Genomic DNA, 63,100 nt, shown 5'->3' with positions numbered 1-63,100 from the left:
TGATTAATCTCTTCAGTCATCAAAATGGTCTTCAAAGGTAAAGGTTCTCAAATGTAGGGTAATGGGTGAGAGGAAGTAGATGGGGATTATGCAAACTTTGCGGTGATTAATTTTGGTCTGAGATGTATCTGCGCTGATGGTAGCCTGGAGACGAGCATATTGATTGATTGCTACAGAGGGCGCGAGGTTCTGCACATTTACTTTTTGATGAATCGGCTGTCAGGGCCTCGAACAACCAAATATGGCTCTGTAAATGAATGTTTAAGTGATTATGGTATAAGTGTAAATAGTACGCATCTATTAAGGAGGATTACATTTGGTGCCACTTTAAGAAGAGAGGAGGAATAAAGGGGCAAGCCAGCAGAATATCCCACTGCAAAGTAGACATAGGGGAAAATGTGGTTTTAATCTGCATATATAATGTTTTAGCATTCAAATAGGGAAGTCCTTGACATTAATCTCTCTGTGTGTGTGTGTGTTTGGATGTCTGTGGATGCATGAGGCTGTATGTTCATGTAGGCTGGTGTGTGTGCGTGGGCGCGTGTGCTTTTAAGGGGCCGAGGCTGAAGACGAGGGCTTTAAGTTGACAGAGCATGCCAGCGCATCCACCCGCTCAAATTACCGTGCAACAAAACGCGTCCAGGGTGCTGCACTGGAGGTGAGAGTGGGAATAAACGCCTGCTTCAAAGATGATTTGTGCTCAGCGCGGATTAATTCCCCCACCTAAGAAAAATCAATAGCGCCGTGTGGAAAAGGAATACATTTGTGTCACCTTTTGGTGACAAGGAAGTGAAAACACACTATGGAGGCAAGTTGAGACAATGCACATCAAAATGACTAAAACCCACTTAAACTGGTGAGAGGTTCAATCCAGGGAGCCGCAGGTAATTAAAGATTTTCTCCCTCTGTTAATTTCTCTGTACAGTATGTCCCAAAGCTGGGCCTGTTTTAAAATGTGTTCTATTATTTCAAAATACCAATTGTGTAATCGCTCATGATTGAACTGCAAGCCTTTCATCACTCACAATACAAATGTATTAATGACATTAATTTCTTATTGTTCATGTAAACACTTGCCGCCAAATTTTGGCATTCAGATCTCTGCATTTGACCCTCAGCAGCCTTTTTAGCCGTATTTTACCTTGATTTTGTAATTATTTGAAAACCAACACTTACTCATTTAAATTTACATATGGGCATAAACACAAGCAGCTAATGGATGCAAACTTCATAAGCACCTCAAAACATTCTGATTTCAGTGCAGGAAGAAATTCTTCAGGGTAAAAACACAAACGGCTTTTTGATTTTCAAGAACGTGTCGAAAGAATGGAATGAAAACAGATACTGTATATTTTTTTGTCCTGATTGTTCGGCTTCTTTTGTCCTGATTAATTTTATGTAAACACTTTTTTTCCTCCAAGCTTCAGATTTCTGAAAAGCACCTTGACTTTTGTCCTTTGCGTTCACGACACCCTTCAAAGACGTTTTTTGAAAATACCTGCATTGTGCAAACATGCTGTATTGCACAGTTAGCGACTCATTTCCATATTCCCAAACAGAGCGTCCTCATCCTCGCATTGACTAAATGATAAACACCAAGGCCTCTGTTTGCTACTGATCCTCTGAAGAGAAGACAGACAGGAGATCAATGAGCTCCTCATCCTCCATCCCATCTGCCATTCGCTTTTTTTGCTTTTTCAGTTCCCCAATTTTCCCATCATCCCTACGTTCTCCTCCAACCGCATCCTCCTACCGCTGTCATTCAGTGTTTCTAAGGCTTAATCCTCTGCTTTTCACTCACGCTACACAGCCTGTGCTGCCCCTGATGTCCCACCCTCCCCAGCTCCATCCCGCTTTATGGGAAATATAATCCCATTGATCCAAAACCCGATGGGAAGCGCTGATCTGTAAACAGACAAGTGCTCAATAAGAATCGCCCGGTTCTCCAGAGAGAAGACGGAGGGCTGGCTGGGTGTTAGGGTGGGTAGGTGGTGTTGCAGGGGCAGCAGGTACTGAGGAGGTTTACTGAGGAGACTGAAGGTGGCGGAGGTCTTTCTATTGTGTGTCTTAGCATCATCTATCAGATTTATTGCAGAGCTCCTTCATTGCCCCCTCACCTGGCTCCACCGATTCTAACTTTATTGCAGCCTTGAACTATATTCTACCCAAGCAATTAAAAGTTCTTAGCTCTGAGTGAACATTTGAAAGGTGTGACATTTTCGTTTTGACTGACGGCGAATTTAGAGCGACAGGAGAGACAGATGCAGCCAACCATGGATATGGATTTTTTTTTCTTGCTGCTTTTTTTGCTTTTTTTTTTTTTTACAATTTCCTCACAACCTGTTTATTTTTGCTCCCCATCTCTTTAGTCTGCAGACTACTTTGGCAACATTGCAAGACTAAGAGTTCAAGCATACATGCAAAACCAAACTCCTTGAAAGTCATTTGATGACAGTTTAACATTGACCAAATAAATGTACACCTCTCCTATTTTTTTTTCTTTTGAACATTTGACAATGCTTCTGGAACAAGGATTTTTCTAATACATTGCCAGTGTTTCATTAGAATAAGGATCTTTTAAAAACTTTATTGCATTTTTTATTATAATTAGCTTATAATTAATTTTAAAATGCTTCATTAATCCCAAATGAAAATTAAATGTTGTTGCAATGCATATTATCCAAGATTCTTCAAAAAAATTGCTTTAGATTCTGAAAGCTATGAGAAGGAAGGATCTCCTGTAGCTGTCAGTCTTACAGAGATGCTGAAGAAGCCTTTGACTGAAGGCACTATGTTGTTGTAAATCATTCTCGTGCAATAATTTTCCAAAATTTTCTCGATTTTATGAAAAATCCTTTTTTGCACTCTTCACAACAGACCTAGAGAATATACGCAGCACCTTGTTCTACTCAGAAAGTATAGTGTGCTCTGTCTCTTCTTAGATGTTTCACAGCTGTGTCTCCAGTTCAGTCAGTTTTTGAGGTGAACCCCGAGGTACTTTTACTCCTCAACCTCCTCCACCTCTTCTCTCATGACGGAAATAGTGTTTGACCAAACCCCTTTTCTTTTGACATCAACAATAATCTCCTTTGTTTTGTTCACATTTAATATAAAATTATTGCTTATGCACCATGACACAAAATGGTCGACCAGCTCTCTGTGCTCAGTTTCTTGTCCATCTCTGATACACCTGATGACTACGGAGTCATCTCAGTATTTCTGTAGATGAAAGAACTCTGACTTGTGCTGAAAGTCTGAAGTGTACAGAGTGAAAGGAAATGGAGAGCGTACAGTCCCCTGAGGTGTTGCTGTGTCCCGGAGGGGAACGTGGAGCACAGGAGAGCACAGCTTTTATTCTCAACTACATGAAAGATGCAACATCAGAAATGTTTCTGGCTCCCGTTAAGATAATTTGGAGTGTTATTTCAATCCCTCTGCATATAAGAACAGGATTTAACTCTTCTGTTAATGTGAATTTAGGGTCAGCCCAGGTCAACTCCAGTCACAGCTGGGAGATGCCACCAATGTTGGCACTAATGGGCGTTCTGGGTCAGTGTAATCATCTGTCTTTTGAGGGATCTTTGAACTAGGAAAGCAATTTAAGAGCAGAAGAATAAAAGAAATATGCCAGAATAAGCTGTTTAAGAATTAAATCCTTTCTTTGATGTTCAAATGTCTTACCAAATGAATATTCAGAATTTTTACAGTAAACAAAACTGTACTTTTTTCTCCCTTGCTGTTTCTCTTGCTCTTTGTCTTCTTCTCACTTTTTTTTCTCTCTTTATCTCCAAATCCACCCTCGCCAGCTAAATTATATGGTGTTTGCCCATCTGATCATTATTCTAAAACAAAAGAAATTTCAAATATTCCCGATTCACAGTGTTAGATATTAACGGATTGCAAGATGAGCTTCAAAATACAAAAAAAGGAGAAAACTAAAAGTGTCAAAAGGATTCTGTAGTGACAATTCTCATTACAGTTGTTAATTATCTGAAAAGTTTCTGTTGCAAGTGTTTTCTGTAGGTGGGTAGCAACTCCTTAATGAGTAACACCCTAACTGCTTCAGTCTTAAAGTCTTCATTTATTTTTCTAACAATCATTCTAAGAACATATTATGAACAGTATTGGCTACAGTTTGCTCAGCGGTTCCTGAAACAGAGTAGCGTTTATAAAAATGCAGAAAACGGCTGATCTTGCTCATCCTTCCTTCTACATTCATGAACACGGTTGGTGTTGTGAGCTGAATATTCCAGGGAACCAACAGACACTTTGGGGTCAAAAGCACTATTGACTTGTAAAATAAACTGTATGGATAAAATGTCTCATCAATACCAACAGTATGTGAGCCTCCATAAAAACTCCACTTCCATGCCATTAATTTAAAATCGATCCAACGGGCTTGAACATTGTGAAACAAATGCACAGGATGTGCAGAGCGCTGCTCAAAACTCAGCTGAAAGTGAAGTTCTTTTTCTCAGTATTTCCACAGAACCAACAAAGAGTTTTTTGGAGTTACCATATATTACCTGGAGCATGTTTATGAAGAGCTGTGCTGAGTCGGCCTGTACAGTGTGTGCTCTTGCTGTAAGCTTGCCTTCGCTGTGAGTTATAGATGCCTCTGTTCAATCCAACGCTTCGTACTTTTGGCTTGCTTCTCAAAGTGTCACAACATCTGCAAACATGGAGGATGCACAGTGAGTACAAAGTTTGCCCTGCTCTGAAATTGGGTTTTGTGGCGGTCTTAGGAACACTTCTTTTTATTTTGTCTGCCCTATGAGGAGTAACTTTTTGATTTGCAATCAAGCAGCAACGTAAAAAAAATCCCTGTTGGTTTTCTTAAACACAGATTGAGATGAGGAAAGCTTCTTTTTTTATTTTTTTGCTTATGAAGACAAATCAACACGACTGATGAAACTGTGCCGTAATCAGATGGCACTATGCTGTAACCAGAATGCACATCAGAGATACACATGTTTTCTGAGATAGTGGAAATGCATTTAGAAAAGGCACACTTTTAAAAAACGTATTGCTAGCAATACGTTTTTTTAAACGTTGCTGGTAAATAGCAATTTCCTATTTATGAACACTGTGCTTTTTCTACTTCTCAAGAACAAGAGAGAAGACGAGATTTGCAAAACCTACACTGTGTTTGAAAGAGATTATCACACAAAAAGCATAAGACTGGGAGATTAATCAACACATTTCCTCCTGATCTGAAATTATTAGATATTGTGTTATTGTGGGTGTTCAGCCAGCTGAAGCCTGGCTTTATTGTTGTTTTATTGGGCCGCCTTTCAGATTGTTTGTTATACCATCAGGAAAAAAACACATGGATGTCTCTTGCATCTTTTCTGACTAAATCTTTGAATTTAAGTTGTATCAGATTTGTTCTAAGTGTTTTTCTCCTTTCTTTCAGCTTATAGAGCTGATAGTTGTAAGAACCAGTCAGAGGCTGAGTCTGACAAAAATAAATATGTAATTATGCAGCTCATGCAAAAGAAAAACAATGCAATATGTCAGAAATTAGAATCTTATCCCCTGCTAATACAAAACTAGATTGCCATGAGCAATCTCCCCCACGTCCAAAAGTGCAAAACTTACTTTAGTTTGTTTTTATTTACAATCCAAATGTGTCTTCATCGACCTGAAAAACATTCTGCAATTTTCTTAGCAATGTTAAATTATGTATCTTTTTTTTCTTGTTTACTTTTGGGAGACCTATAAAACAAAAGTGTTCTCCTGTTGTAGATTAGCAGCTGATCCTTTGGGTTTTATCCTGCAGGGCTACTCCACCGGAAAAACTGGAATCAGGGTTTCGGCTTATCCTCGCAATGCTTGTCCTTGTCTCTAATGCACTTCATTACTTCTAAACTTCATTTGAAGTGAACTTCTCAAGTTCATTTAGAAATTAAGGAAATTTAATTGCTTTCTTGGTCAACAAGAAGTAGCTAGGCAACTAGACTTATCTCTGCTTTTCTTGCGTAAAATGTATGCTCCAAGCAAAATGAATGACTAATTGTATTGTAAACAATCTTTAGAAGCTGGTTTCTATAACATCAGAGCATATAATCAACACCTCACCTTAATGTAAGTGTTACTTTAACCCAACCGGACATTTAGAGCTAAAACCTGAAGTTTAGTTGATGTTTAGTCACAGACATTATGTTATAACTATTTTACTTACAAAGTCAGTTCGACTTTTTCTGTTTCAGTCAGTTAGGATTAAAACATTTCCCTTTGCTAAACGCAAGAAAAATAATATTACATTTCTTCATATTCAGAAGGCTTTAGGTTTTTGGTTGAAATGACTTCTACAAACAACAAAGACATCTTTCCATCTTTGTCATTCTTCTTCTAGACAGAATGTGTGTAAATTAGTCAGGTTTACACATATACGATATACACATCGTTTGGCTTGGTGCTTTATAACTACAAAAAGCTTTGACTTTGGTGTCCTTAAGCCTTGTAACTAACTTAGTGGTTCGCTTTGAGTCATTTAGAAGATCCATTTAATCAGATCATCACCTAGGCTTTCACAAATTGTATGCATTGTGCAAAATTACACGGCTTTTAAAATGTCTGAATTTGTAGAAAGTAACAAAACGATTCTCTGCCATTTATAAAAAGCAAAAATACATGGGTAATCTATGCAAACCTAAAACATGAAAAGCTTAGTTTAATGTTATACAAGGGTATGTAAATATCTGGCTTCAACAGAAACCAAAAGAATGATTTTTGTTTTAAATGTACTTTTATAACACAAACGTGTGAAATTCCACTGTGAACAGACTCATAAACATTTTTGATATTACCAGTTTGTGAGGTTCCCCCCTGAAGGACTGGCAACTTATGCATCCCTGCTTCTCAGTGACGTGCAGTCAGGGGACGCAGGTGAGGCAGTGATGAGCTGTGCCTCACCCTGGGGGGTCACTGTCAGAAACACTGATTTATGCAGGCAGGAGGTGCATTCCCATTGCTGTCTCTCTTCATATCACCATATATGTTTGACTCCATCTGATATATTTAACGAGAGTACTTGACATGTTTAGTCTTTCTGAGCAGCCATAAATTATGCAGTGAAAACGGATAGGAGAGGCCGAGAGTACAGTGCCCCACTGATAGGGGGCAGTGCTGAGCCCCCTTGACTCAAAGAGCAAAGGGTGCTCTTCGTCTATGCATTGTAAAGTCTATGCATCTATCTCTTAGCATAGTTTTTCATTTTTAAATGAAATAGAGCAATTATTTTTGGCCAACACCACTAATGAATTTATGAATTTCCTTCTCACAAAATAAACATATGAATAGAAAAAATATGAATACAATTGTAACTACTGTAAACTTATTAATCTGAAAAGCAGTTCATCTTGATAAAATTAAATTTCTGCATGCGTTTCGATTTTTTATTCAATTTCTTTGGTGGTGTAATCAACAGATTAGTCATTTACAAAGAGCAACTGCCAAGCAAATCCATGTTTCAACAAGTAGACAGATGGTCTGGACTGGAAAAAAGCATATAATAAATATTAATTGGTTGATGTGTGGTTTGAGGAGGAAATGTGGTGCTGAGATAATTTATGATTGTGGTCATTTCAACATAAACCAACAGATACAGTTACAGATTTGGACAGTCTTCTGCATCAACTGCAAGTCGGTTTCTGAGTCTATCATTTCACATCACAGCAGTGTTGGCTGTGCATATCTATGTAAAAAAAACAAAAACAAAAAAACAACAACATAACAAGCATGTGTTATAGTAGTATGAAGGAGCAGCATCACATTATTTCTCAATGGCTCAGATAGTAAAGGAGTGGTTAATGGTCCGTGAAACATCCTTTTTACACATGTATTATCTGCCACAGTACTTAAAGTTCAACCCAGTGAAGAATCTTTGGGATGTACCTAGGTACATCCCAAAGATTCAGTGTATCACTTTTAAGATTCAGTGTATCACTTTTAAAGCAAGATCTTGATTTTATGTCAATCAATTTGGACTTCTAGGTGTAAACTTTTATGCAACAATAGACCCTTCGTCCTTTTATTCCTACTCTTGGGTTCTGACTTTTTCACTGCTTCACCAGATTGTGTACATAAGTATTTTTCCTTGAACGTTTTAGCATCTGAATCCAGGATTGTAGGTTTCCTTCAGTGTCAAATTGAATAAAGTATTGCAGTAATTTGCCACATGTTGTTTTTAATTGTTGCTTCTCTTTATCTCATTGTGTAGTTTTTGTGAAATAGTTTGTAAGATAAGATTTGCTCTCACACCAAACCTAAATGACCTGCTGAAAGGGATCTAACATATTTTTTCAAAAACACAGAATATCTAACATGTCTTGAGAAATTATCTTTGGGGTGTCCAGGTGTGAAATGATAATCTGACAACTTTGTTACATTATTTTTTTTATTAAAAATGGGGATGTAAACAATGAACTGATGCTACATATTTTAGTCGATAGTTGATTTTTTTAAAATTCAAAACAAAAACAAGCCAATAATCTTTCCATTAAAAAAGATACATCGCATGTCGCATCAAATATGGAAACTGCATTAGACTTCAGCCCCTATCAGATAATAAAAGGGTTCAAAGAATATATAGATATCCATAATATATAATCAGACTCTTGAGATTAAAAGAACACCCAGTGCCTCCTTACTTCATAATTTTCTTTTATTTCTTTGACTTTCTTCAGCTTCCACTACATGTCCCTTTAGGCCTCTGTGTTTTAACTAAAAGACTTTGATGCTGAAGGCTTTACTTAATTGTTTTGTTCACTTCAGAAAAATCATTAAATATTTGCCCATGTGTATGTGTGAGAGTGACAGGGAGAGGGTGTGTGTGCGTGCATGAGTAAATGTGCCTGACAGACCATCCTTCTAAGAAAAGGGACCAGGGGAATAATCTCAGATTGATCCACAGGCAGCCAGTAGGACTCCCGCACCGTCTTGGCACATGTGCAGATGGCAGACCTTAAAATACCCGTTTCATCACAGAGGTGAGATCTTGACAATGTGAAGCAAAAGCCTCCATTATAAAACCAACATGCCGTGAGGGCCTGACTGCAATGCAAAGCAGAGGCACTTTAAGATGTAATTTGTTTAGGCCATAAAGCATAAGAGAATCTTTACCCACTAATACAATTGATTTTCTTATCTATCTGTTTGGGGACATCTAAATTTCTAGAGAATTTCCTGATGCAAGAGGTTAACACTGGCTAGCTTTCTCTAATGGTTGGTTTAATTTAATGATTATCTGTGGATTGTTTACATTTAGTTAGGAACATACAGATATTACATGAAAGTAATACTACCACTTTGCATCACATGCTACATCAAGATGACCAGTGTCTCAGCGTGCCAGGTTATCAAACCAATATTGACTCTTTCTGTCACTTTCCTGTTATTGTGGATGTCTTTATGGAGATTTAAAAAATGCCCCAGATCAACATAACAGTCAACATAACAATGATAAGACAAATGGTGATGTGAGACAGTGATGAGCTGTGCCTTACCCTCACAAATCCCGAAGCAGGCAGGTGGCGCATACCCATTGCTGTCTCTTTTTATATCCCCAACATGTTTGATTACACATGTACTACACACACTGACGTTTCACACATTTCCTCTGCTGACATGCTTCATGGAGTTGCTGATTTTATTTTCCAGCAGGACTTGTTACCTCGTTTAATGACCCTAATACTAAATCAGGCAATACTGTGCTTGATTAGCCAGTGAACTGACCTGACCTAAACCCTACAGAGAATCTATGAAGTGTTATCAAGAAAAAGATCAGTAGCATCAGAGCCAGCAATGCAGACAACACCAGAAACAGGACGACAAGGTAGTTGTTTCCAAGTCACACCACATTGTATTAAATCATTCAGCTAAGTACTGAATGCATACTATACAGTCCATTGGCTTTATTGGTTTTACGTAATAGGGAGAAACTGCATTTTGCTTATATCTGTGAATATCAATGTAATTTAGAGTCAAACCAAAAGCTTTGGTATCTCAAACTTGAAATGTACCGGTATTTGGTGTGAAACAAGTAGCCTTCTCAAAGATTGAAGGACTTTGAGAAGTCCTTCCATCTCGGTACTTCAGTACCTAAAGTTTTCTTTGAGGTCAAATTTTTATGCATCTCTTCTGCACTTTGTTTTTGGCTGTAGTACTAAATGGAAGTTTTTGTGCCTGCATGTATTCAGTGCTATCTGCTTTTCAAATGCAGCGCAGAAATAAAGCAGTACAAAAGATATTCAAGAAATATAGCAGATTTCTCTACAACTAGCATACTTCTTGTTTTTTCTTCTCCTATTTGGCTGGGACTTTTGTATCTATTGTATGTTTCAGCACCTTCTGAATGGGACTTTTATCACTACTCTTGGCATAATTCATGTGGTAACAAATGGGATGCGCAATAACTTCTGTGGACAGAAAAAGTGTGTGAATGGTGTAAAGTCAAAAAGTCATCTTTTAGGTTGTGCCAGTTGACAAAAATAGTAAAACGTTTGGAAGTGGTTTATCTGATGAACATCTTGATGCTTCCCAGAAAAATTAAATGTAGTATGCTGGATGGTCCTGACTTTATGTGGTCATAAAGGAAAAGGTTTCACTAACCTTTTATTACAATATTGTACACTTATTAAATCTTTAGATGTAATGCTACTTTAAAAAAAAATCATTCTTATTTTATTCAATTTTGTTGATCAGCGATGTGCGTCATTGTTTCTGTCACATGACATATTACAGCATATTACTGCATAATCTGTTGTAATATGCTGCAGAAAACAGGTATGCATGTGTGTACGTGTGTGCATATCACTGATTTTTGAAATTAGTTAAAAAAATATGCCCTATTTGTTTTAGTGTACATACATGAGTAAATGATTGTTGATATAATATCTGTTTTCTAAAGCTGCAGCAAAGAATCTGCTGCATGTGTTCTGTGATGTAAAGGGAGGTGACATGGGACAGATTGTCAGGCAGCTGGTGAGAAAGAATAGCAGGTGATAAAAACTGAAAGTTAGAGTGAAAGTGGAAAGCAGGTGGAACCACGAAGGGAAAAGATGGGCAGATGAAATTACACCTGCAGGTCTGTTAGCTTTAGTGGCCAGATTTTTGCAGTGTGATGTCCCGCAACATGCCCCAAGGGTCTGCAAGAAATAAAAAGTAAGTAAACCTCACATATCAAAGTTTCTTTTTCTCACAAACCTATGTTATTGCTCCTGTGCCTCTCCTTGACAGCCCTGTGATTCATTTCCTCCTCCCTGAAAGAAGGGAAATGAATAGAAAGCTTGGATATTGTCAGGCGCTAAATGGGAAAGCGGATGCTCAGGAGACACAATGCAGTTGCAGGTAAGAGTGGCGAGTTCAGTTTAAAATGCCATTCAGTCCCATGACATAGCACACAACAGCACCTGTCTCAAATGGCTTATGAAAAAAGCAGGGATGGTTGATTGGGTGTATAGCATTCAAGCATCAGCATGGTTTATGTTTGAGTGGATGCTCATCTCTTCCCCATCAGTGTGCAGCATCCTGACACTTCATTACACAACTGCACACTGGAACAAGGAGAACTTTTCCACATTTACATTTAATAAAGCCGAACACAGTTGACCTTAAGATTTCTTCCTTCTTTGATGAAAAATAAACTGGAATCTGGTCAAGCTGGAGCATAAAAAGAAATTCTGGTGTGAATGAGCGTGGAGCAGGTTCTCCTTTCCTTTGATGCTGCTTGTGTTTAGTGATAAAAAGCAATATATTGAGAGGTATAAAAACATGATATATGCATTTGCTGAAGAAATCCAAATATTTTAATTCATATTGATATGCTGTACATTTTTTTACAAATTTTCTACAGTGGGATATCTTTATATAAGTAGAAATGGTATTTCCTGATGTTTTTGGTCTATTTCTGCAGGATAATGTGTCATGTTACAAAGCAAATATAATTCAACAGTTGGTTGAAAGGCAGAACTATTTACAAGTGTTAGCTACGCTTTCAAATTTGGGAGATCTCAGTGCACCGTGTTGGGTGTGATGGACAAATAACTTCAGTTAATGAAAGGTTAATCTTGCAATTTAAAGTATCTTATGCTAACATCTTTCAGTCACCACAGCACCGTCAAATATAGTTTCTAACTAAGAAGACAAAAGTTTTAGGATGGATTTTACAAACAGAATTAACAAAATGTTCTAGTTTGGAAACTTATTTTAGGTGAATGAGTGACTCTAGTTGACTGCAATAATTGAATCTCTCTGTGACTGATTAGTGACCTGTTTGTCCTTGCGGACAGTGATTCAAATTAAGACTTGCAACAGATGATTACCAAGAAGAATCTAGTTGAAGAATCTTCATTTGGAGTAACAAAACCACAAATACTTCTGTCACGTTGTGAGCAAAAAGTTCTTGGAGGAAAACCTTTATACAACATTGTAGTTGGGCTACAAATGGACCGCCAGACAAGAAACACTGACTTCGAAATAAGATTTACTAGCATTGCTGAGAGCAATTTCATGTATCATCCCAGTTGTTTCATCCTTAGTGACCACTACATATAATCTGTTAAACAAATAATGTACTCAGTAGATCTAAAAACACAAGTCGCGGATTGATAGAGATATATACATGGTTACAGTATTGCTAAGTGACTGAAAATGTCCCTGTTTTATTTGGATAAACATGAGTTCACAAAGCCAAAACATGACAATGATAAGTCAAGACAGGCATGGTCCAACCAGGAGGTGCCCAGAATGTGAATCAGGGTCAGCTCTACAAGTGGTGGTTTCAGACAGGGAGAAGGATGCTGTTGGTTTGGGCTGGTTCAGCATGTTCTGTGACCTTCTCTCCACATGTGATCTCCCTGGGATCTCGCTTGCTGTTTGTGGTGGTACTGGTCCTGCTGGGGCAAGCTGCTCAGCAAGGCTCAGCCTGGGGCGCCTCCCTGCTAGGATTTGGACTCTTCCAGATGTGAGAGAGATTATGGTGTTTGTTGTTGTTGTTGTTGGCTAAAAACAGCCCACATCCTCTCTTGTTTTCTTTGTTCTCTCCATGTGTGATTAGTTTGAATTTGTAGAAATTGTTTCACGGGAATTGTAATAAGAGTGAATAAAGAAATAACATATTTTATTTTAGAAATTGTAGTGCAATTAGTGATCTGGTGAAAGATATGTAATGTAGGCAGTTATTGAAATATGAGATTTTCATTCCAAATAGTTCTTTCAATAATTAACTTCACATATTTTATGTAACACATTTTGATCTAGTTTTAATTTTAAGCAGCTGAAACATAAATCCTTCTGTTTTTCTGTTCATGCGCTCTGTTCTGTTAACCTTGTTTCAAGACGTTTATATTTTCTGTCCTTTTATTAAACCTTCTACATGACAATCTGAAGTAGCTGTCTACATTTTGACCCTTCTTCAATTGTGCACAATATGACAAATATCAGTATTATTATTGATAATAATTTTAAATAAAATTTGAGTCCCTTTTTTCATTTGATTTCTTTTAAATAATTAACTTAGTGTTTCTTGATTTCCTCTCGGAATTTCAGCTACTGCTGTAGCTCATGGCCATCTAGGCTGTTATATTATTCTACAATGATGTTATTGTATTCATGTGTGAAAATGCATGCTGAGATTGATATTAATTCAAAACGTAAAACAATTTGTAACTGTTTGCAAATGTTGCATTTTTTAAAACGTCTTTTTTTATTAGGTGAGAAAAATGTGCTCAAAGATGTGAAATGAATCATAATAATTGGTGAGTTTTGTTATCCCCAGGAGTAACAAACTGCAATTTTGTTTATGATCTTGGTCCTACTGGCGCATCTGCTTAGCATGCCTGGGGTGGTTCCCTGCCAGTGAGTCAGTGGCTTCTCTGAAAGCTGCACACCTACTACTAATTTTAAAAATTATGATATACAAAGATTCTTTAGCCTACTTTGTATATATCTAGAATGGATAGAATATGTTAGCAAATAATTAATACCTTATCTTTTGTGGCACACTAAGGTGTGCCTTCTTGTTGCTAGCACTAATATCTAAATCTATATATATTAGAAATAAAGTTGCAAAAACTATTGGAATGTTGTTTAAAATAAAAGATTTAATAAATGTTAAAGGCGTGCATATTATATATTCCTCTTTGGTTATGCCTTATTTGTCTGATTGCTCAGAAATCTGGGGAAATGCAAGTAAAACAACTACTGATATATTAGTTAAGTTGCAAAAAAAGCTATAAGGGTTATTAATAAGGTGGGATACCGTGAACCAACTGATAAACTCTTTATTCAAAGTAATATATTAAAATTTAAAGATATTGTTTATACAAAAAATACTGGAAATAATGTATAAAGCATTGAATAAAAGTCTTCCTTCTGGTATTCAGAAATTATTTAAACTAAGAGAGAATAAATATAATTTGCGAGGTTTGTTTATATTTGAATGTGCAAAAAAGAAAAGCCAGATAAAATCTAGATGTGTTTCAGTTATTGGTGTGAAACTGTGGAATGATTTAATGATGATTTTAAGTTATGTCCTTTCTTGGTGAACTTTAAAAGAGCTTTAAAATGTAAAATGATCAAATCTTATGCTGTTATGTAGATTTATATATGTACTGTGAAGATATCCTGGTAGGTTGTAATGCTGAACCAGCCCAGTTTTTTACCCAGTAAGGTAAAAAACTGGATAGGCAAGAATAAGCTTTGCTTCGCCCTATTCCTTTTTTGGTAAGCTGTGGGTTTGTTTATTGTTGTTTTTTTTTTTGGTTTATTATTATTTTAATTTTTTTTTTCTTTTCTTTTGTTGTTTCTTGTGTTTAATGTGGACAATTTACCAAAATAAAGTGATTGATTGATTGATTGAAATCCGTTAAATCTAAACTCATGAAATAAAAAGCTGGAGAAACAGTACAGCTAAGTTGCAGCTAAGTGTGATACCTGCAGCTAAGTGCGATACCTGCTTGTACTATCTTACTTTGGGGGAAAAAACAAATCCCTTTAAAGTCCTTTAAAGTTCTTTAAAGAACTTTAAAGAACTTTAAAGTTCTTTAAGTTCTTTAAAGAACTTAAAGAAATATCATCAGAATCCATTGAGACATTTTACATGCCTCAAAAAGCCGATTAATGACGTGTTTTCCTTTCATTAAAAAACAAACAATTTGAATTGAAAAAAGTGCATGAACTATGATTAGCAAACTGGCCATATAAAAATAAGCATTAAAATCTGACCATGCAAAAATATTACAGCAGCTTAAAAAAACTGCCAGGGTTCTCAGATACTGATTGTTAATAAAATGCTTTAATCCGGTTTCAATCTAATTAACCTGGAATCAGATGGGGGCATCCCAGTTTAAAGTACACGCCTATTCATATGTAAAAGAGAATTCACAACATTTTTCCAGCCTACATTACCCTATTAAAGCAACACTTAGGTATTGGACAGATTATCACACAATGTACAGCTTCTAAACTGTTGCATTAGTTTTGTTGCATAATTTGTGCTAATGCCTGATCAATTTGACAGTATTCTTAGGGGGTAAGAATGAACACAAAACATTTTGTTGTTACATAATCTGTGAAAAAACAAATCTAACTAGGTGAAAAATGTGCTGAGAGGAAATTATAATAATTATCAGTGCTATCGTCACAGACAACTATATTTTAACTTATACATATTTAACACATTCAGTGTAAATCAAAAAATGACTAAATGTTGGGAGTAATGTGTGAATTCGCAAAACTTGGATATAGTGCAAATACATGTTAACTCAAAAAAAAGAAAAAAACATAATCGAAAGAACATACTTTTATGGCAACCAAAAAATGTAAAGGAAGGAAATGAGCTGCTTTATTGAAATGGGACACAACTGAGTTAAAAGCAAGCAGCAGTAGGCAGTCAATAAAGTAGATACTGCACAACAATAGACAGAAGTAGGCTATAAGAAGAACATCCTTTTGGGTTTACAAAAAAACTAATATAAGCAATATGATCAGCTTCAATGTATTACATTTCAAAATGTGTTGTATTTTAAGCAAAGAACCCTCATTTAAAAGGGTTGAGTATCATCATTTATGACATTAGGGATTACAACTATGCCTGGTCTGTGCCAGAGCCTGCTGCTGTAGAGTCAGGCTGGCTGTGGATTTAAAAAGCCATCATGCCAAGACGATGAATTAAACATTGCACGCATGCCATTCTCAATCAGCAGTCATTCAAACAGTTTAAGAAAGACTAATTAGTCACATAGTGCAGTCATTTCTTTAAAAAATAGTAATATACTGAACACATATGAAGCAAAAACCAGGATTGGTAACTAAGAACAATGTGTTTCATGAAGAGAAGGAACCATTATGTTGGCTTGACTCTCAGAATGTCCTCAAAACACACGGTGCATCTTAGGTCACAACATTTGTCTGAGTGGTTTTACTACTACTTCGACATCCAATCACCTGTCAGTCTCTGTGTAACACACAGGAATGGAGGACATTAAAAACGACGTTATTCTGTTTCAAATGTCATGCATGAGAGCGAGGAACCTTTGAAGAAGAAAGATAAAGATCAGTGCTTCTGGTGTCACAGAGTCAGAAGTCGAGTGGCGCCCTGTAGACAAGCCATATGGCCCAGGAAGACTTTCATGGCTGTATATGTGTGCCGGCAAGCACCAAGCCGTACCTCTGCTGATTTCTCATTATCGAGGAATAAATAGAACAAGGCAACAAAACAGTGGCCCTGTTGTGTCATTTCCATTCTGACTTCGGTGTGAGACAGATGGTGCAAACTAAATGGCAAGATTTGAATAGTTGGGAAACTGGGCAGCAGCACTGAGCACAACAAACAATAAACTGTGATTAAGAGAGGATCTTACTCTGCATATTTTCACCACACTATGTGAAATTTGCCACCATTTTTCCATGTTTGTCACTTTTTTTGTGCTTTGTAGCCCATACTCAATTCAGTAGCAAATACAGTAATTTCACTCTATCTCTTGCATTAGTGCCTGTGAGAGCTGAGTGTGTTTTAGTGGCAATGGCGTGGGAGGTTGCAGGGGAGTCACAAGCAGCAGCAGATGCCAGGTCTCCTCCAAGGTGGCTGACGGGAGGGTAGGCAAGGCAGACAAGTGCGAAATGCAAAAAAACTGAGGCAGAGAGGCGACCTGTAAATATAGCACAGCAGCTCTAAAGCTTCGGTTTCTATTAAATAGCCATGTATTTCCCAGCCCCTGGCTTTATTGCTCCGTTGCTTCGGGAGTGGGAGCCCAGGAGGCTCTTCAACATTATTAGTAGCCCACAGTACATAATCCCACGGCAGATTCTTGTCTATCTTCTAGACCAGACTGAGACGTACAGAGAGAGATGAGGAAGAAGAGCACGAATGAGTGAAGGGGGGGTTGAAGTTGGGGTGGTAGCAATTGTCAGCCCTATTCTTTTCAAGTCATGGATCCAAACAGACAGAATGCCTTCATATTTCTCATTGTGACATCAAATTAATTCAATGACAGAGACCAGATGGTACACGGTCACAAGAGGTAACGTGGGCCTCACTAAGTCATGAGGCCAGACCAAGCGCCGCTGCCCTCCTCTGCCATTCCTTTAGAAGGTGAAGCCCTCTCAGTCAAGTTCCCTGAGGCCTTGGCCTGGTTGTAACACTGTGAAGCTGGACTCCCAGTTGCTGTTTGCCACCGGAGAAATTACAAGGCGTAAAAATTTGCAAAAGGCCCCAACCAAACATCTGCTTTTGGTCTCTGGATGACATGTAGATAAAAAAAAACTTTCACTGAAAAACATTGGAGGTATGAGTAGAACAATCAATCTGACCTTGAACAACATTTTTTATACTAATTTATTGGCAAATGTGTAAAATTCAAGCAGCTTAAATGTTTATATAAGCAGCTACATGTACATAAGCATATGAGCTGCAATTATGTTTGTTAGATTTGAGTTAACAAATTTCTACAAAATCATGGCAAAACATTTGTATTTGTATCAAAAACAAAATGTTATACTGATTATAATACTTTAACCATTCATCCATGTCAATGTTTGTTAAAAGTAGTCCACCATTTCATTAAAATAGCAATACCTGGTATTGTCTTTCAGCAAGATGACGGAACCAGCAACAAAACAAAAATAGTTCATGAAATGTTTGAGGATCAGAACAATGTTGATTTGGTTTTAAAATTCCCCAAATCTCACTCCATTCAAGCATCTGTGGGATGTGCAAACAAATCAAATCCAAGGAGGCCCGACCTTGCAACTTGATCTAAAGGATTTGTTGCTTGTAACATTCATTCAATTAAATTAATTTTATTAACATAGTGTCAATTTATATCATCTCAAAAGTAACTTGAATCAAATCATACATACATTCCAATTGGTCCTAGCCAAGTTCAGTTTATTATTCAAACTGATAAAAAAGTTTTCTATCTAAGTAAACCCTGCATATTGCATCAATACACTAACTTGCAGCATTCATGAGCATGTAGTGACAGAAGACAATCACTCGCATTGTGTCATTGACTTTGCAGCAGTTCCTCTTACTGAACATGCATATAGAGACAGTGGAGAGGAAAGCCTCTTGTTTAACAATAAGAACCCTCCAGCAGCGATTGTTCCTTTAGAAGCTTCATTTTAGGGAAACGTATTCTTAATAGATAAGCCCTGAGTTTGTTTTAAATGCTAAACTTGGTTCCAGATACCACAGCGCACCATCAGGGGTCTAGTGCAGTCCATGCTTCATCACATCAGCCATTTTGGCAACAAAATGGGAAAACAAAATGTTTAGGCAGATGATCATATTGTTATGTCTGACTATTGTATGACTTAAAGATTTTTATTTGGAACTTAACAACAGATAGCTTTGTGATTGAGGGTAAAACGTTTTGGCAACTTTTTGTAACCACACTTACATAGGAAATTTTAACTAAAGAAATAAACCTTAAATATCCATATTATTACTTGTGCAACCAATTCTTACTTGTGCATTGTGCACAATGCACAAGTAAGAATTGTGCTTACTTGATTTAAAATAAACTTAAATCAAGTAAGCACAATGCACAGACTATAATTCATAGCCACACTTGCGCAGATAAGTGACATGTTCCTCAATTTTTCAACTTGTAAAAAAAAGTGTAACATATACAGCTCAAAAAAACATATGGACAGGAAATCTTTCTTATCTTTCAGTGGCAACCAGTCTGCTTTTGGCATGAGGACAAGACTCTGTAATGCTAATGACTATGAAAGAGAAAGTCGATGCAAACCTTTAATAGGCATACATTTTACTCACAAACTATAGGGATTTATTTTTAGGTAAACATTGATTTGTGATACATTTTATATTTTATTAAACTGCTGATGATTAGGTTATGTTGGCTTAATGGTCATTCAGGAAGCAGCCCCTGTGTGGACTGGAAATTGGTAATTTTGTACTAGATGAAGCCACTAAATGAGCTGCTGCTACCATGAACTTAACAAAGTATTCTTCAACCAGGACTTGTTTGTTTTCTAGTGAGCTGCATCCTCCCCAGTGAGTCATGGCAGTAGGAGTGCAACATAGAGTCGAGTTCTGCTGGTGGGTTCTTCCTAAGGAAAGGGACTCAATGCTTTCCACTTCTGCCACATTCTTGCTTAGAATGAGAGGTTGTGGCTAAAATAACGACTTCATGTGTTCAACTGTATGCCATCAGTATTTGATGAATTTCATCTGAATAAGAAGTACAGGTAAATGTTGTTATTTTCAAATGATAAAGCTGATTGGAAAATAACTAACATGATAAATAAATGTGCTTTTCCTGAGAAATAACAGTGAAGGAAATAGCAAGCAAATCAGCATTTCAAAGTTTACCCATCCAACCGTGGTCTGAATCCAGATCTATTAAATGTGATATAACTGCCCTTTCTTGAGCCCCAGCACTGCTCTCCTGTATGTATTTATTTTGGTATCCATTAGCACTTAGAAAACAGTAAAAGTCATGTCTTTGGACAGGAAAGAGCAGATTGAGAATTTGTGCTGTTTAGCACGTTCTTGCTATTATACTCGTTTGGCTTTTCACACATTGCTCTGTTGACATCTTGAGTCTTAGGGTGAAAACACAATCATAATATCCCACAGTGAATAGCTCATTAACTTTGTTAATGCAGTTGATATTCATATTTCGGGACACAACACATTTATTAGAAAATTAAAAGATGAGAATCATAAGAGAATCATGAGAATAAGCTTTGAATCCCACATTTCACACTGACGGATAATGACAGATTTCTTGATATAGCCTATCCAAAAATAAATAAAAAAATAATGTGATTCTAAAAATATTTTTCTGTGCATACTAATTATAGACAACTGATGGTACAAATGTACTTTCAAATGGTCATACTGACCTACTTTTTCACTCTTTTTTTTTTTTTTTGGTAAATATATCATCTTGATTACGTTCTTTTTGTTCATCTGAGCTCTCTAAATTAAAATGAATTTAAATTTAGGATTGCAGCAGCAAGAGGTTTGATAAAGTATTCAATAAGCAAGGATATAGTGATGGTCTGTTTTCCATCTGTGAGGGAAAAATTATAATTTTTTTCCCTCAGATTATGCAAATAATCTGTTTTTGGTTTGTAATGTGAGCTAAATGAAAAGGAAACGGAAGGAAAGGAGGTGTAACAGATGCAATGCAATGGTTTTAAGCCATTTTTATTGCTGTATAATATTAGTACAAAATCAAATAAAAAACATGAATGATCCAATTCTACTCATTTACAATCAGTTTGTGTTGTAACCAGTATGTGGTGGAAATTATTTTAAAGAGCATTTTAAAAAAATGTTCTAGACAAACTTTTCTATAAATTGAAAATTATTTGTCTTCTACAATGCCATATTATAGCTTTCCAATATGGTTAGTGCTACTATAGAATAAATTGCTATTAATAAAAAAAGTTTTATCTTCACAAAATTCTTGTTCACCTTTCTTGTGATACAACATATGATAAAGGTAAATGGACCAGACTTCTGCATTTGTCCATTTGCATTGCTCTCTTTATTTTTCACATTTAGTTGTGCGTTTTAAATTTAATTAATCTTTAAGTGATGTTTAAATGCTTGCAGTCTAAGCTATCTGTGAGAAGATGTCAGATATTATGACAATTAGGAAATGACACTCTTGAATGGTTTTTGCTTCACAAACCTCTTATAGCCACGATTGACCTTGTTACTTATACAATTTTTTTTATTCCACTCAACTTTTCCATGATGCGTTTGGATCTTTCACTCTATTAACAACCAGCTTACTTAGGAATCACCTTTTGTGGCTTTTCCCTACCTGCCCAGAATGTCAATGATTCTCTGTAAGACAACTGTCAGTTCAACAGTGATTCTCATGATTGCTTAAGCAACAACATTTTTCTGTTGGTGAGAAATGTATTCAAATTTTCTTAGGAACCAATGTTTGGGTTATCATTAGCAGTAATCAATCAATATTGTACAGTTTTACATCTAAATACAACTTAATGAGATGTACTTGTAGTTTAGGTTTAATTTTTTTTGTGCATCTGTTTTAAACTCTTTTCCCAAGTGCTAAAGCTTATAACTTAAAGTGCTTTTTAGATAAATGACATGGCCATTCCCAGGAAACAAGCATTAAGTCTTCTGTATATTCATGTCACTACTTCATATGCATTTTACCCCCTGTCTCCCTTGTGGCAAAGCCCCAGCTGCTTTTCACAGACTGCTATGCGATTCTGTTTGGCGTGATCACTATCACCACTCGGCACTCGCCTCTCAGCATCTGCCCAGAGGCATCTCAGCAGCATTTTATGTCCTCCCCTCTCAGCCAGCGTTCCCTCAGCCTCCTCACCCTGTGCATGCTCTCCATAGTCACTTTGCCCGCCCATTCACTAACCTCTCTCCTGCTCTCTGAAGCCATTCTGCAGCCCTTTTGCCGGCTTGTGTGACATTTACCATTTAGAAGCTGGGAAAGGAATGGCCATCCAAATTCGGATCTCCATAAACATGGTTTGAGCCAAATCAGTGACAATAGATTTCAGAGGTAAAAGACAGAATTGGGTTGTGTTTTAAGTGTGCTTTAAATAGCTTTAATTTCAGTGATATTTACCGGGTAATATATCTAAGCACTATATCTAAATGCCTTATTTAATTCAAGTAACTGCTGCAGCTGAAGAAAAGGTTAATGAATGCTTATTGAATGCCACATGGATCAGGATGCTTTGGGCCATTTTGTATTCCGCTTATGATGATCCACTGTAAATTGTTAGAAATGTCCTCTGGAGACATTATAAATACCTCATTATATACAGCCCAAATGTGAGGGATAAGTGCTTAAAGTTTACACCCTCAGTGATGCTTCGCTGTAATGAAGAAACTTCCACTGCCAGACAGAATTGTTAAGCCACAGCTCCAAATCAACACTGTTAAACATATAAACATTCCTACTAATTTTGGTGTCGTAGGGCATCAAAGGTTCACATGTGTTTGCAGAATTAAGCGTCACCTGACATGTCAAAGCAACCCTCGTCCAACAATCACCTTGTCAAAGCTGTGATCTCCTTTTCCTTCCCCCAAGCAGCAGGAGCAGCAGCAGCAGCAGGGTGCTGGTGACACATATGGCCAATTATAAGTGGAAGTTGAGAGGATGATGTGAGCTGAAAGCTTGTTCACACGTGGTGGGTGTCCAGACGACCAGGGGATTCATGGAGGAGGTCTGTGTGAGAGAAGAGCTCATCAGCTGTGGAGCTCTTCTCCACCTCCAAGGGTCTGTGGTATATCAAAGCCTACTTTTTAGCCGATCAATACTGCCCCTAACATCCCTTTATTACTCCACAGCCAGAATAAGGGTTAGCAGGAGGATGCAATATTCAGTTCATAAATCATGCAGTAAAAAAATGTCAGGGGGGTTATTGTGGTTTTCTAACACACTTTGAACGAAGACGGATTTTATTAGCGGGTTAACATCACCGGGCGACCCTCATTCCTCCTCATTATGGGCTCATGGAGGCATCAACAAATCCTAAGTGTTACTTCTCAGCAGAGCCTGTTCTCCTTTTGCAAATACATCTGTTAAACAAGAAGCTGAATATGACTGGCACTAAACATGATTTACTCCTACAGGAGATTCATGTTTATTTGTCAGGCTTGACAAGGTTGTCACGGTCAAACTTATTGTTGGAGTCGTTTTATCCTTAATCATTAATTTGCTTTGTGAAATGCTTTCCTTTAGGGGGTAGTTTCCCAAACAAATAAAAAATAAAAAGAAACCATTCCATCTGTGAATACATGGCACAAATAAATGGAATGATTGCCTTATTAAAGTGCTTTATAGAACTGTTTTTTCCAAGTCTTTTGTTCCTCTCTGTCCAATGAATTTGAGTTGGCCAATAATTTCCCACCATACCCCAGAGTTACAGCGTTTTTGTCACATCTTTTAGTGATTAAATGGATCGATTTCTGTTCTCTATAGGTGATTAATCCCACAGGGTTAGAGAGATTACAGAAAGGGAGCTGCAGAAAAGCCTTCTAAATGGATTCACACAGAGAGCCTCCCATTCATGGGGGCTAATGATATTGGACTACAGGACTGTGGCTTCAGAGAAAAGAGGGAATTCTCACAAGAGGCAAAAAGCTATACAAAAAAAAAGAGAGTTTATGATGAGAACAATCTGGGGGCAATGAGTAAAGAATGACCTTGAATTGCATCTTCTCTTGCTGACCCTCACAAACCATCCCATGATGGTGGGAAAGACCCAAATGCAAACTAGAGACCAGAAACAGGTGGATGAAATAAAATAACAAGCATGTGTGTTGCTTTAATGCCCTGCTGTTCTGAATAGTGTGTGAATACTTGGGGTCTTTTTCTACATCTGACCGCTGACTGCATTTCCAGATGATGATTGGGGGAAAATTAATGTTTAATGAGACAGCCAAAATACGTTGAATCCACTGCAGGTGCCATGCCAGGCCACTATGGGGCATTGTGATTTTAGTCGTTCTTTGAAAGGCACATGTGGTTTTGACACTTAGCTTCCACCTAATTTACAAAACCCATCTTCAATGAACCAAGGACTTGTGTGTGTGGGTGTGGGATTAATGGCATTCTGCTAGATAAAGATGAGGTATGCTGCTTGAATATACTGTATGTTAACATCTTTTAGGTTTATGTTCTGAAAATTCTCAGAATGCCTCAAAATAATTAGCAGAGTACATAAAAAAGAAGGTCTAGTTCCTTAGTTTCTTTCAGTTTCAAGAATTCAGCAGGTTGGGGTGAGGGAATCTTCCTCACTGGAGAGACCACTTGCATAGCATGAGATTCTGAAATGTTATTTGATAATTCCTGAAATATTTGAGTCACAGTTGTGTAAAATTTGACATGTCTTGACCATAGACAAGCAGAAGATTTGGTGTAAATGTATGGTTAGTAAATTATAAGTCAATGAATGAATAGCTAAATATACCATAGCAACATAAAGTATATACAACTTTGAATTGCCAGAAGTCTCTTCCTTTATATTGAAGGAAATGCTGTTATGAAGAACTATAAAATTATACATTTTTGAAAAACCAGAAGAGTCTGCAAACCAGAGAATATAAAATATTTTCTGCTATAGTGTTGAAGGAAATGTCTGTACACTTCTCCATAACTTCATTTATAATGCATTGGTATTTTTCGCTGGGACATCTTCAGTTTTTCTTTTACATTTTTTTTTCTCAGCGTAGCAAACTGAGGTTGTCTGTGCGTATGGTGTTTTAGGCTTTACTTGCACCACGTTTCCCCCCCGCCCCCTGCACAGCTGGACACCAAAGCATCAGGGAAGTTGGGACTTTTCTGGTGCAGAGAACTGGAACTCTCCCCCACAGCTTGGTGATCTGTGTCAAACCTCACAGTTCTAAATCTCCGCTCAAAGCTCTTTCCAGCAGGAAACCTGCCTGTCTGCCTGTGTGAGTCGAAGTCCAGGTGAGAGGGTTAAAAAGAAAAACAAGGTAGATAGATTGAGGGAAAATGTGAGGGAAGTAAAGTATATTGGAGAGAATTGAAACGTACGTATATAAGAACTACAAGAGCGCTAAAAAGACCAAATTATAGCCAGAGGGAATATTTGTTGCAGGCAGCTAAGAAGAAACAGAGCTGACTGAAGTCAGTTATACAAGCTTACTGCAAAATATAGCCCCAATTCATCTGGAAAGTGTTACTTTAATTCCTACAAGGTGAGACAGATAATTTAATCAATTTCCATCTAAGCAGTAGATTTCTGAATGTAAACTGACTGTATACATAATGCATGCATGTGTAGTGATAAGTGATGAGCGGACAACAAAGAAGCAACAGGGCCTTGGGGTTCTGTCTGTCAGCGCAGAGCAAAGGTCAGCTGCTGTCAGGAATGAGCTAGATTACTGACTCAGGCAAGTGACTAGGGGCTCAAAGTCACACACTGTCCACAGTCTGTGGTGTAGCCCTGACCAGAGTACTCCCAACGCTGAAATTGTAGAGCGACATGCAGAGCCACCTGAATGTCTGCAGAGACATGCACACACACTTTTCCTGATACTCTTCTGAAAGTATAAAGTTCTGAATTGATGAAAGCAAGTCCAAAAATTGTGTTTTTCTGAATCTTAAATCTTCATTTTGTCCATGCTATTTAATCTGCCTTTTGTTACTGATGTAAAAATATTATGCAATTTAAAGTACTACTTGTCCCTTTTTACATGTTCATTCATTTAAAAAAGAAATCCTACTAAGATAACCAGAAGGATGTCAAAAGGCAGTTTTCAAGTGACAATTTGATTTCTTAATGGAAAAAGTAATCCAAAGTGACCTGACCTTGTTTGAAAAAGTGATTGTGACCTTGTGAAATCCTGAAATTACTAATAAACCTTAAAAATTAGATTAATTTCTTTCATCACATTGAAGCCTCATTAATGCCAGACACGTATAACCAAAAAATGGCTCAAATAGAACCTGACAACATGAAGTAGGCTAATGGAGCTAAAAATGCCAAAACTGTAAGGGAGGCGCAAAGGTAAAAAGACACTGTCATTAACATCTATCTGTTTGGAGCAGGTTACAAACCTTCTTCCAAGGCTGTGGGACTCCAAACCAAACCACAGTGAAAGTTATTATCAGCAAATAGAGGAAACATGGAGTAATGGCCAACCATCCCAGGAGTGACCAGTCATGGCAGCTAACACTGCAAAATAAGGAACAATAAGACAGTAACTTAACAGCGGGTCAAAGTTGCAAACTGTTAACATCCTGTTTTGTTATAGGCTCAATACTGGGAGCCAGTATTTTACAGTATTTTAGAAAATACTTAATTAGCATTAAATGTTCCATACAGCAAAAATGTCTAGCTACAATGCATGTACATAAACAGCGTGGCTCAGAAATGACAGGGAAACACTTTTTTTTATCAGTTGGTTAAAGCTAACCGTGAAAGGGGCTCACCTGTGATGCAGAAATGTGTTGTCTTTCTCTTTCTCCTCCGATCAAAAATAGCAGAAACTTGATTTCAAAGACTAGCCGCATCCTGATAAGGACCAGGCCTACATGGCTCTCAGCACCATGAGCTAGCACCTGCTAGTTAGCAGCCTTAGCTAGTGCACTGGGACTATATTGTGGTGAGTTCAGGACACCACAGTATCCTGAGCCACTGCTCAACTACAGGAACAGAGTTAAAAGAATCTTGCTGCTGCTGATGCTGGATCAAGCAGAAATACAAACTAGATAAGTCTTTGTTTACATGACAAATAACAGTAACTCCATTAACTGTAAACCCTGCTGTGTAACACAATAACAAAATGAAAAACTTTCCAGATTATTCTCAACTAGTAGCATAATATTTAAAACCAAGTGTGTGATTTGTGAAACTTCAATAAAAGTTGATTTCACCATTTTTATGCTTTTGAATAACACTAAATTTGCTCTTTATTGAAGTTTCACAAATCAGATGAAGGTTTCACAAATCCCACACTTGGTGTTAAATATTCTGCTATTAGTTGAGAATAATCTAATCCAGGTTTGAAGAGTATAGGTGTTATAGTTTTTTAGCTAGAGTAAATTAAAAATGCTGACGGTAGTGAAAAATTAGGTGGAATCGCCCTTTAGCCATTTCCCGAATTGGAAGCTGCATTTGGAAACCAACTTCACTTTCGTCCAAGCAGCAGGACCTAACATGTGGTTCTCTTAATGTATGACAAATCTATGGTCTATATAAACTTAAATAATCCCAAATACATAATTTAATCAAATCCTCTCATGAATTATGGTGGCGTTGACTGTAGGAGTTTGTCCTACAATCTGTGGATTGCCAGTTAAATCCCTGGTCTACCTTTGAGATTTTAGTTTGATATATGAAAGATATTATAAATTTAATTATTAAAAAACAAAAGAAAATATCACATCAGCATTCCAGTCTGGTTTACGGTTTTACATCATAGATATAAACATTAGCAAAAAATTTTAATTTTGGCCGATTAATACTGTTAATTTTAGGGTAATTAGCTGCTGGCAATATTACAATATTTTTCTATGAATTTTACAATTACTTAGATTTTTACAATATATTTCTGTGTTTTCTACATTTCATGACTGTCAAAATCACTTGAATTATATGTTTATTGAGTTATTGTAATTCCATGTATTTTCTACGGTAATTAGGTTCTTCTTTATATTACAGTCAGAAACTATTAGTATTTTACAATGTTTTACCATAAATTTACAGATTTTTTTTTTGCAGTGTTGACTTATGGTAATTTCATGTATTTTCTATGGTAATACAATGTGTTGGATATTACGGTCAGAAACACACTTAAAATAAAATACTGTTGGTATTTTACCATTTTTTACCATAAATGTACAGATTTTTTTTTTTTTTTCAGTGTTGACTTATGGTAATTCCATGTATTTTCTATGGTAATACAATGTTTAGGATATTACAGTCAGAAACTGTTGGTATTTTATCATTTTTTACCATGAAATTTATGGACTTTTTCTTTTACAGTATGGTAATGTTCACTGGAAAGCAAAGTAAAATAATACAGGAAGGAAAAATGCAATCAACTAAACTATTCATTCACATAATTGTGCATCATGCTTTATTTACTTCAGTCACATAAAAGTACTTGCTGTAGATAGCACAAAAATACAAATAAATAAAATTGCCTTCTTTATTTCAAGTAGTTATCCTGTTTGAGTTCTGCTCCAAATTAACAGTGTTTTTCAACTCAACAATCATAAGAACTTGAAAAGGTAAAAAGTATTTGTTGTGAAACAATTAAAAAAGCAAAAACTCAAGTGGTGTGAACTTGACTTAATGTCGTGTTTTGATTGTTGATTCTATGTTGCATTGTGTTTCTGTGTTTGATATGATGTAAAGCACTTTGAAATGCCTTGCTGTTGAAATGTGCTATACAAATAAAATTTGATTGATTGATTTGATAATAAAAAATGTGAGGAAGTAAACATAGAGAAGCGTTTATGCCTCATGACTCACTGAGAAATGTGAGTAAGCAGTGTGTATCTGCACCAACATAGGATATATTTTTCTTTTCATTTTTTTTTTTGGAATCCAGTCCAAGGTGAGTTTTAAGTCACAATCTCTGACGTCAGACAGTTGCAGGTATGGAGGCTAATTATGGACGAACACGGGGGGATTTCTGCCTCCAGTGAAAGCTGCTCGTGTGCAGAGAGGTTAGTTGTGGTGCTGACTCTTTCAGAACCTGTCTGTCTGAGTGAAGCACTCATATATTCTGTATATACATATATTTATACACACACACTCGCAATGTGCACCCACATACATACACCATGCACACAAACTCAACACAGCCTGGATTTTTGCTTTTTGCAGTGCACAAAGTCTCCAGGTGGAAAGGCGAGAGTTTTCCCCCAGTGCAGAAGCCATTAGTCAGAATGGAGGTGATTTATGGGTTGTCTCCTTGCAGAATTTAAATTAACTGCCATGCCGTACAGAGGGAGGGTACCTCTGCATTTTGGGTTGCTCCCCTTTACACTCCACCTCTCAGTCTCTCTCTGCCCTGCTCTCCCGTAGTCTCATGGGAGAAATTAGGGATGTTTTTTTTTTTTGTGCCCAGGTGTGATGTCAGGTGGTTGACTCACTCTAGGATCTGGTGAGATTTCACTGGAAGAAATGCTCATCCACATCAAAAAAAAAAAGAAAAACTCATGAAATGAAGCAGCGTTCAAGGTCAAGGTCAGCAACTGCTCCTGCAGGGGAGACGGAAAAGCTGGTGAACACACCTACATCTGTACAGACTGTAACCAAAGCTCTTCTAATAGCAAAATATGTACACAGGGTTTTGTTCAGCTATTTTTGAAAGGTTTATGAGAAAGTGTGAGTTTAGTTGCAGGGAAAATTTCAAGATGTACCAACCTGCTCTCAGATCTATAATAATGATTTTAATATTAATTATGTTTTGTATTGCTCTCTTCCCCCCTGATGCTTATGTGATGCTTACCTCAACTGAGGTAGAGGACATTGTAGCTTAAGGACGCAAACTTCTTCAGAGTTTATGAGAAAGACTCTCAATGTTGAACATAATTTAAACTGACAAATTCATATGGATCCATAGACTTTCACTGCATAACAGAGTGGACCTCTTGCGCCAAGAGACAAAAGTCTGTTGGGTGGGACAGATAGCAGGAGGGTGGGAGTTCGGGAGGTTTGTGTGTGAGGCAAGTAAATGATTCCTTGTGACATCCGGATGCATAAAACAAATATATATATATATATTTTTTAGATTTTATTCAAAGGAAGAGTTTAGAATATTAAGTTGCATAAAGTATATTTCTTAATATAATTAAGAATAGATAAGTATGTGAATACAGTTTAGATTTGCTGCATTAGTACTTTTTGTTAATGATGAATGCTTAAACAGCAGCTTTATTGCTGCTACCTGCAAAACATCTGCACATTGCACCAGTGTGTGCATGAACACACCCCTTCACAACACCCCCGCACACACACACGCGCACACACATAGCTCTGGATTTACTCCTGCAGACTCAATACGCTCGCAATGAAATATGGGGTGGTTTCATTATGCATCTGTTACCCGTATAGCCTTGACCTTTTAGCGTTCTTGTGCAGTGGTATTGGAGTGGAGCAAAAAAAAGAGATGCAATTACTGCCTTATAACTTAGTGATTTTATTATTAATATCTCAACAAGGCGATGCATTCATCATTTTTTGCATAGTGTAGAAAAAATAAAGTTTTAGTCATTCAAGAACAGTAGCGTTGTAAGGGTGCAAAAATAAAATTAAAACTAAGACAATGAAACGAAGTCATGAAGCAAAAAACATGTAATTTAACAAAACAAATGCAGCAGGTAATTTAGAGTCTAACTATATTTAGAGAAATGTCAAATCTATGAAATGTAATATTTCTGTTTATCCACTTTGTTGTCTGAAATGTTGGTCTTCTGGGCTATCAAGGAGTATAAATACAACACAAATCAATAAAAAATCAACATGTACAAACAGTGCAAACGTAGTCCCTGCAATACAAAACAGAGTCAGTAAATTAATAGAAGAATTTCAGGTTAAATTCTTTATTTTTTGGTGTCAAATAGCTGCTCATTTCATTCTGGAGTGCCACAATTGCAAACCTAAATCTGGTTAAGAGTACTGACAAAAGGTCTAGACTTAAAGAAGTGCCTACAAGTCTGTTCTCAAATAACAAATTATATATTGGTTCATAAAAAAGCAGAACACCATGAAATTAAATTTGTGAAGTCATGTGGAATGCCATACTGCTAGAGATATTGATGAAATTCATCAGATCCCCATCAATACCAAATACTCAATATATCAGTTGCGAATGAAGAACTGTTACTGAATATTGTTTATAGTGACAGAAATTCAGACAGTGAAATATCTGAAGGAAGAGTGAGTGAGGTGTGGATATTTCTCTTTCCTGTATTATTGTACAGTACAATGCACATATCTGAAATTGTCTCTTTTCCTGCAGTTATTGTGATTTTACTTGATATCTAGACCTTCTTTATTTATCTACAAAAATATTTGTGAATCTTACAGCAGTGAGAAAACTGGAAAATATTTCATTCTGAACGCCGTGTTCTTAAGTGTGTCTGCTCTGAAAATGTGAAGTTAGAAATCAACATTCAGCAAGACCCACAAAGCAAGAAAAAAAACAAACAACTTTAGATGCCATTATGGACGCAAAACTGAATTTTAACAACCAAATAAAGATTATTACTAAATCAGCCTACTATCACCATAAAGACATTAACAGAACAAAGAGTTTCTGATCAAAACCAAAACCACCGGCGCGTGATTTTATTTTCTGTTAGTTCCTTTTTAGGTGATGTATTTGTATTTTGTGTCTGTTTTGTGTATTTTCTGTGAATCTTATCTCTCTTTATTTGTGACAGGGGTTGTGTATAATCTGTTGTTTGTCCATTAGTAACACTTAACCTATTCTTTCTTTATAGCATCAAGTATTGTGTTACATTTTTCATATTGTTCTTTTTCACATAACACTCTTGCAAATTAAAACAGTCCTCTTCTTCCTTTAAGAGTGCAGTTGTTAAAGCTGAGTGAAAATGTCCAATTCATGATTCAGATGAGACTAAGTTCATTGCTTCATTCACGTCAGCATTTGATTCTGATAACCAGTAAGTCTGGGTGAGTTACGGACGTTTAAGTCGACTAAAGTGTCTGATTGTTGCAACAGGAGGAATGTTTTGTCAACTCTGTCATCACACCTGTAGGGACGTTATCAACTAAGTACATGCTTGATCCACCTTTCTTCATACTGAATACTCTTTTTTTTTTCATTTTCAATGGTCATCCCATGCTGGGAGCAAAAACGGGTCACAGAGACTCTTCTGTGGACTCAAACTGTGGTTTTGACAGCCTCTCAGCCTCATGGCCTGGATGAGAGAAATCACCTTGGGGCGTCCCTGTGGACCAGACGAGGACAGAAAACAATCAGTGGTAGAGAAGAGAGTAACCCTGTGAATATACAGTATGTACACAGTCGCATATTATTTACAGCATGTACTAATTAAATACATCTATAATATTGCAATTTAATCCCCACCTAATACACACAAATTAATCGAAATAAGTATTTCTTTCTATAGAACTTCTTTCTATAACAGCCAACAGCATGGCCAATAAATACTGTATATGTAACATATCCTAAGAATATAGAAGTCTGACCTTTCATGAGCAGCAGAATACAAATCAGATGCAGGAGCAAGAGGGGAAGAAGAGCAAAGAGTGATGTGAAGAGTTTAGCAAGGTGATGAGTTTTCATTTCATGCTGCGCGTGACATCCCAGCCCCGGCCGAGGTGGAAAGGTCATCCCATCATTTGGGTGCCTGAGGGGAGAAGAGTCAAGACTGAGTGAAGGCACGACCGTCTCGCTGCAGGCGAGGCAGACTGAGGCAGAGCACACATGAATCACGCGCACACATAATACATCACATTACCGCATTCATTAGGAATCTTGGATATAATATTCAGTCTTTTAGCAGTTGGGGTCAAAAGAGCAAGTCTGCAGTTTCTTGCATCACTTTTTTTTTACTGGCTGGAGGATGAAGAGTTAAATAAGAGTTTGCCCTAGAGCTAGGCTGCTCAGTCGAGCAAAAAACAAGCGAAACGAGACAACAAGTAAACAGAGACTGAAACTGAAGCCTTGTTCTCATGCTGCCTCAAAACAACTTCTTTTAATAGTCTCTATCCTGCCTCTAAGTGTTTTCTTTCTGTGTAATCACCTGGTAAATATTGCATAATCTTGCACAGAGAGCATGCCGCCATAATCAGCTGATTGCCGTAAAGAGTTCAAGCTGTATGGGGGATTTAACAAATGTGGCATCACAGGAAGAAAAAAAAAAGGTGACAACATTTTGTAACAACTTTGCTGTCATAACTTACTATATAAGCAGGCACACCAGTCTTTCCTTTGTGACAATGTGCTCTGCTCTGCCCAGTCACAATTATTTTGTAAATTTGCAATGCAGTGCCAGTAAACAGTAAACAGGCCAGATGTCAGGCTTGATGGAGCCACGGCTTCAGCAGTGGTTCCATCACAGCCTCGGGGTGTTTTATGTTTGTGTGTGGTAGCGTGTTGCACTTTTTCTCCGGAGTCGTGTCCTTCACTGTCTGCATTCACCTGCTGCCTTACAGTGTTCGTCAGCAAGAAACTGCTGAGGCGGAGATGGCTTTAAGCAAATACATATTAATTTCTGCAGCACATTTAAGGTAAAACAATCCATCGCTTGACCAAAGGAGTGCTTCATTCTTCCAGTTCTTTCTGTCGACACACAAACAGGATTCTCCTGACGAGCTGGGGGAATATTTACCGTCTGAACCCATTTTTCTTCAAACACACAAACATACACCTCCCTTCTATAACTACCCTCAATTTCGAGTTCCTTTGGCCTGCTTCAATGTCTTGAAGCCCCCATCATCCCACCCCCACCTCTGCCCAGCCATCGTCAAACCATCTCAGTGGGTGCCAAACAGTCACAGCAGTAGCTTGATCTTGGCACTTATGAAAGAAGCCCTTTGATAAGCCTCGGCCAGGAGCAACACAAGGGAAGTAAATCAGAGACACAAACTCAACTGGAGATGAGACATCTACTGTGTTTGCTTGTGTGTCTGTGATGTTGTTTCTTTTGTTTCTTTGACCTGTTAAACTTTCCTTTGGAGAAAAAAAACAAAATCAAATACCTGAAAGGATTTTTTTTTAACGCTTTTATGTTTTGCAGTTTTCCCTTGTGAGCCTCTGAAACTCTTTGGAAGCACAATTGTTGTGCTTCTCTAGCTCTTTGTAAAGGAGGAGAACAACAAAGTGATTAAAATCTTTTGAGGTGTGTTTTGGACGTGGCTGGTGTCTGGACACAACACGACTGAGGTTGTGGTTTCCTGTTCGCTCCCGTTCTTTGAAGAAATTGACTGTATGGCTGTCAGTGCTCAGTTCGAATAAGATTTTATCCTCAATTATTTTTTTGCCATCTACATTGTCTTTGGTCAGTTGAAGGTAAATTGTATCCTAATGTATTTTCATACAGGTGAATCTTAATTAAATAAAAATACCAGTGGAAAGATCATTTATTTATGTAATTAATTTGAAAAAGTATGGCTTCACAGATTTTCATCAATTTTAGTGTGTGTTCCAATAAGTTTGATCATTGTGGCTTGCAGAGAAAAAAATCAGTGTCTCTTAAAAACAGTAAAATTATGTGAGATTAATAAAATAGTTTTACTACAGAAATATTTGGATATGATGACATGTATAACCCAGACTGAGTTCTGATTTGAGAATTGTCCTGCAGACAGTCTCTGTACTCTCCATGAGGAGATTAAGACACACAAGGTCATTGTTTGTTTTCACATAGTGCTCTGGAAAAATTGAAGAAAGTTAAGTGGAGGAATAAAGTGGAGTAGAAAGTAAAAGGGTGCAGAAGTAAATTTTGTATTTCATTTAGGAATCAAGGTCCCATAGCCCAGAGGAAGAATGGCGAGTCATATAATCCAAGTTGCTTGAGGTCTAAGGTGAAATTTCGAAACTTTGTGACGACTTGTGGAGCTGCGTCTTCTGCTGGTGATGGGCCACCGTGTTCCAACACACACACAAACCCTTCTTTACTAATTATCACTGTGTTTGATTGGCCAGCAAATTCACCTGACCTAAACCTTCACCTTGTGGTTGCTTGGGATGAGTGAGAGCATCAAAGTTAATATTCAGTGCAATCTGCTGGTTGTATTAGAAAGCTTGTAACTAATTGTCATTACATAACTTGCAGGAATTTGAATATATGCTACAGAAATCTGAATCTGATAAGTGGATGGAACTCTTTTGGAATGAACCGAATTGAACAGAATTACATTTGAATTGATTTGATTGCATATACTGTTTGAGTATGGATGTGATTTGCATTTGTATGAATAAAACTAAAAAGAAAAAAATGTTGTGTGATTTTAAACATATCTTTATGTCCAGTTTTTCTCATTGTAATAGGACAATTGGCCAATGAAGCGTTTACACTGACAGACCCGCTCACAGGTGTCTCCGATTTTAAACACATCACTAAAAGCATGCTAAGTGCCATAAAAAAACTGCTCTTGTCCCCAGTTTTTCAAAACCTGACATTTTCTTACCCAGTGGTATCTTTCAGATGCACCTAAGGATTTACGCTGCTGCCTTGATCCTGCAAATGTGCCAGTATTTGTGCACTTCTTTGTAAAGATATACAAAAATATCCCTACCACTTTGACATGTTACAATGTTACAACCTTAATTAAATTATACTAGACTTTTATGTGACATACCAGCTCAAAGAAAGAAAGCATAAAAACTACTGTACTATAAAGTTGTGGGGGGATTTAAAGTAGAGTTAGGTTATAAAACAATATCCCCAACTTTGAACATCTCACAAAACACTTTTCAGTCCTTCATGTGAAAATTGATGCCTCAACCAAAAACCTTTACTTAGATGTTTTATGGCAGAAATTCACAACAAACGTCATCTGAATAAATTTTACAAGATAAACAGTTCCAATTTATGCCCCAAATTCTATCATAAGATAGATGTATTCAAGTGCCATTGTACATACATTTCAGATTGTAATTGTAATTGACTGTTCCACGTGAAACACAGTCAATTGAATTGAATCAATAACTTTTCTACATTTCCTAATAAAACTTGTGGGAATAGTGGATTGTTGACTGGATCAAGTCCAACTTTGCAGCAACCCCTGACACTCAGCATGTATGTGGCGACAGTGGAAAGAAACAAACTTTAAACAGGAAGAGTTCTCCAGAAGAACCTGCCTCACATTCTGCATCCATCTGCTGCTGTCTACTGGGGGTTTGAGAGGACAGAACATATGGAGGAAAAATAAACAAAGAACACAGAGAAACCCTTAGGGGTTGCTTTCTATCATAAAGAAAAAGTACACAGAGTTATTAGCAACAGCAGCTGCTTTTTGTGACTTAATTGGGTGAAAAAACGTAACACAATAGATAAACTCCGCAGTAGTCGTACATTTCATGGAATGGAAAACAGAGTAGACTACCAGCAGCATCTCCTTCGATGGCTATTTCAGGAGAGAGATGGTTTTGCAGCCAGTGTCTCTGGCTCTGTATATCTATAGAAAGAGAACATAATGTTGTTGGCAGAAACAGCTCATCTTAGAGAGATTTTAACCAGATATGAGATTTCCCTAGGAAACAACAACATTAATCAGATGTGCACCCTACAAATCTGACATTTATAGAAGAGTGATGTGATGGCATGGCAGTGGCAGTAACAAAAAAGAAACAGGTCAGAGTTGATGTGGAGAAGGACAGAGCTAAATAAAGGACAACAATGGAAGGAAAGCTGTTATTTGTGTACAGAGGCTCTTAATGCGCTGATTAAATGGTAAATGGTAAATGGACTGAACTTATATAGCGCTTTTCCAGTCATTTTGACCACTCAAAGCGCTTTACACTAGAGTCACATTCACCCAGTCGCACTCACAAACACACACACATTTATACACCGATACGCAGATCGGTAGGCAATTAAACCAAATGGCTGCTCCAGTTTAAACTCCTCTCATAGCTGTCATTATCTCTGTTGCTGGTGCACCTTTTTGAACCACACTTTTTCCTTCCATTAAACTTTCTGCCTGCATACAGCAGTCTGAACAATCAGCTTATTCAGTAATGAACCTTTTGTGGAGTGTGTCAGTGACTGTTTTCCAGACATCTGCCTACAGTCTTCCCTCTGATTATGCAGGTCTGATATGGCTATAACTTAACATTTATACATCAAAAAGTTTTTTTTAAATTGCTGCTATGTAATATTCACTGAATATTGAATACTGAGTTTTATTACCTCTAAGCCATGATTATTGAAATTACAGAAAAAAAAACACTACACTTTTTTCCACACCATAAATACATAATATGATATACAAGTTTCACTTTTTGATATGAGTGAAAAAACATATTGAACTAGTTCACAATATTCATATTTTTTGACAAATGATCAACAGACTCAAGAACAAAAGTCAAAACAAACATTTTGTAAATACTATGAATGCGCTGTCCTGTTTGGTCTCAACGGACCTGTTTGCAGTCAAAACCTAAACGTATTTACTGAATATACATAATCCAAGTGTAACTTCTGGATCTGAATACCACAGCAAGAAAATGTCAGATATTGCAGATGTCTTTCTTAGATTTTCACAATCTCTTTTTCTCTACTTATGTTCTCATGCAAAACAAACCACATTATCTGATCTAAAGATCAGCTGTTGCAACATTTAAAGTCGCATTTGTACAATTTTCTCTTTTTACCAATTGCTTTCATATCCATTCCTCATGTCAGTTTCATCACAATCACTCGCTGTTTGTCCTCTCCAACGTGCTTTGATCTCTGTGGTTCATAGATATTTGGATCTCGGCGATATGACCAGCAGTTACTGCTGGCAGGTGTGAAGAACAAATAAAACCCCCCTTAAACAAACCCCCGAAACCAATTTAGGTCTGTGTGCTTCCTCATATAGACAAACTCGATGACTGTTATGAGGAGTAAAAACAAATCAGGAAAATATGCATCCCAGTCACACCTGTGTGCCAGTTATTTGAGAATCAAACTCTGCAAGATGATAAATTAGACAGCCACCCGATGATTCTTTGAATGTGCAGCTGAAGTTTAATGATGATGAAGATTCGCAAATGCTGCAAAATAACTGGCAATATGTCATGTGTAGTGGTGACAAAAATAATAATAATAAAAAAAAAAATCTGCCATCCTGCTCATTGATCCATCTCAATCCATCACAAGATCTCCGTCCAGCTCAGGGACAAACTGTCCCAAGCCAGAAATAGGCAACTATCTGAGAAAACCAAGAGCTGGCAGATTTTCACAGACCAATGACCGTGCAAGCTGACTTCACAAGTAAGGAAAGTTTTTGTGAATTAGTGGAAGTTTATATATATATATATATATATATATATATATATATAGAGAGAGAGAGAGAGGTTGTTTTTGGTTTCTTTTGTGACGTCATGGATAAGTCTCAAATAATGGCTCTCACTGTAGAATGTAGTTAATCTCAGCTAATTCATGCCTTAACATGCGCTGTGTTTACATTTTCCAACAGGGCCATGATTAGATTGCATATTATGAAAACTACATTTTCTACTTTATCTTTTCCTGATATGAAATTGTATTTGATAATCTGAATTATGTAAGTACAAATAAAGCAAACAAAGACAAACTCTGTTAGGGGGAATCAGGCTGCTGTTACATACTACTGTATAAAAACAAACTTTTGAATGCATACTGTATGAAATTGCTTCACATTCCAATCGTGATCATTTTTTCCCCCAACCATCAATACATATAACATATTACGTCCATCCATCTTATGTTCATCCATATTGCTTCTCCAAATGTATTAGACCACAACCAGAGAACACCTAAGCCCTTGTAAACTTAACAAACCCTTCATAATGAATGTTTGCCATCTACACACTTTGTCATTTGCTTTCTTACTTTACCATTCATCACACCAAAGGATGAAAATGTCAAACAAATTACATTATTGCTCTGTATCGATTTCACCCCCCTTCAAAACAGGGCCCTTGATTTGATAAAAAAACATGAAATCAATGCTCCAAAAAAGACACCAATAAGAAATCATTTTGGTAGATTCAGTTGGAGAAACATGTTTATCGACAGAGAGAAAAAAAATCAGGAGCGGCACTTCTCATTGCAGTGCACAGGATTTTTTTTTTTATGCTTTTTAATGTGATTCAAGATTTATCAGTCTAACCAAAGAGTTTGCTGGGTTATAAGTTTGTTCTTGGCATTTAGCTCTGCAATTAGCACTATTATTCCACTGAGAAGCTGCTAGCGTTTTCTGGCACAGTACATTTAAGTGTTGTGTCTCCGCACATATATGCATAAATCTTTAGAGCCCACCTCCAGTAAAAGAAAAAAAAAAGAGAGAGAAAGGATTGTCTTTCCACAGCTCCATCTTTATTTTTAGAGGCTGGATGTTGATGAGAGAGAGAAGACAACGCAAGAGGGTGAGAAATAACATCACAAGTGGGGGAAGGAGGGAGAAAGAAAAGTGAAGAGGGACAGCAAGGTGGCCGGGGCGTTGTGTTGGTTCCTCTGTGCTTCAGGAGGCTGCGTGTTGGAGAGTCCTTCGTCCGAGAGAGCAGGAGAGAAAAAGGGGACGTAACCGCACCAACCTTTCACTCGATGGGGGAGCAAGAGGGTGGGTGTGGGGTCTCTGGTGCTGCTTCCGTATAAAAAGCCAAGCCTGAGAACACGGCACCACAAACTCACCACACACACATACACACACACACTCACAGTGGCTGCTCTGTATCTCTCATGCTCACCCACTCTCATTATTCTCTCCCTCTCCCTCCCTCTGTCTCGCTCCCTCTGTCTCTCATTCCATTCCTCTGGGCTCTGCATACTTCTTGCTTCTTCTCACAAGTCACATTGTGTTTGTAAGTACGCGCTGAATGTCTCCCTGTGTATGCTTGGGTTTCCTTAAGTCTTTTTCTATGTTTGAGTGACTGCTTGCCTACTTGAGTGTGACTGAGTGGAGCAGTGAGCTGTATTAAGTGTATGTGGGTCTCTGTCTCACCCTCACACACTCGCCGCTCCTCTTGCAACTCTTCTTGGGATCTCCGGATCCCTTTCCTCGGTGGCAGGCTCCCCACACTAAACAGTCACCATTTCCGCCCCCGGGAGACCCACGCTGGCTGCGCAGCCCCTTCCCCGACTCAGCATCGGGAGGAAGACCCTGGTGGCGGCTGCTGTGGGGGTTATGCTGGTCTTGGTGCTGGTGGTACTCATCCCTGTGCTTGTCAGCTCCGTGAGTACAGATGCCAGCCACTACGAGATGCTGGGCACCTGTCGTATGGTGTGCGACCCTTACTTAAACAAGGGCACTCCGGCCAGCAGCACCAGCTCCACTGGTCTGCAGGGTGAGGCAGAGGCACTGACTGACCACAGCAATGTTCTTCCACCGTCCACCCTGCAGCAGGGCCCACAGGGAAAGCCTGGCAGGCCAGGAAAGCCCGGACCGCCTGGACCACCTGGACCGCCCGGACCGCCTGGTGAACCTGGGCCACCAGGACCAGCTGGGCCCCCAGGTGACAGAGGGGATCATGGAAGGACTGGGATTTTGGGTCTGGGGGGTAATGGAGCTATCAGCACAGCCACCTACAGCACAGTGCCCCGGGTGGCCTTCTATGCCGGGCTTAAAAACCCCCATGAAGGTTATGAGATCCTAAAGTTTGACGACGTGGTCACCAACCTTGGCAACAACTACGATGGCATTTCGGGCAAGTTCATCTGCAGCATACCGGGTACATACTTCTTCATCTACCATGTGCTGATGAGAGGAGGGGATGGCACAAGCATGTGGGCAGACCTCTGCAAGAACGGTCAGGTGAGTACTTTTAAAAGACTTTTTGACTTTTCCTTTGGCGCTCCCTCTGCAGCGCGCCTGCTTAAAGATCCATGTTTTGCCAGAAGATATCAGAAACCCCCCAAATAAAAGGGAAGCATTGTGAAAACAAACGGGGCATCTGTAGTCCGGTTAAAAGCGCACAGCCGTAGCGCACATCCACACCGGGAGATGAAAAAAAGTGACGGCTGGTTCCAAAGCGTCTTTTCCTGAAGTGATGCGTCCCGAGATATACGCGCGTCCAGATCCAGAAGATGGTACCGGCTGAACGCGCAGAGCAAGTGAACCCTTGATGCTTTTACTCGGAAAACCTTTTGGACATCCGCGTTGTTCCTCTCTCTCTCTTCACAGTCCGTTTTTCTAAAATTAGTGTAATTGAACGGGAGTTATGGCAAGTTGCCATTTGTATCGCTTCAGAGCGGGGATGGAAATGAAATGAATGGAGACAATTTTTAAGCTTTCAAACGCAAAACATAATTTTCTCTCGTCTTGTATTTACTTTTATTTTATTTGATACATTAATCAGCCATAATAATAATAATAATAATAATAAATATTATTATTATTATTATTTTATTACCATTATTAGGTTGCGGAGTCACAGTTAATCCTATGACAAATGAACTTTTGTAAACGCTGCAGCAGAAAGGGGAGATAATGCGCCACATCCAGTGTGAAAGCTTAGCGGAATGCGCTGCGTTACGGCTCCTGCACGCATCCACTTCCAAAGTCGTGTTAAATGCGTTTATGTGATTTATTCTTGTCCTCTTTGATGCTTGGTTTTCTAATATTATTGTGCGCCCTGAAGGGTCCTCTCCAAACGCGCCTGTCAGTACACTTCACAACTTCCAGCTATCCGTCAGATCTTTTCTCTTCAAAGTGGCGCCAGCACACGTTTTCGACAGAAGCATGCATGCTGTTTTAACTTTTCTATTGAGAAAGTATATTTAAAGCACGCATAACGCATATCAGTCTATTTCTATATTAGTACTAGAAACCATAGAAGATCACGGACATAAAGACAACCAGTAATTTGTTGCAGCCATGTAATCATATGAACCTCATTAAAGACATATTAAAGGAGATAAGTGCTTAGTTCTAACAGTTTTTGGGCAGCATGATATGAAGTTATTAGAAATGACAAATTAAGATGTCTTACTGTATTGCCCTTCCCAAAATGCATTTTTAATATACAAATTGATGCTTAACAAGCTCAGATGCACTTAGTTTCTTGTCACATAGAATCACAGTGAATTATGCACACGGAAATGTACTGATGTGACGAGACACAGCATTCAATCTTTTGCGACACATGAATTATTTAATAAATTGATAAATAAAACAAATTACTTAATCATTTTAGATGTCTGTTATCTGTTGTCTGAGAAAAAAACAAAGTGTCAAAAAAAGAATTGAGATAAGTCGTGTTACAAACAAAACAGATCCAGACAGCAGGTTTTGAAACAAAACCTTTTAAGGGCTTATGCTTTTTGGAAGATGCTCCAAAGGATTACACACACAGATTTGACACATAAACCTACAGTGGTTTTACTCTGCACAAGCCAAGACCATGACATGTGGAGCTAAAATCAGCGTGAACCTTCAGTTTCACCAAAGGAGCCAGAGGTTAATTCCTTTACCCTCAACTATATGCTCAGTTAGAAATAAAACTGGAGTTACAACAATCACCTTCTATGTATAATGCCTTACTCAACAGTAATGTTTATGGGTGAGTGTAAAAGCATTGATATATAGAAGGGGGTAAAGAACATATGTGGCCATAAAAACGCCTTCTGTTCCTGCCTCATTCTACTCTCAAGAGGAAAGTGTGGAGGTACTTAAGTTAGCAGCACAGTGTTCATCTCCTGAGACCTGGGTAACGTTTTCAAAGTGGCAACTGCTGCTCTGACTCTGTCCTCCTCTGTCCCATGCATGCACAGCTAATGCATTAGTGAGCAGTCCTCTCACTTTTTTATTAAGTGGTGAGCCTGGTTTAATGGAAGAGCCTACTGAGTATTACTCTGTGTAAATGACTGTGAATGGTTATAAATATTTGTCCAACTTATGCTTCATCACTGATGAAGTGCTGAAAGTCGAGCACAAGCTCTGTGCTTTACTCAGCTCATTAAAGCTGCAAAAAGCTGTTCTGTGAGTGGGGGGACGAAGGAGTCTGGGGAATTGCAAACAATACCAGTATTTTATCATCTTTTGGATTCAGCCAAGTGTTGGAAGTTTTAGGGCCTGTGCAGTGATGTTTTCACCTTAGCATGTACTTCTTCCACTTTTATAGGTCGCCTTCTTTCTTCACAGCTTCTACTTGTGCCTCTGTTCTCTTGGTACAGTGCAACAGAACAATTCAAGCAATTTCCCCAGAACTTTTGCAATTTTGGGGCCAAACTTGAATATGGCAGTTCACCCCACTTCATTCACTTTGTTGTTGTTGTTGTTGTCTTCAATGCTTGTACTTCTGGACTAAGCCTAGAATTTAAAGCTCGCCTTAATGAATCAATGCATTGCTGTAGCGCGTCTTGGCCACATTCTCTGGGATTTGGCAGTAACAATGAAGACACATTTTAAGAGGAGTGGATAAGAAAAGAGGGCAGAAAAGACACGGTTATTGTGCTATTGTGCCATCGTGTCGATTTAATTGTAATTAAAAAGCTTGAACCAGATCCAGGATGTGTTTGCGCCTCTCCTCTCAGTTCCCTTCTTAATATTGTTATTAATCCGCAAAACCGTTTCAAAGTTAATTAAAAGCAATGACTTCAGCGTCAGTCTCTCAAGAGAACCATAGTGAATAATCACTCTGTCTCCTCCTTTAATAAGCTTCAACGTCCTTCGTGCACATGCCTCTTCCCTTGCAATTACCACTGCAGTCTCCTCCTTATACCTACACACAAACTCCAACACACACCCTCATGCTTTGCCGCCCCCTTCTAGCCCATTGCCTCGACCCACCCCAGTGGTGTAGTGCCCTCCAACTCTCCTCTATGGTCCACAGATGCTCACTCCTCTTTAGAAGTTTTTATCTTAAAAAAAAAAGAAAAAAAGAAAAAAGTTTTGCTCCAAAAATGGGTGCCAGGGAGAGTGGATTGTGACACCTCAAAATCGATTTACTAAAAACGCAGCGCCTTTTGTATTGTTCATTGTTCTCAAGTGATGCATTGCTGTGTAGCAGAATCAGTTAAAGTATGCTGTCTTCCCTCAAACTTTGCTTTTAAGAAAAACTTTCTTCTTCCCCTTTTAACCATTAAGCATTGCTTGGCTTTTAGTACAGTCACATGTCATTTCCTTGTCAAATCATTCGTCGCAGACCATCTCCACTCGTAAAGGCGCCTCCGGGAGGTCTTCAGCTCTGATACACATGAACACAGATTGTTTATCCTGTTGCTGCATATCCAGGTGAAACCCACGCACAGTGTTTAGCATCTGGTCACAATTCCAACATTAAACACGGGAGCTGAGCCATCTGAATTGGGTCTGCTGTGTTGAGTGTCAGAAGGATGTTAATAATAAAAAGAGATGTCAGTAAACCTATTAACATGACAAAAGACAGTTTGTCTTTACATTTCAAACTCAAAGTATCCGCACTACAGCAACACTTGATTTGGCTTGATTGATTTTAGCATTCTGGTAATGTTTGGACCTGCGATTCTTCGTTGTGCACTGAGGAGCCTTTGTGTGTTTGCTTGGTGTAACAGAGGCACTCTGTCTGAAAGAGACAAGCGGGGTTTGAGAAAGCCGCCCTTAGTCCCTCAGCCTTTTTGCTTGTGGTATTGATCCCCTTATGTGCAAGTGTATGTGTGAGAGTACATACTTTTCTTTCCTTCCTCTGAGAGACCTGCTTCTTTCCACGATGTGTGTATATCATGGCACTTCTTCTATAATCAGCTTGAGACGTAGCGGAGGCGGACCTTTGGCCTTGATCTTCTGTGTAATTGGACATTGGATTTGACACTCTGCCGAGTGGAACATTAGAGCTGGCCTAATTAGGTGCGAGAGCTATTAAATGAAGATTGGCCAACGTTGTTAGAAAATACCACACAGATTGGAAATGTCAAGATGACATCGAGCTGTCATCTGGAAGCATGCTGAAGAAAATCTATCATTCTTGGAGAAGATTTAATGTTTCAGAACTGCCCAAGATTTTTTCTGTTATATTTCAATTTCTTCTTAAAATATTCACATACTGCAAAGTTGCGTCTCAATAAATTCACTAGGTTGGAGCTTATTTTGCACAAATTACACCATCAATACAGTGTGGCATATGAATAATTGATCTATGGCTCTGGTTGGTTCTTAACAAAGTCCAAGTTGTTATAATAGTGGCCTTCAGCTCATCTGCATTGTTGGGTCTGGTGTGTCTCATCTTACCCAAGAAACTATTCCATATATTCTTTCTGGAGTTAATGTCAGGACAGGTTGAAGGCCAATCAAGCACCATAATATTATGGTCATTAATGATACCTTTGGCAGCATGTGCAGGGGCTCGAAAATGAAATCAGTATCTCCATAAAGCTCGGTAGCAGAAAGAAGTATGAAATATTCTGTAATTTCCTGGTAGAAAGCTGAACTGTCTGATAAAACCCACTGGACCAACACCAGCAGATGAAACGGATTCCCAAATCCCCACCACTTGTGGAAACTTCACAATGGTTCTCAAGCGGTTTGGATTCTGCGCTTATCCAGTCTCCCTCCAAAATCTGTGAGCTTGAATTTACTTTAAGTAGACTGTGTTCTTTTTCATTTGTAAGATGACTTCACACACTGTCTGAAAGCCCCTGTCCTGGATACGTCTGTGTTGTGGCTCTTGAAAACCGTCTCCATCTGCCTCCTACAACTTGTGACTCTCTCCCAGACCTTAGACTGGTATTTGTTTCACAACAAAGCTATGGATTTCACTGTTATTTCAGAACCATTTTTAGCACACTTTGTCCTTCCACTCAACTTTTGAGCAATACACCTCACTCTATTGACAACCTGCTTGTTTATAGGCTGCACCATTGCAGTCTATAAAACATATTTTACATAACATATTTTTGTTCTGACAGTCTTCCTTTTTATTTCATCTTATACAATATAATTTATTTAGCTTTAAATAAGATCAGGAAAGAAAAAAATAGCAAAACTGTCTACAATCTGTAATACCTCAGGTTCACTTTATGAATTTGAATTTTTCAGAGGTGCTCTATTGTAAAAAGACGCACCTGTACATCTTTTAAATTAAGAGTCTTCACACCTTGACAGCAAACAGACTCCCCATGCAATCGTTTATGTGAATAGGAAGCTCGTGATATAATGCTAATGTGTATTGTCTCGTGTACAGAGCGAGCCAAAACATACAAACCAAAATAGGCTCGTCTCCTGTGACTGGCTGACTCAAGGATGCAGTGATGTTGACTCACAAAGCTTCTTCATTATAATGAGGGCCATATGGGAGATCGACAAGTGCCCCTGAACCTCTTATGCAAACATATCGCTCTCTGTTTCTCCCCACGCCCATGACATTTAGATGTCCCCTGAATTCAGGCTTCACTGATACCCGCAATTATCCTCTCCCTCTTAACGGGAAGGCTGCAAGTCAATGACCTAAAATGGCTTTGCTGTCTGCAGCATAACTCAAAGTGCTTAACACCTATTGCCCTCCTCAAATTTAAAAGAGCTGAAACTGCCCAGAGAGTATTGGCCGCTATATGAAAAACATACATCATAAGCAACCTGGCAGGATCCCCCTTCAATCCAATACAGAAACCCTCATTCTCAAATAGTCCTATTTTTATGATCGGTGTGCCTCGAAGCTTTCAAGGAACTAAACTGTAAAAATGGGCCTTGGGTTGAGGAGTCAGCTCAGACAGTTCAGTGAGGAGTGATCAAGGTTTTGGTGTTGGTGGCAGAAAGCCTTAGTAATTAACTGAGTGGGATGAGTCAGGCACGGGAAAGAAAAGAGGGGCTGGATTGTAGGTCAGAGTTGATGCCCTTTTATCCAGCCCTGTTTTCTCTCAGCAGAGCTGTCTGTTCCCATTACTGCCTTGTGATGCTCATATTCTGTCTGTTTGTCGGAACCTAGGTGCAAGAGTTCACGATGTATGCAATAAACTGATGAAATATTGCACCAGGCGTAGTATTAGAATCACTTTAAGCAAGTTTATCAGGAGGGAGAGAGATTTGCGCAGCAATGCTGATTTGTTTTAAAGTAGGCTGCATATGCAGGTACGAGGCGAACAGCTGGTGGAATTAATTCAGGAGATTTTTTTTTTATACTCCCTTCTGACAGATGGCAAATCTCCTGTTACCATTTCATTTTTCTTATCATGTTTTCACTTAGGTATCCTCCAGCAAATGAACCTGTAACACATGGTGCTTTGTGAAACGACCATTCTCTTGCACATCATCATAGCTACCCGGTCTCATTATTTTAGCGAAATTGCACCCCTGGTGTATTTGTGTAAAACAAGAAAAGGAAGAGGGAAAAATGCTGATGAATGTGTAGCCTGTCTCCGGGTTTTATCCTTGTTACTATGCACGTTTTTTACGTCTGAGGCTGGGAAATGTTGGATCGGGGCTCAGAAGCAAAGGCAAAGCCATCTAAGCTGCTATTAGGCATGCGGTTCACGGCTGGAATGTTCAAACACAATTAGACGGCAGCACACTTTGATTTAAGAAGGACCAATAGACTCGTTGATCCAAAATGGAGGCTCAACACCAAGTCAACAAATCCCCCATCAGGAAAGCCACAAGACACGTCCTTGTCACTGAGACAAAGCCTTTTTGTAAGATAACTGCCCCGTTGAGACGTTTTAGACTTCTCAAACAACAAATCAAACATTAAATTATGATGATTTTCATGAGCAGATATAGAATTAATGCTTTGTGAAATGCTACACTTACTGAGCGCAGAGTCTTTTAAGACTGAGGCTGAGTGACATGAATTCTTGCGTGGCACATATTGCTCGCATGAGTGCCTTAATTTTCGCAACTGCCACGTTCACATTTAGATTGCACAAGTTAGAGGAAGTTTAGCGAATCCGCAGTTTCCCGCTACAGGCGTGCATTAACTGATAATCCAAAGCACAGCCTTGAATTTGCGGTCCACAGACGGAATATTATTCAATCAAAGCCATCAGGCTGACGATGTGACGGATGCAAACACGCACGAGCAGCCACAAGGAAGACAACATCGCTGACACCTCATTTGCCATCGCTGAGGCAGGCGCTTGCGGCCTCACGCTTTGTTTGTCCTGTCAAAGTTCCTCTACATATTCTGTGTCAAGGTCATGCAGTGCCAGTCGGCTGTTTGTCCTGCTCATCACAGGCTACATATCGGCCACGCTGCCTGCATATGAACCCAGCGCTCGTATCCCTAACAAGTTCTCTGCACGGCGTGGAGAAAAACAAAAACACACAAAGAAAATAAAAGCTCTGAGAAGAGGCTCTCTTCATCATTATTTCAAAAATAGAGTCTTTATTCATGCATGTGTGTCACTAAAAGCAAAAGGAGGGAGGGGGCTGCAGCAGTTAGCCTCAGATGGGCGTGAAAACCATTAGAGCAAAACAACCAAAATAAAACAGAAATACTGTCGTGGAAGAGCTTGGATTTTATTTGATTTCACGTTTACTGAGGTTTTACTTTTTTTGCTTGTTCTGAATTATTCTTTTCCACACACAACAAAAATAAATAATCCCTAAAAAAACAAACAACCCCCGCCCCCAAATGTATCCCTTTAAAACCCTAATGAAGAGAATTTCTCAGATATGTGACACAGCTGTGACATTGCCAGAGGTAGCCGGCTCCTGTGCGCCTACCTGCAAAGCAAATATTTTGAAAAAATTTCATTAAAAATCCCAGCTGACAAATCCTCCAGAGCCATCATCAGCTGCCTCTCCCACAGCACTAACCTTCTAATAAGATGGTGTTGACTTTGCACGCTTGTGGCATGCCGTATCATATTAATATGCACCGGACGCCTGCGTCTGAGAGTCACAGTGCGAGGCGTTGTTTGCACATCGATATGAACTGTGCTAGATTTAATCATGTGGATAAACAATAAAATAAAATGACTATTTTCTATATATGACTCCGGCATCTCACAACCTTTTCCAAGACTCGCACAGTTCGGGTTTTTAAAGTGACGCCTCCGCTTGCTGTCCAGAACCTGTTCTGGAGGAGTCTGAGAACCCTGCAGTGTCTCCAACACAGTTTTGTCGCGACTGTTAAGGTTCAATATACAACTAAGCCTGAAGGCTTTCTTGTAAATGTGAACTTTGCAGAGTTTATTAAGAGGAAGGTCAGGAAAAGAATTGTCCCTGCAATTTCCATAACTTGCTCAACAAAGACCCAAAATGAGCAGATGTCAAACATTCCTTTAAATGTCATTAAATATTTGATTTTAAAAAAGGGCAAATGTCGTTTCTCCTTTCAAAGAGTAACAAAAGATCCTTTTTTTAATTTCTTTTTATAAAGAGGGCCTAAAATGGTTTATATTCAAAAAGCTTATAAAATCCATCCCTTATCCTAACATTTAGAAAATTTGACTGGCTCTTATCAAGGTGATACTTGAAGTCCTTCTGGATCTTTTTACACAGTTAGGAACCTTTATGAGCAAGAAAAAGAAAAAAGGCTATTCAAGCTTGAAAGTGTGTGGGAGGGCACTCTGGATGAGGCCAAGGCTTACCAACTCTAAAGTGATCTCATGGCTTTATGTGGCCGCTGTTCTGTTCATGTGCGTTTGTCTTCGTTGAGAAACTGTTTAAAATGCAGAAAAGGTGTCAGCCGCGCTCTGCGATGACGCATCTTCAACTCAGTGAGCAGAAAGTAAAGCAAAGACCAGCTGAGACTTTCTGAATCTCACAGAGAAATAAGAGTCAGATAACTTGTCAGAGGCTTTTGTCGGAAACCTAGGAGAAGGAATATTATCAAGAGCAACTAAGATGATAACACAAGACGCAGAGAGGTGTAAAAGCACAGCTGCAAGTGGTACATTTGAAACTACTGTGTTTTGTTTGAAAATCCTACCTGTAACACCTTGTCTCATGGTGGAGGTAGCTCTTAGGCTGCGATCGCAGTGTATTCAATTTAAGTGTTTCATATGATGATGAAGATAAAGTGTTATCAAAACACTTTTGGTTGTGACCTAATTTGTCCAGGATAAAAATTCAGAGCTAGATACACGTGGTATCACTCCTTGAAACTTTTTTCTTTTAAGTAATGGTTCAAGTACAGTTTGAATTTGTGACCTGCGGCAGCCGCCTCTGTGAGTTTTGCATTGTGTTCCTTAGGAAAAAGAGCGTTAACAGACTCCCTCATGGTTTTTCCTCTTTAAAGGCAACTGTTTTAACGCTGGTGCCAATTTAAAAGGCTGCAGTAACTGTGTGTTCTTATTTGACAACTAAACAAACCAGTGGCTGTTGAGTTCATGCAAGCAAATCTTTGTGTTTGCTATTTTAATAAGTATTTTGACGCCTCTGCACATCCTCTGCACATATTAATGTTCTAGCTGCAGTAAAAAAAAACTGGAGAAGATTAGCTTAAAGCTCTTTGCATCGACAAAGAAAGGTCAAAAGTGAAATATGTTAGTATCCTAGATAAACCTTTCTGAAGGGATATGTAGAAAAGAAACAGATTTGAGCAAAAATACAATTAAAAAGGGAACAAGATGGGATTGATTTCAGGTTGATTTTCTTACTTTAAGATGAACCTACTGTGGATTTATTCATTTAACACAAATCACTTTTATTTGTCAATTCAATTGCTATTTTAACTTCTTAAGCAGGCCAACTCATTATTAGGAATCCTCCATGACCTCAGCTGGTCCAGTTGCTTTTGACCAACCCATTTGAGGAACTTTGCAATCCCACCCCAGAAAAGCCAAATTGGACACCAGAATTCCCAATAATGAGCTTCAAAAAAACCAAAATTTCAGATGCATGGAAACTATTGATCTCAACTTTGCCTTACTGGACAACATGACTAATAGGCTTGTTTACCCACTGACTACATCGAATGATGCACAATGCTTTACTTTTTTTTTCCTCTCTGGAGAAAATAATGATCTTTTTATTCAATTCTACTCCATTTAGTAGCAAATGTTGCAGCTCTCTTAGTTAGTAGCTGTATAACAACCCTGAGATGTAACGCTGGCAGGAAGTGGAGATTGTGAAAATCAGTGTTGTGCATGAACGGGTTCATGAGTAGAGCTAAGGCCTTTGGAGAACGTTGATGCAAATTTCTATATGATTAGCTTAGACTGACAACTCTAAACAGAGCTCTATTTGGGATTGAGCTAAGCTCGAAATATTTTTGACAAACATTAACTTTTTTTTATTTTTACAGAAAATATCTAAAGTTGAGAGCTTTGGGTGAACACATTTGTTGGTTTAATGTATGCTTCTCCTCAACTTTTAATTTGACTATCGAGTTATTAGATGTAGGCATTCAACATTAGCTTTTAAAAGAAATAATTTGAAGGAAAAAGTAAAGACACAATGGACATGGTGCCCGGTATCTTGCACACATAGTGAGGGGGCTGGCTTTTAATCTTACAGTGTCTTAGCTTACCAGTCATGTGGTTTTTAGAAAGTTTTTTCTAAGTTACAGAAGTGCAGCAGGGACTTCTGAAATAAAAGAAGTTCCCTCCTGCTCTGGTGTAACAGTGGAGCTAAGCCGTTTCCTCCATTGAGGCTTTTCTCTTTCATCCTCAACAAAAGGATCTGAAACATTTTTGTGTTTTTATGGAAACAGGAACAATGTCTTCTGTTAGCGTGTCCGTCCATCTTCTATACCAGCTTATCCTTACACGGCGTATCTCCACTGGTCATTGGGAGAGAGAGGAGGTAGAGAGGAGATCACTGGACAAGTTGCCAGTTCATCTCAGGGGAACACAGAATCACACAAGGCAAACACAAGGCATGCAAACACACACACACACCCACGCCCCACATACTGTATATACCTAAGGGAAACTTAGAGTAACCTAACAGATTTAACCAAATAGTTAATTTTGTTTTTCCTTTTTTTTTGTGACTGTGGGAGGAGAGAACCCACACATGCCTGGGAGAATGTTATTAAACTTATTGTGAAAAGACCATTGGCTAAGAATTGAACCTAAGACCTTCTTGATGCAAGGTACATTTGTCCAAATGCACGACCATGCAGCCCTCTGGTTAACTTTAAAACTTTTAATAATAAAATAAAGAGCAAATAGACTACAAGATAAATTAGCTAAAAAATCTATCTATCTATCTATCTATCTATCTATCTATCTATCTATCTATCTATCTATCTATCTATCTATCTATCTACCTATCTATCTATCTATCTATCTATCTATCTATCTATCTATCAGGGTCCAGACTTTCATACAGTCTTTTAAAGTGTAGTTCTTTTCAGCGGACTTTAATTCTTTTTTCATCTTTTTAATGTTCATTGCTCATCCTGTACAGAATTATTTTTATAGTTGTATTACTGAATATGAATTGAGTCTGGCTTTCTTGAAAAGTCCTCAGAGATGGCATTTGTTGTGTTTTGTAATAAACTGACTTGAATTAAACTAAATCAAATGGTGCTTGATCATGAGAGGTCAGAACATAAAAACAGTAGATAAACTGGAACAAGAAATTATTATTTTTTTTGCAGCAACCTGACAGATCCATGATCAGCATCACATAATATTTAATCTTCTACTTTATGTAACTAAAACACAAAAATATATCAGGGAGACCAGCATTTACATGAGTTTGGCCTCACTGTAATATCATTTATGCAAAGAAAACCGCAGAAAATTGAAAGGATGCAAATTTTCTGACAAGAGCAGCTTGTGAATAGACAATGATGTAATCAAAATACTAAGGTCATAATTTGAAAATTATTACGGACTTTGCTTTAAAAAATTTATGAATGAGCAATAGTTACTTAACACATAAAAGTTTTAAAGGTGTAGGTGATAATGTATGGACATAAATTAATTTTGCTTTAATTTTAACATGAACTCAATTAGTTAAATTATTTGAACTGAATTGAACAAGCTCTTGCTAAATGTGAGCTGTCATTACCTGAAATCTTGAAAACAAGATAAGATATACTTTATAGTCCTCTGAGGAAAGTTCTTTTGGAGCAGAAGTGTAATGACCACAGACACAATAAAATAAAGACATAAACAAAGATAGCATACAGAATCTCTAGTTCAAGGGTGGTCTCTGCTGTACTGCACAATTAGTTATAGGTAAATTAATATAGAGCAACACAGAAACAAGCAGATGTACAGTATCTCTCTCTTCTACCGTCATCAAAAACAGCCAAAGTGACAAAAATCACTTTCAGTGTGAAATACAGTTTAATAAAGCTCTAAACGTCTTTATTTTGATAGTTCGTGAAGCACAGGCATTAACTCTGCCAGGTCTGCACTGTAAGCACATCCACATCTTACTTGTTCCAGAAGTTTATTGCCTTCAGTCTGGTTTTCATTATATATTGATATTAAGCTGGACTGAGATCAAGTGGCACTGTTGCACTGCAGAATGTAATTGATTATCTATATCTGTCCTTTAGCAAACATCTCCATTGTCCAAGAGGAATAAAGTAAGGCACAGAATGTGTTTTCCTCTAATAGGCACAAACAACTACAGAAAATTTGAATTCTGTGACGATCTTTTTGGTTTAAGTTCAACTCAATTTAAAGTTTATTTGCAAGATTACAAACGCTTTGTTCAAAAGCACTTGTATATGAGCTAAAGCAGATTTTAAGTTCTATAATTTTAAAAAGAAGGCGGTAACAGAACTGCATTCTAACCTGTGTTTTCTGTCCTATAGCAGTTCTAAGATAGAGAATAATGCTGTATGCTACCTCTGACACTCCAGCCTAATATAAAATCCTCATGCAGCAGCTGTCATTTCTAAAATCTACCAGTAGTTTTCATTTGTATCACTTATACACACGAACATGTGTGAAAAATAAGCTGATGTTTTCGAACTTGCGTGGCACTGAAACTTCCTCTCAAGAGAGACACTGAGTGTTTGTAGTTGAGCTCTTAATTACCCAGGACAGGATACTGGGAAGCTGCAGCGAATGCCCTGAAGTCAGACTCACATATTCATTGTCACAGAAATACACTCTGTGAGCAAACACAGATGGAAAAATACTTCTCTTTTACTTATTTATTAGGCAGATCAGTCCCATGGGTCTTGTCAGTTGTTACCAAACACTCCTACTCATCTTAAAAGAGATCTCCTGTTATTGATAGTTTGCCTTTTTTTTGTACTTTTGAGTGATTTCTATCGTAAAACCTTGTGAGTGTGCCGTGCTGTGGAGCTTCTGAGACTTTTTGTTCTATGGACCTTTTGTTCCAAGGTGAAACCTTAGTATTTTTTCTCTCCTCGTTTTTTTCTTTTCTTTATGAAAGACCACTGGCTCAATTGAAACCATAAATCTGCTTGACAGAAAGGCCTGAGGTTTGACTGTCCCTCTTGTAGGTCCTGTGGGTTAAATGTCAGCTCTGTCCAGTAATTCTTTTAACTTCACACTTTAAAACTTTTCAAGAGGCACCAAATATAGAGCTTTACTTATTTTTGTCACACTTTTAGGCCCAGTTATTTGATTACTTTTGTAATTAGCTGAAAGAATAATACATTTATTTTGTACCATAAGAAACTGAATATTTACCGTCTTCTAGGTTTATTTTAACAGTCACCAAAATATTGTTGTATGTGGTCTCTGTCTGATATAAACTGGTTTCCTTTAATTTGTAAATGATCATGCATAAAACTTGTTTAAACATTGTTTCTGAAATTACATTCATGTACAGCAAATGAGAAAACTTTAAAGCTATTATTAATGTATTTATTTTTCTAAGCTTCTAATTCAATTTACACTTTATTTTATTGAAAAACTGCAAATCCACAACAAATGTCCAAATAAAGCACCAACAGGAAAACAAGTCTAATACCTAAATTTTAAATTTTCCCAACTTTGTTTTCTTGTAAAATATGAATTTGAATGTTCAAAATTTTATTTATGTTTACCACGTGGTGCAAGTTAAAATTTGTGGCTAATATACAGAATGTTTTTAAAGGTGCAACAGGTATCTAACCATGCCAGTAAAACTTGTGATTTAAATTTTAGAAAGTAAGGACAAAATAAAACAAAATATTCATTATTCATTTATCCCATTTAAAGAGTTCCTGCTTTTAAGTGGTTATGCCTTGCAAAATTATTCACACCAAAGGAACTATTTTACATTTAATCAATGAGAAAAAAAATGCAGGTATTTTATTGATGCTTCATGTCGTGGAACAAAACAAAGTCGTGCATAATTGTTAAATGGCAGAAAAATCAGCACTTATTTTCAAATTTAACAAATATATATCTGAAAAGTGTGGTGTGCATTTTGATTTACACACACCCCATCCTAAATGAAATCAGTCAATACAACAAAAGATTTGGAGCTGCAATTACAAAAAAAAGGTTGTTTTACAACATGTTTTTTACATTTTCATTTGTGAAAATATTTTTAAAAATATGCATCCTTCTTAAATTTCACAGTCTTCTTTGCCTTAGCTTATTACAACAAATCCTGATACAATACACTAAAGTTTATGGTGTATTGGTGTAATGTGATAAAATGTGTAAGAATAGGGGGTGAATTTTTATGCAAAGTATTTTGCAAGTTAATTTAGCTACAATATACAAATTCTAAATAAGATATGACATTATTTGTATTAAACCAATGCTCATTTTCTTGAGCGTAGAACTTTGAATTTATTTTAGGGAAGCATGTTAACTTTGATATTTCCCTAAAGCCTCTTCTGTTTTTAGTATATCAAACTCAGGATAATTAAACTGCAGAAAACAACAGGCTTTTGTTGTAAAATATTATTTGGTCATCTTTTTTCATTCAAACTGCAGAATGTTGTTACACGTTTATATCATTCTGGCACCCTCAACGTAACAATTATACATGATCCTCCAATCCTCCATGTCCACTTAATTTAACTGTGTGTGTATTTGCACTAGCCTCTAATTTGGATGTATCACCGTGGCTCTACTCTAATTACATATTTTCGCATTTTTCAATAAACAAGAGGGCAAAAATTATATGGATATAAAAGTTTAAATCTTTCCATCCATCTATATATCCCTCTATCTTTCACACGAATGTCCTGTCTAAGCCAGGTGTTGTGGTTCAGTTTTAAAATTGAGATTAACTCCAAATTTAGTATCTAGCTGTCTGAAAAGGAAGATAGACTGACAACTGATTCCGAGCATATGCTGTGTGAAATGAACTATATATGTACATATGGTGTAACTAACAAGACTATCCATTTCTCTTCATATTCCCCCCCATTCCTGCAGGTTCGTGCCAGTGCCATTGCCCAAGACGCTGACCAGAACTATGACTATGCCTCAAACAGTGTCATCCTCCATCTGGACGCTGGCGATGAGGTGTACATCAAACTAGACGGAGGCAAAGCCCACGGCGGCAACAACAATAAGTACAGCACCTTCTCTGGCTTCATCCTCTATGCAGACTGAGAACAAACAGACACAGAGACTGTCAAAACGGAAGATACTCAGAGAGTTTCATGACAAAACGGGGGTAAAAGGGGGGAGGCTTTGTGTGTGTTAAAAAAAGCCAGAATGCTTTCTAGTTTTCCTAATTCTCTCCATCATCGCAGTCACCTCTGCTTCATATCCATCAGCCAAGACATCCAGGCTCCCGCGGCCAAATCGGGATGGAAAGCTCCCCGAGGACACACTGAGACCAGCTAGCAGGTGGCGTGGGAGGAGTGGGATGTTAGATGGGCTGGTTTTCCGCACCCCTTGCCACATTACCGATGTGTCAGAAGCTCCTCACTTACAGTGTCTCTCCTCTTTAGCCCTGCTCCATTGCACAGAGATATCAACAGAAACGACAACCCTGCAAAAGTGGATGATTTCACCTCTTTACTCCACAGCGGCAGCAGTCAGCTGTCCCTTCAGAGGACTGGACTGACTGGAACTTGTAGTGTTGTTCCGTGCAAATTAACCTAGATTGTGTTTTTATTTTGTTGATATGCATACTATTCTGCACAAAAGAGATTTAGAAAAAAAAAAAAAGGAATATATTTGTCCCTTGTGAAGATATCATGTTTGAATGAGAGATGTTATTTGTGATGCATATAAGAGATCTAACAGCTGGAAAAAGAAATATTTAAATGAAGACTTTAAGTATTTTATTGCAGTGGGTGTTTTTCCTTCATCATTGGGTATTACAAGGTATCTACTGTATATTTTATTCATGTGGAGAATAATTATACATTCTGCACTTCCAATATATATGGAAAAGGTAACATCTCGTATAGATAATGCCCCCTCACACTGTTTCTTGCACTGTCACACAATGTCCTGCTTCTCTTTGGATTAAAGCAGACTTTAAATAATCCTTTCATTGTTCTGGCTTCGTGTTGATGCTCCAATTGGCACAACAAGCCATGTGAAGAAGTTAAATCTTAAGATTCAGGGGTCGCATAGCACTGATCCCTTCCTCTTCTGTGCCATGCTGATCTCTAAGCTTTCTTAGGCAGCAAAAAAAAAAAAAAAGAAAGAAAGAAGAAAAAATAAATGGCTTTTGATGCAGAGGGCAGAAGGAAGAGTCCACCAGATGGGGTGGTAAAGAAGGCGCTGGAGCAGTGTAACAGTGAGTGCGTAATTTTTCTGTTTCAGTGTTTTTCGCTGGATGTCATCCATTCATTTGCAGCATATACACTGACATAAAAGCATTATGGTAAGATCTGTTCAACATAGTGGCCTGACAGCTTGCGTGAGAATGAAACTGATTGGATGGGTGAATTTGCCTCTCATGACTGCACGCCTGACGGGGTGTTCATGTGTGTGTATGAAGGGAGTACATGTGCATATCAGTGCGTGTTTGCCTTTTAGCATGTGCTGCGCCACAACTACTTCATTTTTCTTTTCCAGAGTTGCAGTATTCTGTGCAACAACCAATGGCAGATATTTAACTCAGCAGCCAATGAGATTGTGCTCTGTAGGGTGGAGCCTCTATAGATGCGGAGACAAGAACAAACAGCTTGTAATTGAAATCTATGACTTGTTTATCTTATCTTTTGGAACTGTTGAATACATTTAAATAATAAATGGGATTTTTTTTGAGTGACTCGTCTCAAGAGAGTTCTTGAATCCCAAATACACTAATTAGGGAAAATGATTTTCAAAGGATCTCATTCACTCTGCGAGACTAACTAGCTAAATCAAATATTATGACTGGAAAATTGTGTTTTCTTGTTCTGTGAAAGCACAGCATCTTAATAACGGACTCACAGAGCAAACAATAATAATAAAAAAAGATCCTATCTCCAGATCCCTCGTCTATCTCTTGCCTCAAAGGAGGGAAGTATATTTAGGGTGAGGGGCATCAGGGGAGAGATGTTTCTGTTTATCCAACCCAAAATTATTCCTGGAGCTTTCCTGCTTGTGGAAATAAAGGTGCACTTGGAGATAATGACCTTCCAACTATAGCAACAGCAAGTGGTGGAGTTAAAAAAAAAAACAACAACAAAAAATCCTCCGTTTTTGAATGGAAATGAGTCCCTAAGTGAAAGCAGGCTATTCCTCAGTTGGCAATCACAGTGTCTTTTAACAGATTCCCACCGACAGAGGCAAGATATACCCAGTGAGAAAGTGAGGATGGAGGAGAATATACGGAGGGAGGAAAGATTGGCGAGGAGCAGAATATAGTTTGACAAAGACAGATGGAAATGTGAGAGAAAGAGTGGGCTATAGAGGGAGGTAATGGGGATGGTGGAGGAGGAGGGCAAAGTGAAATCTAAGGAAGACAGACAGACAGCGAGGCATGCTGGTGCCGATTTGGGGTGACGAGGGAGGAGTGCCGGATTGTTTTCAGGGTAGACTGATTCCCTATCGGGACTTTGTAAGGTGTCAGGAGAGATTAGTGAGTGTGAAGCTGGAGGGGAGAGGTTACGATAGCTTTAGATTGGACAAGTGTCAAGGACTGGACATTCCTCAGACCTGCCAGGAATGGGATGTGACACTGCTTGCCCTACCTTGATCCTTAGAGGATCATTCAACAAGTTCATCACTTAAACAGTAATGAGAATTAACTGTATGTACTTTCACAGTGTAATTGGTAACTACCAGCTTTGTAGAAATATCAAAAATCTATTTTCTGAAGGTTTCCATTTATTCATTCATCTATTGATTCATTTTTGAGACATTTTGCTAAACTATTATCACCCAGAAGGAAGCATGTTAACATATCTGAAAAGTTCAATGCACCATGTGAATATTTTCATTTTACTCCTTCTCAGAGGAGAATGCATTCATTGTTGTCCTGAAATAGTATGTTTCACGAAATTAAAGACAATTTGTTTTACACCTTCACAACACTTCTTCCACATACATAACTTTATTTTTCCTACGCAATACCCAAAAATGACCGTGAGAAAAATTACAAATTTATTAAAAAAACATAAACATTTATATCTTTTGCCCTGTTTTTCATTTTTATTTGTATTTTTAAACAATATTTTATATTTTAAAACAACCTTTTTCCACTTTGCCTTTAAGTTAGAATGAGTGTAAATTTATTAGGGAAGTGAAGAGTTGTGAATACCTTACAGATACACTGTACATTTGTATCTGTGCGTCAAAGTAATTCTTTTGTCAACATCGGTAAAGTATGCTTTCAGTTCTTACCAAACACCAATTACAGGATCTTAAGAATATTTCTGGATTTAAAATAAATACTTTTTGTCATTGCATTATAAAATACAAACTTCATAATGGAATAAAATCAGCTTAAATTTAGTGATCATGTGTTGTGTATTTATTAGTGATTTGGTTTCTGGAAAGCTATTAGATCACCAGAAATGTCATAAATATTTCTTTGGTTTTCTTATTTTATTTATTTTTTTTATTTTTTGTAATTAATGATGTCCAGGTACTGTACTAACTGAAAACTGCATGCTCTGATATTGCTTGTTTGGCACTGGAAATCAGATTTGCACAGTTTAACCAAAGAAATTTGGGATTTGCAACAATCTGAAAACATAATTTAACAAAATTCCAGGCACATAATCAGGTACACAATTGTCTCAGAGATGATTCACTTGTTTCTCTTTTCTGCTGTTTCTAAATCAGTCCTCGATTTATTTGCAGTAGATAACACTACAGCTTCTGAACCATCTTAGAAATATTTTCACAGCTTTATTCAGCCTTTTGAGTATACACCCGACCGATGTTAATTGAGGAGATGAGTTTAACAGCTGAAGACGAGCATTCTGATTGGCTAAGATCATGTGATGTGTTACTTTCACAACAGCATAAGTCACAGTTCTAAATGTACTCTGATAGAGATAGCTTTCACTGTATTTTCATAACATAAGGAGATGTGATTTTAAATGTTTACCATGTGAAATACTTTCAGCTTGTCCTTTCGGTAGTTTTTGCAAAGTATTCAAACATAAAACTATAATTTGATATTTTAATACAAGGTACAAAGTGCAAAGAATGCTAATGTTTCAATGTGTGTCTAACGCTGACTATGCATTTTTATATCTGCTTTGTTCTTTGTTTTTGCAGCTTTCTTTGTTCCTTACGTAAACATCCTAGAATTGTGATCTGTGCACATTTACCACTATTTTTTATAAGCTGACCTTTTAAAAACATATTTCTCTTATTGTGCACTACCTTTAACTTTGTATGACAGATATAAAGGTTAGGACGGTGGGCAACTTTTAGTAGACTAGACTCCTCTGGATCTAGAGTCCCTAACACATGCACACCCCTACATGCATGGCGTGCACACACACAAGCCTCTGTATAATATAGTCACACATTAAACACTGCCACTCTTGCTCTGTTTGCTCCTACCACTGCACATGATTCTCTTTGTCAGTTTGGGCTGCAGCTGAGGAAGAAGCCTTTACCAGTTGTCCCTGGATGGTCGGAAGCTGCCAGCCCAGGTGTACTCTGCAGTCACTCGCTGAGCTGGGGATGTTGGCTGAGCTGAGCTGGCCAGACTCTTATCTGCAGGCCCACACCGAGTCAGTGTTACAGAGTGACCACAACTGCCTGCTCCACTGGCCCACCGCTTGTGTGAAACTGCAGCAAAGTATACCGCCTGGAACTTCAGATTGTTCTTTTGCTGGTTTAGAAGGACAACATCTGCTAGTGTGTTATACAAGTATTCATAGACTCCTGGTCAGAGCATGACTATTCTGTAAGTAGACAGAGACAGGATGCAGATGCTGTTAATATTTCACACTTTCTCCATTTCCACTTACCTCATAGTCAAAGTACCAAGCTATCTTCAAATGTTATGGTCTGAATCTCCAGGTAACTGGCTGTAAAGACAGAAAAGAAAAAAAAGCAAAAACAAACATCCAGCATTCCTTTTATCCCCTTCAGCAAGTTGAGTGCATTAGTGACCTTTTAAAGTGCAGCCTCCCTAGTGCTTCACACACATCCCAAAGAGAAATCAACTACTAATAGGGTTAAAAAGCTGACACACTTTAAACAAGGATCAAACCATTTTTTTTGCTATGAGGCAGCACTTGGTACATTATTGGTATTCAGTTATACAGACACGACTAACAGACATATTAGCAGGCAAACAGAGGCCAATTGTGTGAAAGAATAATGGTGTTCTTTAACACGTATCTCAGAGTGCCACATTCATTTCTGTTTGGCAATTTTCACAATGCCGTTGTCCCATTTCATCATCTGCAGCTGTTTGCATTAATGCCCTTCATATTTTATTTGTTGTACAATTGGGAAATAAAACGCAGACAGTGAAAAATAACAGTTTCACAGAAGGAAAAAGAAGAGATGCTGTGAATGCAATAGTATGAAACAGAATGAATTCACAGCTTGGTGAGAGGAAAAGACGTGCCTGCAAAATAAATTCATAATATGTAACTCACAGTATTGGATGTATTTGCTGTCTTCATCTAACAAAATGACCTTACCGGGTGAAGCCGTGGGAAGCAGTAAGCTCACACCATATGACTCTAATTGCAGCAAGTCTATGTGTGCATACATGTATGCAAGTGAGCTCTCTTGTGTGCATGGAGAGTCGTAGTGTTTGCGTGAGCGGATATCAGACAGAGCTACAGGGCTTGCAGCAGGGAAAAGATGAGCACAGAAATACAGAGGGCATAAGTCAAAAAGAAGATATTACCCTCCACATTACTCCCACTTGAGCAAGATAGGCCATTACATTTCTTGGTATCCGGAATTAACATACAGATAAAATGAAAACGGACAAGTCAAAAGCAGTCATTTTAACTTTTCAAATAATGGCAATGTGGATGACACTTGAAACTTATACCAGACATCTCATAAACATAAGCATGAAGAAAATAACCAACTAATTTCTAGGAAATATATAAGAAATTCTTGCATAACTTGTAGCAGTCTGCTTCTACGGAATAATAACCCCCAAATTTAGCTCAGTTTGCTCTCTCCTGCTGCTTTTTGCCATCTGATGGATGTGTGGTGCACCACTCATGCCGCCTCGTGTCACCTGTGCTGCAGTTGCTCGGGGCAGGAAGACTGGGGGAGAGCCATAGGAGGTCTGGAGGAGGCCAGAGTGGGGTAGAAATAGACATCTGTGATTAACACGTACAGACACGTGCCAGCGTGAAGCATTTGCTGGGAGGTGCGCTGGGAAGCGCTCACACACAACCTGCTGCTGATGGCACAACTTTGTCTCAGTAAAGACAGATGAAAGCTATGATGAAATGGCCAGAAAAATTACAAATTAATTTCAGTTTTATTTTTCTAAATATAGATGTACAATTTAGTTGTTGAATTCAGGGAAAAAATACATTTGATTTGACAATCATTTTGCTGTCAATTTAAGTGCCTGTGCACAAATACATTTGTCCACCCATTTCTAAAAGTATTTTTCACCTCCTGGTTGTGGATTATGTTTTGGTGATACCTTTTTTAATCAGCATCAGTGTGAGCAGGAAAAGATGTGTTTAGGGAATCCTAGATCCCTGAGCTGCACTTAGCTTAAGCTGAGTGTTCAGTTCTGTCATTGCCTTTGACAGAACTGAACATTTTAGAATGTTTCAGGGCTATTTATTGAAACTGGCAAGCGTTAGCTTGTAAGATGGCACATCTTTTTTGCTCTCATTTGCACAACATCAACAGTGTTTGGCTAGCGGGTCGCCAGTCTCTGTAAAAGTGCATTTCTCATCTATTTGATGATCATCTAGCTCCTTTCTCTTCTCGCATATGGAAGCATGGGGGGACTAGCAGCCAGTGTTGGGTGGTCAATGGCAATCTTGGGGAACCTGCAATTCCAATGCTCCTTCTGCAGAATTACGAATAAAACCAGGGTCTAGGTTTGTTCTGTTGGCTGGGAAGTATTCGATGCACAAAACTGTAACCTGTATATTTTTGGATCCAGAGTTCCTGGACAACAAAGTGGGCTTTGTCTGTACTAGCAAGAGAAAAGGGGTTTAAGGTAGAAAACCTTTCTCCCTGATGACAGGAGAGAGACAAAGTTTTGTTTAGTGTTTCCTATTTGTTAAATGTCATCATATTTCACACTGTGAAACTTCCTCCTCTACCCATTGAAACTGAAAGTAGTTTAATGC

The 63,100-nt window shown here is 38.1% G+C and overlaps 1 protein-coding gene across 1 annotated transcript; it reads left to right on the top strand.

The window, feature by feature from the left end:
* Positions 1-39,012: 39,012 nt before the first annotated feature.
* On the top strand, positions 39,013-57,627 carry LOC116735890 (C1q-related factor-like). The gene is made up of 2 exons (XM_032588050.1): positions 39,013-40,464; positions 55,827-57,627. The coding sequence occupies exons 1-2, from the start codon at positions 39,838-39,840 to the stop codon at positions 56,004-56,006; spliced, it is 807 nt and encodes a 268-aa protein (XP_032443941.1). The 5' UTR covers positions 39,013-39,837; the 3' UTR covers positions 56,007-57,627.
* Positions 57,628-63,100: the final 5,473 nt, after the last annotated feature.

Source organism: Xiphophorus hellerii, chromosome 16, assembly GCF_003331165.1.
Source record: "Xiphophorus hellerii strain 12219 chromosome 16, Xiphophorus_hellerii-4.1, whole genome shotgun sequence".
NCBI classification, from domain to species: domain Eukaryota; kingdom Metazoa; phylum Chordata; class Actinopteri; order Cyprinodontiformes; family Poeciliidae; genus Xiphophorus; species Xiphophorus hellerii.
Note: the sequence above shows the minus strand (reverse complement) of the source record. Positions and strands in the feature narration are given on the sequence as shown.

Coding starts and splice junctions, on each gene's coding strand:
- LOC116735890 (XM_032588050.1), top strand. CDS start 39,838: ATGCTGGTCTTGGTGCTGGTGGTACTCATCCCTGTGCTTGTCAGCTCC. Junction 40,465..55,826: donor ACCTCTGCAAGAACGGTCAG/GTGAGTACTTTT, acceptor CCATTCCTGCAG/GTTCGTGCCAGTGCCATTGC.